This window comes from Silene latifolia, chromosome 2, assembly GCF_048544455.1.
Source record: "Silene latifolia isolate original U9 population chromosome 2, ASM4854445v1, whole genome shotgun sequence".
Lineage (NCBI taxonomy): Eukaryota > Viridiplantae > Streptophyta > Magnoliopsida > Caryophyllales > Caryophyllaceae > Silene > Silene latifolia.
The window spans coordinates 11,345,568-11,417,656 of NC_133527.1; the positions used below are offsets into that span (position 1 = coordinate 11,345,568).

Sequence of the window (72,089 nt, forward strand, 5' to 3'; positions counted from 1 at the left end):
TTGTATGAATTTGGCTACATTTTTGGCCGTAAGAGCGGTGTAGGAAGCCGCTTCTACCCACTTGGTGAAGTAGTCGATTGCTACTAGGATGAAACAGTGACCTCCTGTTCCGGCTGGGGTTATTTTCCCAATTATGTCAATTCCCCATGCGGAGAATGGCCAAGGAGATGTCATCGTATAGAGCAGCGAAGGAGGGACATGCTGTACATTCCCGAAGATTTGGCAATTGTGGCAATGCCTCACATATTTGATGCAATCGGATTCCATTGTGGTCCAATAGTACCCTAGACGTGCGATTTTCTTTGCCATCATAGGTCCACTCATATGAGGACCGCATTCTCCGTCGTGGACTTCTTCCATCACCTTTCGTGCCTGTGAATGATCAAGGCAACGTAGGATTACACCAAGAGGTGTTCTTTTGTATAATTCTCCTTGCATGAGAACGTATTGCGAAGACAATAGGCGTATAGCTCGTTGTCCCCTCTTGTCCATATCTGGCGGATAGGTACCATTAAGCTTGAAGTTCAGGATTGCTTGGAACCAGGGTTCCTGTGCGATTTCTTCTTCATCGGTAATTTGATGGACATAAGCCGGCTCCGACCGTCGTTCGATACACAAAGGCATTTCCATCATGTAATCTGGCATGTTTATCAAAGATGCAAGTTTCGCAAGAGCGTCTGCAAATTGATTTTCTTCTCGAGGTAGGTGTAAGTAGGTTACGTGATCAAAGAATTGAGCGACTTGGTCTATCCTAGCCTGATAGGGTGCTAGGCTTTCACTTCGGATTTTCCAGGATCCCGTAACTTGGTTGATGATTAGTGACGAATCTCCATGCACTCGGAGGTTTTTGATGCCTAAGCTTACTGCCGCTTGTAGTCCAATTAGACAAGCCTCATACTCTGCGGCGTTGTTTGTCACCTCGAAGTCGAGTTTGACAGCAATCGGTGTATGCTCGCCTTCGGGAGAAATGAGCAACACTCCTATTCCAAATCCTCTTAGATTTGATGCTCCATCAAAGTATAGGTCCCAGGAGTCTACATCTGTTTGAAGTATATCCTCGTCGGGAAATGACCAAGTGTCTATGGTTTGTGCGTCGTCGATGGGATTTTCTGCGAAGAATTCGGCGACGGCGCGACCCTTTATTACTTTCAGTGGCACATATTTGAGGTCAAATTCCGAGAGCATCATGGTCCATCTTGCCAGGCGTCCGTTGAGGACGGGTTTCTCGAAGAGGTATTTGACTGGATCCATTTTGGAGAATATCTTAACGGAGTAGCTAAGCATGTAGTGACGTAGCTTCTTTGTTGCCCACACAAGAGCGAGGCATGTCTTTTCGAGTTGTGAGTATTTACACTCGTATTCCAAGAACTTCTTACTTAGATAGTAAATAGCTCTTTCTTCACTTCCTACGGTTTGAGCTAGCATGGCACCCATGGCGGTTTCGGTTACCGTGAGATACAAACCAAGAGGTTGATCTTGTTGTGGTGGCATGAGCACTGGTGGTTTAGCCAAGATCTCCTTGATTCGGTCGAACGCCTTTTGACAATCATCATCCCACATGGTGTGGTCCGTTTTCTTGAGTTTCTTGAAGATAGGCTCGCAAATCATTGTAAGTTTCGATATGAATCGACTTATGTATTGAACTTTTCCCAGGAATCCTCTGACTTCTTTTTCTGTTTAGGGTTGTGGCATTTCAATCAGAGCTTTGATTTTGGACGGATCTATTTCTATACCTCGTTGGCTAACGACGTATCCTAGGAGTTTACCAGATGTTACCCCAAATGTGCATTTCTGAGGATTGAGTCTCATGTTGTACTTTCGTAGCCTTGCGAAGAACTTGCGAAGGTTCGCAATATGTCCCTCTCTCTCCTTGGATTTGACGATCATATCATCTACATATACCTCAACTTCTTTGTGCATCATGTCATGTAAGAGTGTAGTTGCGGTGCGTTGGTATGTAGCTCCGGCATTGATCAATCCGAACGGCATTACTGTATAGCAATAGGTTCCCCATTGGGTGACGAACGCGGTCTTATGCATATCTTCCGTGGCCATCTTGATTTGGTTATAACCCGCATACCCATCCATGAAGGATAGTAATGCGTGGTCTGCAGTATTGTCCACCAATATGTCGATGTGAGGTAGAGGGAAGTCATCTTTTGGACTCGCTTTGTTCAAATCCCTAAAGTCAACACAAACTCGGATTCTCCCATCCTTTTTGGGTATGGGTACTATGTTAGCTACCCAGTCAGAATACTCGGAAACTTTGATGAACCCGGCTTTGAATTGCTTGTCAACTTCTTCCTTAATCTTTAGAGCCCACTCTGTTCTCATTTGTCGGAGCTTCTGTTTCACAGGCTTGAAACCTGGCTTAATCGGAATTCTATGTTCGGCAATATCCCTGTCGATCCCTGGCATGTCTTTGTAGGACCAAGCGAAAACGTCTTTGAACTCATTTAGGAGGTTTATGAGGTCGGCCCGTTCGGTAGAGCTCAAGGTAGTCCCTATCCTAAGTTCTTTGGGTTCTAGTTCAGTTCCTACATTGATGGGTTCGGTGTCCTCACCATTCTTGGTCCCCCTTCCCTTTCCCCGTAATATTTCTTTGGCTACGTAGGGAGGTATTTCGGTCAAGTCTGGGTCTTGGTCATCCTCAGTATCATCATAAACAGAATTGCACTCAAGATAACGCAAAGAGTAAGCAGAACCTGATTTATTCATATTAAAATTTGAGTAAAGTTGAAACAAAGAGGCCAACTGATCCATGGTCGGTGGCGGTAAAGGAACAATGAATGGGGCATTTCCCGAACTACCGTGACTACTCGATGCTAGGCTAGGAGAAACGAAGGGAGTGGGGATGACAACAGGAGTAGACTCTCTAATGACTTCTCTAGACTCCGACTCGACTCCGACTCCGACTCGAACTCGTCGTCTTCCTGGTTCTCCTTTGAACATCTCTCTTCTCCAAAGAGTGAGCTTGAAGAGTCTTCCTTGATTGTTGGTCCATTTGATGGATTTCCTCCATCCCTTCCCTGCTTTTTTGTGTCGGTTTACGTGATCAACGCGGTGGGGTTGAAGCGATCGCCCAAGTATCATAGTAATGATCTCATCCTCGCGCGCCCTAATGAATCGGTCCTCTCCAAACAATAGGCTAACGGCTTGTTCGTCAAAGCAAGGTGCTTGACGGGTTTTGACGGTAGGAACCGTTTCGGGAGGAATGAAGTAGCAATCGTGAAAGATCTCGATTCCGGCTAACATCCTCTCAAGGTAATGCCAAGGTTCGGGAAACCCGTGAAAGAGTTCTGAACTTCCTTCTTGAACGAAGTATCCATTTAAGGTGGGGAGATATGGCTTCATTTGGACTCCTACATACTTGCGATTTTGGACTTGGGCGAGCATTTCGAGAACTTCTTCAGCCGTGGGTTTGTACCTTAGTCCAAGTGGTATTCTCGACGAGTTGCCTTTCTTGTATGGCGCGAAGGTGTTCTTCCGAATCGGGTTCAAAGGCATTCCAGGGAAGTATCCCTGATTTTTGAGTATGTGGTTGACCACCAAGTTAGAGTAGGGATTATAGTATAAGGGTGCCAGCTCACTTTCTATGACATTTACACTTTGGAAGCCCCCAAGTTCGTATATGGGATCTGTAGGGACCTGATTGCTTGATTGCTTCTCAATTATTGCCTTGATAGGCGACGAAGTGATCGTCACAATTTTGCCATTGAGTGGGATCTTGATCTTTTGGTGAAGGGTGGATGTTACTGCTTTGGAAGCATGAATCCAAGGCCTTCCCAGAAGTATGTTGAATGAAGCTTCGATGTCCACTATTTGGAAGTTGACTTTTCGCTCGATTGGTCCCGTGGCTATGGTTAGGCTAACAAGTCCAACCACTTTTCGTCGTGTACCGTCGTATGCACGTACTCCTTGATTGGTGGGAGTCCAATCCGACTCTTTCATGCCCAATTTGTATGCCGTTTTGAGGGGTATGACGTTGACCGCGGAGCCATCATCTACCAAAGTCATTGGCACATTTTCTTTAGACAAATGACGGTGATGTATAGAGCAAGGTTGTGACTAGCGCCGAAAGGTGGCAAGTCTTCATCTGAGAAAGTAATAGGATTACTTAGCTTCGGTGATTCTTGGAAGACCAAGTTGACTACATCTTCGGGAGTAGAGTTATGCGCTACATTCAGTTTGGCCAAAGCTTGCAGTAAAGCTTGGCGATGCGGGAATGAGCTTGCCACTAGTTGCCAGACTGAAAGATCAGCCTTGGTTTTCTGTAATTGCTTGAGCAAATGATCGGTGGGGTCGTCTTCGTTGTCATTTGGTGTGATGACGTTGGTTGGACCGTTTTGAGTGGTGCTTTGGTATGGACGACCCGAGCGAGTTAGGTGATCCACATCTTGGTCTTCGCCATTTTGGACTATTTCTTTGACTAAGGAGTTCTCGATGAGATACTCGTCCTCGTCGTCATCGGCCCAAACCCCATTGATTGCTGCTAGTTCCTTCATCCTTATGACGTCACTTTCTAGTTGTATGATTTTATTGACTAGCTTGTCGACCACGGCGACTATTTCTTGCATAGTGGCGTTTTGAGAGAAGGTCAATGGTATGCGTTCTTTAGGCGTTGCCTTGGGATTGCGTAAGTTGGTTACCATATTTTCTAGTTCCCATACTTGTCTATCTACACTCCTTGCCCATGCGATGAAGTCGGAAATGGTAGGGGAGATGGTAGAGTAGAGTCTTTCTTTCTCAATCGCATGAATTTCATTTTCGGTGGGAGAAATGAGATGTGAGCAATCTAAGGTAGATTCGTCACTTGTAATCACTAGAACTCCAAGAGGATTCTGAGTGTTGTTGGGTTTACCTCCTGGTGGAATTGAAAGTCGACCGTCTTCAATCATATCCTGAAGCACGTGTTTCAACTTGTAGCATTTTTCTGTATCGTGTCCCTTGCCCCTATGGTATTCACAGTAGGAATTTTCGTCCCAGAATTTGGACTTCCTTTCAGGTTCGGGAGTAGGCCCAATGGGTTGGAGTTTACCTTGCTTCATTAGTCTTTTTAGAGCATTGGAGTATGTATCCCCAAGGTTTGTGAACTTCCTTGGTGGGCTAGTTTTCTTGGATGGTTCGAGAAGGTTAACTTCGTCGGTCTTGCTAGTAGAGCCGTATGAACGACTTGTGGACCCTTGGTACCCTCGACCTACCGTTTTGGACAAGAGTCCTTTACGGATGTCGTCTTCAATTCGTGTCCCTAGCACAGTTAAGTCTTTGAAGGTTTTGATGTTTTGATATCTCAAATGGTTGGCATATATGGGCTTGAGATTATCCACGAACTTTTCCACAAGAGTGGCCTCATCCGGGCGTTCAACTAGTTGGGTACTAGTCTTCCTCCACCTACTTAGGAAGTCGGTGAATCCTTCTTTGTCATTTTGGGTAAGAACCTCTAGAGTGCGCATGTTGACTTGTATCTCGGCATTATCCGCGTATTGTTTTGAGAACTCGATGGCGGCGTCCTCCCAAGTAGCGACCTTTTTGTGATCTAAAGTGTAGAACCATTGCTTTGGGATGGTGTCAAGAGATGAAAGAAAGATCCTTAAGAACATCTCGGGTTTGATGCCTTTGATAGACATGTAATCCTTGAAGGCGCGGATGTGGTTCAAAGGATTCTCTTGTCCTTTAAACTTAAGGATATCCGTCATGCTAAAGTTAGTGGGCAATTTGGAATTGACGGCTTCATACTTACGATTGTTCTCCCTGTAAATGTCATTCCCCTTAAGGTACATCAATTGCTCCTCTAGGTATTGGAGTCTTTTCTCAGCTGCGGTTGTCCCTTGAAAAGGGGTCTCATCTTTAGACTCGTCATCAGAAAACTGTAGTACTTCTTTTTCAGGAGGAGGTAACTTTCCCTCTACATCAAAGATGCGGCCTTCGATAAGGTCAAGGCGGGCATATGTTTGGTCTTGAGTGATTTGCATTTGGGCTATCGCGGCTAGGATTCGATCACTATTTTCTTGAATTTGCTGGAGGTTTGTTTCATCACTTGACCCAGGCATCTTGGGAACTGGATAAGAGATCGACGACGAATCAAAACACGATCGACCATTCTATCACACTTGCTAAAAGAGGAAAAGTTTTGACTCGTGAAGTGGGTGTGTGCCACTTGTGTTGAGTGAGTTTTGAAAAAAGACAAGGTCTTTGAAAATGTGTGTCCTAGCCAACTGTAGTGTAGTTGTAGGAGTGGACTCGAAGTGAGATTTGAAATGGGCTTGCGGCCCGAATTTTGACACGACAAACGGACAGAGTTTTGACCGGATTTTGCGCTAATTAAAGGCCCCCTTTTTCGAAATTTTTGATTGAAATTGGGTTTTGATTTTTTTGAAAATTCGTCATGATTTATTTTGAAATGGTGATCACGTAAGGTTTACATATTTATACAAGCATTATAACGGGATGCTGAGTGCATTTAGAAGGGTTTTGGTTTAAAGGGTGGGTTGCCATACCGAACCATCAAACCCGAAGTCTGTGGAGAGGCTCGTGCCAAACAAGAGTAAGGCCGATTCCTAGTCCATTTCCTAAAGTAGTGAAGGCCCTTGATACAAACAAGAGTAAGCATCATGGTATGGATGACGTCAATCGCTATCCATCCTTAGGCCCAAATAAGAATTAGGACCGTTTAGACGGGACGATTGGTCGAATGGGTTGGGTTGGGCCTAAGAAGGCCGAATTAAACGGTCTAGGAAGACCGAGTTATGAAAACCGACAATTGTCTTGTACGAACTTATTCCCTAACCTTGTTCAAGTTTCACCCTAGCTACACGTAAGTGTACTCCCCAGCGGAGTCGCCAAACTGTGGACAGCGGGCCGCCCACGGGGGGCGCTTGGTTGAGAAACGAGGGACAAGCGTTTGCATTTTGTATGGAGTCGCCACCAATTTTTATGGGAAATTGGAACCGTTCGAATACCTCGTGTCATGTCAAGACACAAAGTAGTGACATGAACACTAAGCAATCGTTACCCTTAGCATTCTATGTCTAGAATGACTCTCGTGGATGCCAATGAACACGGGTGCTCACGGAGATCTGGAGTAAGGGGTGAGGGTACGTATTAGGAAGCTCTTTTGATCGAACACCTAATCCCGCCCGCCTCGATAGCGGCCTCTACTAATGATTAGGGAGTTTATTCGTACTTGATATATCGTCGGTTATATGCATGCAATGCAACATCCATTAGATTAATCCTAGCATGTGAAGAATTAGACTAAGTCGGTGAACAATTAGTTTAACAAACAATTGGGTCGAAGTTGGATTTAATGTTGATTACATGTGAAAGCATACAAACAATAAAAGAAATACAATGACTATAAATTACAATAATGAAAATTACATTAATTACAACGGAAGGGCGATTTACGTCGAAAATACCTTTAAAACGGATGATTTTGAGAAAAAGGAATAAAAGAAATAAAAGAAATAAATTACGAACAGGACAGAAGTGATATTACGGATATTAGTTAATTAATATGTAGACTAATTAAACTACGTCAAGGCAGAAAAGGAGTTCAGGGACAGAAATCACCCTGGAACAGGCGCAGCAGGAACTGCGCCCTTTGGAAGAGGCGCAGCAGCTGCTGCGTCTGTTCCAAGGGTGAGTTCTGGCTGTGAAGCCGGAACTGCAAACCGTTAATGTTGATTGGTGATTTTAATGGATTGATTAATAATATTACTCGGATGGAAGTGATTAGCAGATTATTTAACATATGAATGGGTCAATAAAACAGTGAAACATGGATGAGACGGAATGCAAATGAATTAATTACATGAATGAGCGATGTTAATGATTAATTAGTGACATCGGCGAATAGAACAAACTAAACCAATTATTAACTAAACATGATGAATTAATGACAAATTAATGACTAAACAGGATGCAAATGTATCAAAGGTGAATCCCAGAAACTCAATATGATGAAATTGAACCTCTAAAACTCGGATTGAATATTAATGACGAAAAACCCTCAAATATTGATTATTTGGGATTTAAGCCGGATGAATGACAATTAAACATGTTAATGATGATGAATTATACATATGAATTATGAATGATAAATAATTATACGAACGAATTAAAGAACAACAAAAGAAAACAAATAAGACAAAAGACGAATTTACAGAGGACGAGGAAGAAGAAAAGAAGCAGGAACTGCGGCAGCCTCACGAAGAGGCGCAGCAGGTGCTGCGCTCCTTCGAAGAGGCGCAGCAGTTGCTGCGTCTTTTCTCGACGTCTGTCTACTGGAAATCCGCAAAAAAGGTTTTGAAGACGGTTTTAGAAATCGATTTTAAAGATGCTTTCGACGTGAATCTTACAACGATGATTACAATATATAATAAATAACAATAAATAAAAGAGAATTATTACACCCTCAGACTTACATGTTGACGGAACGAGACGAACTAAGAAGATCGATTAGTGAATGCTCGACGCGAATGCAAGGAAAGAATGCCCTCAAAAGAGGAAAGCGATTTAACAAGTTGATTAATTAGATTGATTGAGTGTAGTGGTCAAATTGGTCGGTCATGCAACGGAGAGGCTGGTACCCGGAAAGATCCGAGCTTACGTGGTCGAAGGTTCAAGCACGTAGGCGCCAATTAGTAAGAACGAAGTCTAGAATGCAAAGGGAGAAGAGAAGGGCGGACACTCGCGTGAGAAATATGAGGAACGAAAGCTCCTATTTATACTAATCACGCGGAGGTTTAGGGTTTCGGAGACTCTTTGGAAGTGAATCTCGGAAAGATATAAAAAAGATACGTAAATCATGCAAAGAAGGGCCTGGGAAGAGGCGCAGCAGCCCATCGCGTCTCTTGGAAGAGGCGCAAAGACTGGGCTTTGCGTCTATTCCCAGGAGGTTTCCTCCTGTTTAAGAAAGATTTCCGCGTTTAAGTTATGGTAGGACGGAATTGATTCGATTATCTTTTGAATATTACGGGATATTATTTGCCAAAAGATAAAATTTGAGAAATATGGAATAGAATTATCCTAACATTCCGAACATTCGACTCGGGATTTAACAAATATCGAAAAATGGAGACGGTTTTGACCCGGACTCAATGCACTCTAATTATCACAAAACGACCGTATCAGGACGTAGATGACAACTAAGAGGTTGACATTAATATTTGAGCAATCACTTGACGATAATCTTACGAATTGTCACAAATCGTTCCGCGAATCAAACATGCGGCCCAATCATCACCGGGTGGTTTGCGAGAGGTGCAGAAACGAGGTGTCTACATCAAGCATTATGAGTTTATGACTATAAGATCTTCGAAAATCCTTTGATTATTGTTGTTGAAGTTAGTTTGGACTGGTTTTTCAGATCAACTGCGGGTATTTCATAAATTTTAACATGTTAGTTTGTTTCATAAGTATGGTAGGGCAGTTTTAATTTAAGAACCATGTACTATAACTGGTCACAACCTATGTATTTGGTTGCTTAACAAACATCAGTACATGTCGAGATAGAGAAAATTGATTGTTGAGGTTGTGTTGTCATGTTTTCGTCTCATAATCTTTTGATCGTATACTCCTCCTTTCTTGTAAGTTTGACCTATACATTCTTTTAGTGCATTCATTTCCCGATCGTTAAGCTGGTAAATGTTGACTTGTGCATAATGGTATGTGAAAGTAAATTTAAAATACACTTTTACAGGTGTTCTGTCACAACAAGCCCTGCCCTAAAACTTGGTGCATGGTTAAATGAGATCAACTAGTGTTAGAAATTACTAGTACATTAGTGATGTTAACATAGAATTTGGAGAACAACTTATAATTTTATGTTCTGCAAGTAAGCGGCATCATGATGTCCTTATATTTGTGTAGGAAACAGGTGATTTTGCTGCATTATAGTTACCGGCTATGGTTGTAGAGGAATGGTCGCCAGCAAGTTGCAACACAGACCTCAAGTCATGCTATAGGAAATCAAAAAAGGGACACAGACCTGAAGTCAAGCTAAGGATATAAAAAAAAGGAACGCAATAGACACTCATCGGAGTTCAGATGATGCTTGAGCTAATAGCATAGGTGTATATCTTGAGTTAGGTATATTATTGTGGCATTTGCAAACTAGACAGTGGCATAGAGCATATATCAATATGTATGGTGTTTGGGATGGTGATAAATAGTAAAGGTGGGGCACTACCAAAGAATTGGTACTGTGTAATTGTGAATTTTGAAGTAAAAGCTGCCTTTGTTTTAATTGTACAATTAATTATTAATTTATTTATTATATTATATTTTTTTTTTTTGAAAAATATAAAAAGAATAGAGAACTGTTGCCTACACTAACCGTTATCTTTTCTCGTGAAAAGAGAACGCTCATGAGGCCTAACTGTTCTCTTTTCTCAAGGAATAGAGAATGGTCCAGTAGTACAACTGTTCTCTATATTGTGAATAGAGAATGCCTCTTCTAACCGTTCTCTAAGCTTTAGAGAACGCTGACCTAAAGAACGCCTCTAAAGCATTCTCTAAAGCCCATTTCAACAGTTCTCTAAGCCTATTTTTCAAGTAGTACAAATGGATCCATCTATTTCCCTCCCTTCTATTTCCATTCTACCACACTTGTTCTCCTCCTTTCCGTCCGCTTCCTTTTCCACTAAATCCGTCCATCCAAACAAAACCCTAACCACTAAGCTCAACCTAGAATATACAAATATTTTATTTATTTGACATCAAAACTCTAAGGGTGCGTTTGGATAGGGAGATTTGGAGGGATTTGAAGGGATGAGAAATCCTTTGTTTGGTTAGCAAGATGGAGGTGGAGGGATTTGGAGGGGAGGGTAATTAGATCCCTCCATTTCCCTCCTCCAAGCCAAATTATTTCCCCTCCAACAAAGGCAAGATTTGGAAGGAAAATGACCACCGCCATTCTCCCTCCCCTCCCCTTCCCTCCCTTTCTCTTCCCTCCTCCCCCCTCTCCTCCCTTTCCCTTCTATTTTGATATCCAAACAAGGCCTAATTGAAAGCCAACACACTACGGAGTATGTAATTATGTAAGTGCTCTAAACTAGGGCGCAGGTATTTTCACACATTTACAGGCCAACTTGCATACAGTAGAACATAAACTTATGAACAAGTTGAAGTACTATAATCCACATTCCAAGCCGAACAAAAGGAAAAGGCCATTATTAAATTAAATAAAAACAATTACCAGGCGAAAACCAAGGCGAACCAGTAATTTGATTCGACACAGCATTCGTTGCAGGCTTGCAGCTCCTCATTTGCCTTCAATTCATACATGCAAAACCAAAATATCATCAACAAAATACTCAGAATTGAATTACTCAAAGAAAATTATTATAATCAAACAAAAACTTGTATATGAAGCATTACCAGCAATATATGACGGTAATTCCCACGGCAAAGTAACATTATACTCATTTTTTCAATTTTAACCACAGTAACACTCTAATTGTTTAAAAAAACTGTAAAAATCCGAAATGAAACCGAAAAAAAAAAAAGTTTTTGTTCGAGCATGATAATTGACATGCAGCAAAAGATTTAGTCAATCGAGTAAGTCTCCTGAGAAACCGTCTCATCTACGAATAATGTGATAAAAAAATTCAAACCTAAGGAAATGTTTGAAGATAGATCAAATTTGGAAACGTAGTTGCTCTTTCATGTACAACTTTTACTCTTTTATGTACATTTTTTCATTTTATTTCCAAACCATACCCTTCCATGCTTAAATTTCTTTGTTCTCTTTCTCATAAAACCTAATTAAATTTATGTCAAATTCTTCAATTATCTATCTTAATTCTTCATAACGAATAAGTAATTGCTTCATTCTATCAACAAAACACATTAACTTTAGGGTATTAATTTGATTTAATCATTTGTCTATAATTAGGATTTTAAAATTTTTAATTTTCAATTAGTTTGTTATTGGGAGGGGTAGCAGACTAGCAGTAACATCAGTAGGATGAGATGATGAGTACAACTAATAGCACTAAATTGCCCACACATTAATTTGTTGAAGAGTATAACAACTTTGTTGCTGCATTTGAGGAATTGTAAATCAAAGTACATATACTATTGAGAATCTGCGTTATGTCTTTTTCCTTCTTGATTTTATGATTATGCTTTGTAGCCTCATTGTTCCTGAAATTTATTGGAGTATGATTTTAGTATGTCGTCTGAGCAAGAAATAATTTCACAAATTATCACAGTTAAACATTTGAAGGGAAATCGATAAGGCTGTTGTGTTTTGGAGGAGCAAAAGCAAGTGGAGAGAAGAGGGATTGAAAAAATAAAAAGGGTAAAACTGGAAAATATGTACTTGATAGAGTAAAATACGTCCATGAATGAGCATGACCCATTTGGAAATTAAATTTTACAATAAAACGGAATCCTTGATAAAATAAGAACAATAAAACAGTTTAGAACAGTAAAAAAGGAATTCATGCGCTAAAATTACGAACAATTGGAAGAATAATTGAAACCTTGATAAAATAAGAACAATTAAACAGTTTATAACAGTAAAAAAGGAATTCATGCGCTAAAATTGCGAACAATTGGAAGAATAATTGAAATCTACAACGAAATCATTCGAATTACGAACAAAAAAAGCGAAATTGCGATGAAAATTTGATGATATTCGCATCAAAATCGCAATTGAAATAAGAATATTAGAAACTGGTATAGAGATAAACGTGTAAGATAGAATTGTGTTATTGCAAATTAGTGATTATTACATTGGTATTCTAATCTATATATACAAATGAATAAATCTATTATTTACGGAAATGAATAAGTAATATACTAGAGCAAGGAAATTGTTTCCAAAACAGAGGAGGAAACAATCGTTTGTTGCCTTGTTTGTGAGGTGTGGTTCCAACGGTTCTTTGGCTGAGGTTAGGAGCGTAATACCCCCCCGCAAGTTGGAGTGTGGAGGTTCGAGACACCCAACTTGGAGAGAAGGTCATTGAAGGGAGCACGGCCTAGAGCTTTAGTAAGGATGTCCGCGAGTTGAGCTTCCGTATGAATATAGCTTGGAGCAATGACACCCTTTTTAATTTCATCACGGATAAAATGGCAATCAATTTCGATATGCTTTGTGCGTTCGTGAAATACCGGATTTCGAGCAATGTGAAGGGCCGACTTGTTATCACATCGAAGTTGAATGGGTTGAGAATGATTTATTCCAAGAGATTGCAGCAAACCCTTTAACCATTTAAGTTCACATACGGTAAATGCCATGGCCCTGTATTCGGATTCCGCGGATGAGCGGGATACCGTTGCCTGTTTCTTTGTCTTCCATGAGATAGGTGATGAGCCCAGAAATACGATGTAGGCCGAGAGGGACCTACGTTGGTTAGGGTCGGTAGCGTAGTCGGCATCGCAATATGCGTTGAGGCGTAAGTCACTATCTGAGCGGAGAAGGATGCCTTGACCCGGGGAATTCTTTAAGTACCGAACAACAGTCAATGCGGCCTGCCAATGATCACTTGTGGGATTATTCATAAACTGTGCGAGAGTATGGACCGAGTATGTCAGCTCGGGGCGAGTAATTGTAAGATAAACGAGGCGACCCACGAGACGGCGGTATGGTTGAGGGTTGGACAGGGAGTCGGCTTTTGATGAGGCTAGCCGATGGTTTTGTTCCATGGGAGTAGATGTCGGTTTTGTGCCAATGAGACCGGACTCAGTCAATATGTCGAGGGCATACTTCCTTTGTGAGATGAAGATTCCAGATTTATGACGAGCAATTTCGAGACCAAGGAAGTACTTAAGCGGGCCGAGATCTTTCATATGGAAGCACGTGCTTAAATAACCTTTAAATTCCGTAATAAAACTTGGGTTATTTCCACAAATTACTAAATCATCCACGTAGACGAGGACGTGTACCTCGATATTGGAGCGAGAGATCGAGAATAATGAGTGGTCATACGGGCATTGATGGAACCCATATTTAATGAGGGCAGAAGCGAGCTTGGCATACCAACATCGAGGTGCTTGACGGAGCCCGTATAAAGACTTTCTAAGACGACAAACTTTCCCATCGGTGGAGGGAAGAAAACCCGGTGGAGGTTTCATGTAGACCTCTTCATGAAGATCTCCATGAAGGAAAGCGTTGTGGACGTCCATTTGATGGATGTCCCATTTTTTGACAGCTGCAATAGCGAGATGTGTGTGAACGGTAACTAATTTAATAGTAGGAGCAAAAGTTTCATTGTAATCGACACCTTCGACTTGGCGATTACCCATAACGACCAAACGAGCCTTATATCTTTCAATGGAGCCATCGGCGTTATATTTTATTTTGTAAACCCATTTCGAGCCGATGGCTTTCTTGTTGGGAGGCAGATGTTCAAGGGTCCAAGTATTATTCTTTTCGAGAGCCTCAAGTTCAAGTTTCATCGCGGTGCGCCATTCCGGTATCTGCACGGCATCTTTATAAAAACTAGGCTCGTGGTTTTTAGTCACGGCCGACAAGAAAATTTTGTGATTAGGGGAAAATTTGTTGTAATTAAGATAATGGGAGATAGGGAAAGCGGTACCTGAAGACGATGGTGTGGCGATGAGTGAGTTCAACGAAGGACGAGGTTTTGAGAGAACGAAGTCTTTAAAATTAGGATTAGGAAATTTGAGGCGATGACCTCTTCCTAAATGGTCCGGGTCGTCCGATTGATGAGACGGGTCAGAAGGGCTAGCTGTAGACGGCGTGGTCGTTGGTGTGGAGGATGGAGGAGGCGTGTCATTTGAGATCGTGGGGGTCGGGTCGCAAGGGTTGTTGTCGGGCTGACTTGTGGTTGAGGGAATGTCAGTCGTAGGAGTGTCGACTGGTGGGTTGGAAATGATAAGTGTGTCATCGGTTGAAGGGTCAAGAGTAAAAGACGATGAATTGTTATCGAGTTCATGAATATTCAAACTTTTATAGGGAAATTCGTTTTCGATGAAGATGACGTCTCGAGACTCAAAGTAGGACCCAGTGTCTAAGTCGAAAAGACGCCACCCCTTCTTTCCAAAAGGGTAACCAATAAAAACACATTTTCGGCTTCGAGAAGCAAATTTATCGCGTGAGCGATTTAGAGCGCGAGCATATGCAAGGCAACCAAAAATTCGAATGTTTTCGAACGGGGGTGGTTTGTTAAAGACCATTTCATATGGGGTTTTACCATTTAGAAGCGGTGTTGGAGTGCGATTTATTAAATGAACCGCACTTAGGACACACTCACCCCAAAAATATAAAGGCAAACTCGCTTGAAAGAGAAGGGCTCGTGCCACGTTTAAAATATGTCGATGCTTTCGCTCCACCCGCCCATTTTGTTGGGGGGTGTCGACGTTAGAGGTTTGAAATAAAATGCCCTGTTCGTGAAAGAAAGTTATAAGATGTTTAAATTCTGTACCATTGTCGGTCCGTAAAACTTTGATTTTCTTTTCAAATTGACGCTCTATCATTGCGAAAAAATTTAATAAAGTTTGTTTTGTATCGCTTTTGTGACGTAAAAGATAGACCCATGTAGATCTTGAAAAATCGTCCACGATAGTTAAAAAATGTTGAGACCCGCAGGAGGCATTTTTCGAGTATGGCCCCCATAAATCACAATGAATAAGGTCAAATAAAGAGGTAGCATGACTAGTACTTGAAAAAAATTGTTCGCGGGTTTGTTTCGCTTTTAAACAAATGTCACATGTTGCGCTATGAAAAACATCCTGAGTACGAAAATTTTTATTAAAGAAAGGTAAAAAACGGGAAATATTGGAAGAGGGGTGCCCCAACCTTCGGTGCCATAATTCCATAGGATTGGGAGACCCGGTTAAACAAGCATGTGCTTTCTCGTCTCGGACTTGTTGAAGATAGTAAAGTCCTTCATATTGCTCACTCGCCCCAATCACCGTCTTCGAGATACGGTCCTGAATTAAACACAAATTACGAGAAAATTGAATAGTCAAAGAAGTGTCAATAAGCAAGCTAGACACCGAAATAAGATTGCAATTCAAATTTGCAGCATACAGGACATTATGAAGAATTAACCGAAAGGATAATTTGACATCCCCGCTTTGTGTAGCGATCGTAAGATCGCCGTTTGGTAGACCAACAGAAATAGGAGAAATGGATTTTAAATTCGAAAAAAAAAAAAAGAAATGCAACCCGACATGTGGTGTGAAGCACCTGTGTCGATAATCCAAATAAAGGGAGAAAAATTACCATTCGGACGGTCAGCAGAGTGCTCTGTTTTGCGAGCCTGCAACATATTGCTTAATTCCTCCAACTGACTCGAAGAGAGTGAGTTTAAATCGATCTTATTGAACGTAGTAATAGGCGGCTGTGAGGAAGCAGACACACCTGTATTTGCATTTGCATGAACAGACGCCATATGGGCTTTCGGGTTCGAACCAGGTGCTTTCATTTTGGCTCGGTCTGCCTGAGTATTATGACGGGGGTCCAGGATGTAAACGGCGCTACTTAAATCAGTAGCATTGGGGTCAATGATGATACGGTGACGGGGACGATCCCCCCACCAATCCGGGAAATTACCCGTAACTTGATAACAGAACCTAAGGCTGTGACTCGACTTCTTACAAGCAATACAATAATATTTGGATGGTTCGGATGAATTACGACGGTCACTTCTAGCATCACTGCGTCCTCCTCCACCTGACTGCCGTGAATGATTATTAGAACGAGCAGCAAAAGCCATGGCAGTCGGTGTGGACTCAGTGACATTAGCGGATATATTACGAACTCCCTCATCTTGTAATAGACGGTTATAAATAAGATCTAAAGAGGGAAGAGGAGTAATACCGACAATTTGAGAACGAGTATTAGCAAAGCGGTCATCGAGACCCATTAAAAAATCACGTACTTTGCGTTTTTCGCGTCGAGCGTTGATAAGAATCACCAATCACAGTGCACGGACTGCACGAGCATGCGGGAGAGAGCATCCGATTCGAAATAGCATTCCAAATCGCCGTCATCCGTCCATAGTATGTAACCAACGGCTCTGTTGGACCTTGACGACAAGCCATTAAATCGGCCTGAAGTTGATAAATACGGGCTTCGTTTATTTGGCAGAAACGATTCTTTATGTCTGCCCAAACCAGTTTTGCTTCGGGACGAAGCGCAATTTGATTTCGTAAGGTAGAATCGATCGTATTATAGATCCACATGGTGACCAACGCATTGGTTGATTGCCATGTTTCAAACGAAGCATCAGTAGAAGACGGCTTTGTGATGGTGCCGTCTAAATAACCGAGTTTACCCTTAGCCATAAGAGCAAGTTGAAAAGATCGAGACCATTCATCGTAATTGTTCCCATTGAAAACGACGGGGGTTATGCTATGACCCGTGTTCTCAACATGAACAAACGAAACAGACGGTGGTTTTGTGGTATTAATAACTTCAGAATTAGTCATGATTGTAGAGAAAGGAGAAAAAAAAAATTGACAGAGGAAGACGATGAAGAGTATTAGATCTGTAAAGAAAACCTAGAGCTCTATGATACCATATTAGAAACTGGTATAGAGATAAACGTGTAAGATAGAATTGTGTTATTGCAAATTAGTGATTATTACATTGGTATTCTAATCTATATATACAAATGAATAAATCTATTATTTACGGAAATGAATAAGTAATATACTAGAGCAAGGAAATTTGTTAAGATTATAGAGGGGAGACGATAATAAGAGATAATGTATTATTGATTGATGATTCTGATTCAATACAAATGCATATATATAATAAACCCTATTAGGTTAAACCCTAACCCTAGACAATAGACGGCCTTAATGGGCCTAATACCCTCCCGCAATCGTAAAGGCAGTACATTGTACGAACTTTACGATTGGAGAATTACAAAAAAAAAAAAAAAAAAAACATAATCAATAAAAAAAGGTCTTCATCTCGATCTTTCTTCAAGAAATTTCTCATTTTCACAAGGTGGTAAGGGGTGCGTATAGGACTCGCCAGACAATTTTCATTGCGTATAGGACTCGCCAGACACTTTTCTTTGCGTAACTCGCCAGTTTTTTTCAGTGCGTAACTCGCCAGTTTTTTCAGGCGTAACTCGCCAGTTTTTTCAGTGCGTATTGGTCTCGCCAGACAATTTTCTTGCGTAACTCGCCAGTTTTTTCTTTTCTTTTGTACCACCTTGATAAAAAATCGAAAATTTTTCTTTTAGAGCAATCTTCAATAAAGGAGAAAACACATCATTAAAAGACTTTTATTTATTTTTTTAACAACCATAAGATAATTGTAATTCCTTATGCAATTCATACGGTCATGGGGTCAAACACTCAAACCACATCATTAAAATATTTCTCTGTTTTTTGGATCTGTTGTAACAATTGGTGGGATCAAAGATGATAGGCAATAGCAAAACAAGAAAAAGCTATCACTGGATCACTGCCGTAGAACATTTTTTTTTTTTTTTTTTTAAATTGGGTTTTTGATTGAGTATCCTACCGGTAGGTGTGTAGTTTTCCGGCCACCCACCGGTAAGAATGCGGAAACGGTTTCTAGAGTCCTCAAGAAAGAGGCTCTGATACCATGTTAAGATTATAGAGGGGGGACGATAATAAGAGATAATGTATTATTGATTGATGATTCTGATTCAATACAAATGCATATATATAATAAACCCTATTAGGTTAAACCCTAACCCTAGACAATAGACAGCCTTAATGGGCCTAATATCCTAATAAAATTGTTTCCAAAACAGAGGAGGAAACAATCGTTTGTTGCCTTGTTTGTGAGGTGTGGTTCCAACGGCTCTTTGGCTGAGGTTAGGAGCGTAATATAAGAAGATTAAGCTCTCAATCATCAATCATGAAAAATAAAAAAGCGAAATTCAACAAAAATGCGGTATTAATCAAGCTGGAGAAAAAGAAAATCAAATCAAACTCCTTAGAAAGTGGTTACAAAAAGACCGTCTTACCCCCAAATATTTAAGTAAGACGACCTTACACGAGAATCTAATCAAGGTTAACCGTTTCATGTTTGAAAATTGGATCCGTTTTATAATTAATTTTTGTGTAGACAGTCTTATACGAGTATTTGTAGTTTCGAAGCGGAAAATGAAGAAGAAATTTGATAGAGAAACGGTGGGGGTTTGTTAAGAGGGTTACGTAGCGTTAATGTGTCCCCTAATGATGTGATTAAATAAAGTGTTGTTGTTTGTTTGGGTAAATTTTATTTCTTTATTTAAGAGAAGAGAGGTAACAGTAAAGAATGGTGTGGAGTTGTGGACAATCGAGAATTTTTAATGAGCTGGTTCAACCTAGTTGCATTACGTTAATCGAGAACTAAAGGGCTTCTATGGTTGACTAGTGTGACTAGTGATTATTTTGGATTGCCAGCCGACTTCTTTTTTTATTCACAGCGTGACCAATTTGAGCCCAAATCCCATTATTGGCCTGGACTATGGTACTACTATAAATGGGTGGGTACTCTCACGGCAAAATGGATCTCTATTTCCTCTCACCAAATAATACTTTTTCCGTTTTAATGAATTGTATACGTTTACTTTATACACATACATCAATGCACAATTTATGTTGCACATATCTTTAACTACACAGTACTAAAAATTAAAAAAAAATTGATATTAATAACGTACTTGATAATGCGATTTCAAAAAGCAAACGTATACAACTCATTGGAACACATGAAGTTAAGGGGCTTAATTAGTTTGTTATTAATTGTGTAATATAAATATAAAAATGGGTTTTTGTGCAGCTTTAAGTGATTGTTAAAAATCAGGGCTGAATTTACTTTTTGTTAAAGTTAAGGGGCTTAATTGCCACTGTTCAAATTTAAGGGGCCTAATTTCACCATTGAACATAATTAAGGAGCGTTGCCACTTTCACGCTTATTTATTTATTACCGCAAATTCTTTATTTACCACGTGTGCATTTGCGGTCTAGTGATTTGTTGGATACTTGAATTGTTGAGAGAAGTTCAATTTATTTTTATTTTGAGGCCCAAGGTTCGATTTCTCCCCGAAATAAAATATTTAAGTTTTTCTTTTGTTTTCTTCTTAACCCTCAATAAAAGTCAGTATTTTTTTCCTTTTTAAAAAAAACACTTATACTTCAAATAAACAAAATTACAAGGACTAACAATCAATATACATAGTCTCAAAAATCTAATTTATTTATATTCGACCAGAAAACCTTTACATCTGTAACACTCAATATTAAGGATCACATCCAATTATAGGCACAAACTTATCTTCCTCTGTTAATCAAACTTGCTAAAATCACTTATTGGAAATTCATTAATGTTTAATTGATCATTGTGATAAAAGCAACTGGACAAGTTGCCCATGCTGTTACATGTCACTTTCAAATGGAAACAAACTTACTCACTTATATAAGCTTGTTTATAATTACATCACTATAACATTGAGATACATCATATCAATAAGTCAATAACAAACTCGATATTAAAAACCCACTTTTATAATGGCAAAAGTTATAACAATATTATGAAGTTGCCATTGATCCTTTATTATCACGATAACAATTATACATGTATGATAAAGAATTTATACGAAGTACAAGCTTAGGACTCTGCACATTTATAGTGAAGTTTGGGTATAAAATGAAGTTCAGTTCAGCTCAGACCATTAAATTCAGTTCAAATCAACTCCATTAAGTTTAGTTTAGTTCAGACAATTTCAATCCAACAGAACATGACCTAAGTATATGAATATTTTATTTTGCTTTTTATGTGAGGATTTAATAAACAATGAGAAATTATTAACTAAAACTTGGGCTTTAGAATTGCACCGTACTTGTTGACCTTGTATAAATAGATGAGATTATTATTATTATTATTATGAATGATCTTTTATTATGTAAACTTTCACTTGGGTTAGTTATCTAGATATGCCAAAAATCTTATTTAATGAAATCTTATCGTGTAATATATTTTTTTTTTTTGACAGCAACAAATAGCATAGCTTACACAAGAGCTCCCTGAGCAAGATTATGAGCTATCTTATTCACTCCCCTAGGACAGAAACTAAGAGAGCAACAATAAAAATGAGACACAATAGACTTAATATCTTGGATAATGCAGTTGATAGATGCAATCGGCTTCTCCGCTCCCGCAGCCTGCAAAACCAAGTTAAGACAATCTGTAACAAGTCTAACATGAAGGTACCCTTAGTTCAAGGCCCATTTGAGCGCCATGAAAGCTGCATGTCCTTCGGCATGCAGGGCAGAAGAGGCAAACAAGCGAGCGTGAGCAGTATTCCTTAAGGTCCCATTATCATCCAATAAGCACCACCTCATGCCAGCACTTCTATCAACCCTCCAAGCAGCATCACACTTGACAGTACAAACATTTCCGCATCCAGGTCCACCAACGATCCAATATGGGAAGGAGTTTCTAATCCTCTTAGCTAAGTCAAAACCAGGGGAGGAGTCCAGAAAATGCGCTCGAAGAAGGCTAGCATCCTTATTGCACACAACCTCCTTCATACACTGAATGTCGCCAAGAATAGAATGTAAAGCACTCATAGGCCAAGAGCGATGATTCTTGAAGATCCTCTCGTTCCTGCAACACCAAATTCTCCAGAGGGTAGCGATTAGGGAGAAAAGGAGGGAGTTAGGATCTGGGCCAATTAGGAAATAAGTAATCCAGTTAATGACACAAACCCTAACATCTATGTCCACCCCACCCGTGATTCTAAGTCCTAAAGGACAGCCAAACCATAGAGCCTTTGCAAAGCTACAATCTCTGAACAGATGAGAAATAGATTCCACACAAGGACTTGAGCCATCACAAAGAGTACAGAAGGAGCGCCAATTCATTTTTCGTTTGAGGGATTCAGAGCCCACTAGTAGGGCATTAGCCATAAATTTCCATAAAAACACCTTAAGTTTGTTAGAGATAGGCAACTTCTAGAGCTTAGATCTGCAAAAAGCCACAATTGTTGCAGACATTCTAGAAAGATCAGCAGTCGAGGTACGTCCATCAGTTAAGGCCATAGCAGCAGCATAGTATCCCGACTTGACAGTGAAAGCCCCATGTTTAGAGAATTTCCAATAGAAGGAGTCATTCGAGGGGTGACACGGGATATAAGTTGCGAGGATTCACTAGTACAAAAAGTCCTATTGACATCGCCTTAGTTACATCATTTCTTAATAAAAACGATGTAATTGTTCATAATAGAGTTATTAACATCGGTTTTAAAATCAAAATGATGTTATTTATATTTGTTCCGGGTGTAATTCCAGAACAGTTATTAGTTACCACCCGTGGCTCGTAGAATAATGTCTTGAGTTGAACCCTTCTTGCTTCTATCGTCCCTCTCGGCCTCTCCTGCAACAATAAACGAACTGAGGGCTTGGCTGTGTGCCAAGCGTACTCACTCCGACGCTCAAGTCAGTAAACTTAAAGGATTAAGCTGTGTTACTTGGCTAGATACGTATTGTAGAGAGATAAGGGAGATATTACCAGATGAATAGTGTATTTAGGTTTTAGTTGTGGGATCCTTTCCTCAATGAAGGTTGAGGAGTATTTATAGACTTTCACCTTTTGTCACGTAGTGGCCAAGTGGCCAAGTGGCTAGCAGGTGGAAAGACTGATCTACCCCTCGGCCGAGGGACCTATGGCAGGCCGGCGGACGATGTTGACTCACCGCCGAGGGGTCTTGGATATGAGTACGCGGATGGGTGTCCCGGCTGGCAGGATGTCATGCCGAGACCCAGGTGACAGGCCGATGGGATGCATCGGCTGGGCTGTCTAAGTCGTTGACTTACTGTGGATATCTTTGACCTTGCTCAGTGTGTTGACTTGGTCAGCGGTGCAGAATATGCCCCATCAATATTATATTAACATCGGTTATATGAAAACCGATGTTAATATATTGGCATTACATCAGTTTTCTTAAAACCGAGGTAATAACCATCTATATCTATATATAAAAGAGAGTTTTTTCGAGCGATTCTAGAGCGTCCACATCATCAAAAATTAATTTAGGAAAGTATCAAAAATTAGGTGGAAAATCTTTTAATTACTATAATATATATTTCCTATAATTTTCCTATTTTATAATAGAATTGTTCCACATCGAAACATTAGCATACGATGGCTGATCCTATGATTATAAATAGGAGGCATTCTTAGAATTTATGTATCAACCCAAAATCTTTTGAATCTCTTAAATATTTTCTTAGAGAACTTTTTAGAGTTTGTATCATTATTTCCACCATAATGATATTAAAAATAGGAGTAAGTCTCCTGAGAGACGGTCTCTCCTCGCCCAAGTTTTAGTGAAAAAATAGAGTGGAGAGCTTTTAATTATTTCCTATATTAAATAATAAAAATTAATACACCAAACAAATAAAACGTAAATACAATCGTAACTTTGTAAGAAGATGATTAAAATTGTATGAGGTATTGTCACATGAGTCATGGATAAATAAAACATAAATATAATTATAAATAAAACGTAAATTAAATTGTAAATAAAACGCATCTTGGTAGTTAAGTTTGGAGTATATGGTTCATGCTCTTTGAATAAGAAGAGTCATGGAGCTATAAGTTTAAGGTCGTCATAAAATAAGTAGTGATGGACGAGTTACTTCTTGGTTTGTAAATAAGTGATCATCACATATGCGAAAGAGATAGCGTTCATCACATATGCGAAAGAGATAGCGTACTTTTTAGTATGTTATTTGTCTCACAAAGAAAAATAATGTAAGTATAGTAATAACTATATACTACGTATAAATACTAAAATTATCCCACATTGAAATATTACTATAAAGTGGGTCAAAGTGGGGTGATCGTATGAGTCTATGACTATAAATAGGAGTTATCATTGTAACTTATGAATCAACCCAAAATCTTTTGAACCTCTCACTATTGTATAATTAGATTAGATTCATGGTAAAAATTTTGTGAAATCTATAAGTTTTTATAATAAAGTATACAATCTCTCGAGTATTGTATAATTAAATAAGAGTTAATTATGTGAAATCTATACTCTAATAATATTGTTTTCATAATTTTTTTAACGATATTTTTTTGATAAATAAAATGTATTACTTTTTATATAAAAATTAGAAACATCACTTGAATATTATAATTATAATAATTAAAAGATTGTATACTTTATTTTTTACATTCAAAAATATTATTTATGATACTTTCCTAAATTAATTTTTAGGAAAATCCTCCTTGATAGATGTGGGACAATTCGACTATTTCTATATAGGAGTCGTTTGGTTCACCATGGGAAGATAGAATTCCCGGAAGATTAAATTCATGTGAAGTCGAAAATCATGTGAATTGTAGAAATCTTGTTTGGTTGGATGTGGGAACTTGAATTCATGTGGGAACTCCCACTTACCTAGGGGGGCTAGGTAAGCGACTTCCTACATTATGTATGAATTGAAGTTCCATAGGAAGTTCTACTTCCCATGAATTGGGCAACCAAACAAACCTTCATTTAGCTACTTCCCATGATTTTCCAATCCTATGAATTTGGAAGGCAACCAAGCAACCCCATAGTATATTCACCACACTTACATTATTTTTCAATGTGAGGTAAATAACATACTTAGAAAAACATCATATATATAAAAGTATAGAAAAATCGTACGAACATAGTATAATATTTTCTCATTATTAATTGGGTTGGATGTCGACTTAGGTGCGAAAAAAGATTGTGTCCTTCCTACAATGTTATTTGTCCCACATCGGAAAATCTGAATAAGGTGGGGTGAACCTATGATTATAAATAAGAGTCATCTTTGGAACTATCTGTTGAGTCTCTTAATTATTGTCTTATTAGAGTTTCTATTATTATCTCCTTAATAATAAAATTTATTTATCAATTAATTATTTTTCTCGCATAATGAATAAACGGTAGGTGTCTATGTATTTATCATTTGTTTTCTTTGAAAGAGATATTTTAATCATATGTAAACAAATAATTAGATATAAACATTAAAATTTTAAAATATTTTTTTTTTCATCATAACTAAGTTAATTACCCCGTTGCAACGCACGGGCATTCAACCTAGTTAACAATTATTTTAAGGATCTTTAAAATACATCGGTTGAAACCGATGTTACTAAAACGAGTCCTTCACGCGACAAACACGTAATAGTATGACCGACCTTTCAGTTACCCCCATAATTCCCACGCAATTCAAAACCCTTCACCCACGAAAACCCTTTGCTTCCCAGTTCCCACAACACAAACCAACGCTCTGTGGTCGTCGCCTCCTCTTTATCCGGCCACCACAATCCCTAACTACCCGTCGTCACGCACACCTGCCGACCCCTCAATCAATTTCCTGCTTTGACCCCGTATGATCTATTAATCAGGTATGCCTGCATCCAATTTTTCTTATTGTTTCTCCAATTATTTTGCAATTACATATGCTGTAGTCAATTATATGTGTCAACTATTTGGTCACTTGTGTAATATGTGAAAGCAATATGATGTTATTTTTGCGATTTTTAGAATTCAGTATAGCGATTTAGGGCTCTGGCACTGCTGTTAATTGTTACGGAGTAATACCGTCTTATGCTACTGCTGATGAAAACAACAATTTCCGATTGTTAGAATTCATTCCCTTGCTGTTACTGACTACATACTTCTTGTTGTTGCCGTGTGAAACTAGTTCTGTGTATTTTGGGATTGATGCTCGTTTTTAATTTTCATCCCCGCCATTTTGTTAACGGTTCTGGTGTTTTTACAAGTCGGATAAGATATGCAGCTTTATGTTTGATTACTAGTACAAGTCGCCAGTACAAGTCTTCAATTTTCCTTGTGCAAAGAAAGTCTAAAGTAACTTCAATGCCAAAAAAAAGACTTTAATTCTTCAACTGTTGATTGATAAAGACTTTAATTACTAGCTATTTGTAATAATATTACAATCTGCAGTATTTTAGTTATATACGAACTACGTCAACTAATTTCTATTCACTTGGAATATTATTCAAGTGTGAATAAGGAAGTTGCAGGACAGACATAACAATCAATTGTTGATTGATAAAGACTTTAATTACTAGCTAAGTAATAGGGACGGTCGATCATCGAACATTGAACCTGGACCGTCCCCGCAAATTAAACCGACTCAATTTGAACCGCTCGTTTTGAACTATTTCTCGCCATTGGGTCCACGTTATCATTTTCAAGTAAAGCAGCTATTTCAAATAATGGCTTTACGTGTTATCGGAAATTGCGGTTTTTTGAAAAAAGAAAATTATTCTCTGGCTTGACCTTCCTGGTAGATTTCAGGGCATTTCTGACCCTGTACAGATGCTCAGGCAGAGGGGTTGCTCTGGTTTTGTGCGGTTGGTGCTCGGTTCTCCTCCTAGTGGCGTTACGATAGTATTTGGACTGCAAGGAACAAGTGTAGGATTGAGGGCTATGTCATTATCCCTAGTATGCAGGTCCAATGTATTCAGAGGGAGAGCAAGCTACGTTTAATGGCTCTAGATAAAGGAACCTTGAAGCTGACTGATGTAAATTGGTGCAGGACACGGGGGCTGATGTAGGCGTATGTAGTTTAGTGTAGCTCTCTTCTTTATTTTTGCTATATCGCATGGTAATTTTGTCTAGCATTTGATATCTAGATAAAAAAAAATATATAAAAGGAATGATTGTAATGGTGAAACTTGTATCCCCTTTGGGATTGAGCAATAATACTACTTACATTTCCACCAAAAAAAAAAAAAAAAAAAAAAGTATGTCGACACCAAATTTAATGTAATTCCAAGTCATGTCCCAATACTCCCGTTGATTTAAGTGAAGAAGCAATTACCCAACCTTTCTCTTCTTTCTCAGCTTCTATCTCTCCAGCTTGTAATGCTAATTTGTGCTCTTGATTTTCCCTTATTTGGTTCTCGGGGAATACAGATTGACTGACTATCTTCTGGTTCCCTAGTTCGACATTAATGTATGCTTCTGTTATGCATTTTTCTGCTCGTGGTTGGCGTTTAATCTTATATTTTATACTATCTAATTTAGATTCTATGTTTTAGTTAGTTCTAGCTTCTGGTAAATAATACTCAGTAGGACCGTAGTCCCTATGTAGTGTGCTAGCTTTATATCTAAACTTATCTTCGTAGAGTTTATTTCGGTTGTAATTGTAAGTTGCTTACAAGTTCAGGAGCTCTATTATTTAGACATAAGGAAAAAGTGCTCTTGGATCTCAAACTGTTGAATTTTTTGCTTCTTTTGTCCTTCCTCTGCGACACTCAGCCCTATTCCTAATTGTCGTCATTTCCTCTCCTCGTGTTGTCACAATCTTGTACTCCCTTTGTTGATGCGCATATTTTTTCTGTTTGTATCTGTATTGAAGCCTTTGTGAATAAACTTCTCCTTGGAACCTTTCCTTTTCTGTATGTTATTTGTGGCCGCACGGCGCACCTTATTATGTTCCTTATTTTTTGTGCAAAACAAACTTGGAAGTTATTCACTTAAAAAGTAGATCTCAATTTTCTGAAAGCTCTGATATTACCATTTCATCATATAGGTTTAAAGAAAGAAGAGGAAGAAAGAAGAGCCGTTCAAGGCAGTATTCATCGTCACAAGATTCCAGGTAGGTGGCAGAAACGGCTATCTTGAATTTTATTTTTGTGGAATAAAATTGACAAGTTCAGTCAGAAGGTATTAATAAGCGCCTTTAACTAAGAAAATTTTCATCAATATGTTATCCCCCGTCCCCAAAATAAGGTAAATCAACAAAATCCCTCTAATGACATGGAAAATTTTGATTAAGCCGTAATAAACGGAAAGTATGTCTTCAGAAACTTAACATATTGAATGCAGATTCTTAATCCTGCGTATTTATGAAACCAATTCCAGAAATTGCAGATCCATCCTCAAAATACAGCCTGGTTCCCATTTTTTCGATAAAATGTCATGTTTCATGAATGTTTAGACTACTCTAATTCATCTTTACAGAGCTTCTAACTACTAATCAGACTTTTGCTGCTCAAAATTCTCTTAAATTTCTTTCCATAGGTGTTATCCGTCAGTTTAACTACTTTAAGTGTGTAATTATGTTAATAGTCCAAAGTAATAGTAAGTTTGGTGAATTATGTCAATATTGAATTTTTCTGTATTGTTTCCATCGTGGTTTATTGCTTCCGTTATACGGGTTTATTTGACGGACTGTCATATCCTTTCTTTCAACTCAAGATCAAAACTTACAAGTTGTAGATAAGTTTGGTGAATTATATCCTTTTTTTTTCCCCACAGTTAAAGGACTGAGGATTGTAAAAGATTGACTAGGATTATGCAGTTTATGCATTACACTTGTACATCTAGATTAATTCAGTTTTATTGAGATGGGTCCTGCCCAATTTTCTCCCAGCCATCTCAAGCAAATGTGGTGCATAGATTGAAGTGGGTTGATCATAGTTAGCCTCTAAAACTTGTAATTGTATTTGACTTAAACTTAATAGAACTGAAGTGAAGTGCAAAAGAACATAGTGTTCGACTTGGACATTTAACAACCTTTACAGATGTTGCCCAGAAGATTTTTGGGATATGGCAACACTCTTTGTTTTTGTTCAAAACTTGTCTAGTGCTCTGTTTTCTTATGTTTTTTTTTTAGTTATCACTTTTATTTTGAATAATTTTTAATAAAGGTTAAAATCATCCTTATTTACAGGCTTTCTCTCCACCAAAATTCTCTATTTCGACCTTACAAAGCTACTTAATTGCCACTTGAAGGTATGTATATCTTTATTCAATTTCAGTTTCTCGTTAAATGATGGTTAATTTTTATTACACGAAACAGTTTAGTGCATTTAATGTGATTATTATTATACATCATTGACGTAGATACCCATTAATATATGTGTTTACTAACTAGATTATGGACCGAAGTTGGATGTATGATATTACTGTACGTTACGCATCATCAGAGGACGACATAGTAAAGATAGCTTGATCTATTGTCTCGAACTGTTTGAATTTTATGTATAGATATTGTTCGTATAGAATGTCCATGTGTAGATATTGTTCGTATTTTCTAAGTGTGGCCTAATAATCCTTGTTTTTGTATGTAGTGTATTTCAGATTCGCAAATGACAATTGAACAAATGAACGAGGTTCGAGAGCTTTGGTCGCTTTATTGTGGAAGGAACGTCTAGAGTATGTATGATTTAGATTTCTAGAAATTGTAATTGAAAATACACATTTTGCGTCGTAGAAGCTTGTAGTGTACATTTTAAATTATTTTGAATGGACGGAACTGTATACGCTATGATATTTTTTTGGTATAATAAATATGTAGTTGTGTTTAAAATTGTTGGAAGGAATGAGATGCAGGGTTGTTATTTTTATATTGATTCATTTTGAAGGCCCCAATCGTCATTCTGAATCATACTACATCAGTCATACATCAGTTTCAGACAAAACGATGTAAAATGCCATTTACATTACATCAGTTTCAAACAAAAACCGATGTAATTGAGACACTATTAACATCGCTTTTCGCCTATAACCGATGTTAATAATATATTATTTACATCGGTTTTAGACCAAAACCGATGTAATTAAACACTAGTAACATCGCTTTTTACCCATAAACGATGTTAATTTTATACTATTAACATCGGTTTTAGACCAAAACCGATGTAATTAAACACTAGTAACATCGCTTTTTACTCATAAACGATGTTAATTTTATACTATTTACATCGGTTCTGAAACCGATGTTTAGCTAAAAATACTAAATACGTCGCCCCCAGAAACATCGCCACAAAAGCGATGTAAATAGGGTAAAATAACCGATGTCAATGAGACTTTTTCTACTAGTGATTTTCTTTGTAACTTCCTCACCCGGATCGAAACCAAGAGAAGAGAGATCCCATCTCTTATGACTATCATGAAGGTCACCAACCAGTAACGCGGAATCAATAGGAGCATCAATAAAATCACCACAAAGATCATGAAGATTATAACCCTCTATCCATTTGCTCTTCCAAGCGTTAAGACGAGAAGAAGATCCTATAGCCCAAGCAATATTATTATAAATAAGATCGGATCCCCATACAAGACTTTTGAGGGCCCAAGACGACGCTTGGGGAGCCTTCCAACAGTTCTGGAGTAAAATATCATCTTGAATGCCAAGCTTGAGACCAATAACTTTACTAATAAGGCTTCCTGGAACACGTAAGATTCTCCAAGCAGATTTGGCGAGAAGAGCTTGATTAAAACAACCAATATTTCGAAGTCCGAGACCTCCTTCACCCACAGGCCTACTAAGGAAGTCTTTACTACACCAATGAACAGACTTATTATTTCTAGTTCCACTCCACCAAAAATGCACCATCAAGGACTGGAGTTTTGATGTTACACTTACCGGTATACGAAATACCGATAGAGAGAAAAGAGATAGTGAAGATAGAACAGAACGAATAAGAGTCAATTTGCCAACCGAAGAGAGAAGAATGTTATTCCAGGAGGATAGCCTTCGCTTAGTCTTGTCAACAAGGAATTTAAATAAGTCCCTTTTTGAAGACCCAATACTCGTAGGAAGGCCAAGATAGTTGCCAAGGTCATGCTTAGGAGAAAACTTAAACTCAGTCAAGCACTTCTTGACCGTCATAAGTGAGCAATTTGGACTGAAAAGAATAGAGGACTTATCTTTATTAAGGCATTGCCCAGAGGCAGCACAGTATTCATCGATAATGTTCATAAGAAAATCCAAATTCCCAACGTCACCACGGATAAAGAAGAGTGAATCGTCCGCAAACAATAAATGGGAGATTTTCGGCCCGTTCTTGCAAATTTTGATACCCTTAATAAGATTGCTATCCTGGGCATAAAGAATCATTTGAGATAGGACTTCCGTGCAAAGCGCGAAAATATACGGGGATAGAGGATCACCTTGCCTAATCCCACATCCGGGTTCAACTCTTTCCATAGGAGCACCATTTATCAGAATTTCGTACGAAACAGATTCAATAGTACTCATAATAAGCTGAACCATAGAGCCCGGCAAATTTAAGTAAGAGAGCATCCCTCTTATGAAATTTCAGTTTAATCTATCATAGGCTTTACTCATATCAGCTTTCAAAGCCATCATACCCATCTTACCATAACTCTTATGATTTATGGCGTGAAGAATTTCTTGGGCAACGACAATATTATCTGCAATACTTCTATTAGGGACAAAAGCGATTTGAAAGGGACTAACAAGATTATCCATAACCCCTTTTAATCTGTTAGCAATACACTTTGTGACAACTTTCATAATAACATTGCAGAGGCTAATCGGCCGAAAATCCCCCTCTCTCTCCGGGCAATCATTTTTCGGAATAAGAACAACAAAGGTTTTATTGAAATCCTTAAGCACGGTACCAGAATTAAGGATATTGAGAGCTCCTTTAATAACATCATTCTTAATAATGGCCCAGTACTTTTGGTAAAAAGCTGCCAGGAAACCGTCAAGACCCGGAGATTTTAGAGGTCCCAATTGAAACACAGCCTCACGGACGTCATTTTTCGAAAATACACGACCCAATTTAGCTCTCTCCTCCATACTCACTTTGTGCTTAAGATTATCAAATAAGTAACCAAACTTATTTAAGTAATCTTCAAAACACACAGGTTCAGAATCAGAATTAAAGATAGTGGAGAAATGTTTATGAAACAAACCACCAATCACCTTCATATCAAAAGTCCATTCATTAGACTCCTTATTAATGCATAAGATAAGATTAGCACCAGATCGTCCTTTAACCCGATTGAAAAAGTACTTCGTGCACGTGTCACCCTCACAATTCCATTTCAATTTGGTACGTTGACGCCAATAAGTGTCAGCAGCAAGGGAGAATTCCATAAGCTTTTTGTGGCATGATTCGTAATTAACAGAATCACCACCGTTCTCTATATCCAAAAGATAGGACTCAAGATCCTGATCAATTCACTCCACTTTAGTCCCCATTCGTCCTTTTTGTTACAGGCCCAAACTCTGAAAGCATTATTAATACGACGAAGTTTTGCCAAAAGAACATGAGAAGCATCACCCATAGCTTTTCTTTCCCAGCTTTCTTTAACCAGACCACTGCATTCGGCATGATCAAAACACCAAGTCTCTAACCTATACACTTTCTTCTTGGTATTCAGAACCATATTTGTATCAAGGATTTTAGGCGCGTGATCTGATATTTGAATAGGTAAGTGTTTGATAAAAGTATTTGGGAAAAGCAAAAGCCAATCATTGGAAGCAAACCCCTTATCAAGTCTTTCATATATTCGATGTGGACCATCCGTATTATTGCCCCAAGTGAATCTAGGTCCCTTAAAGGGAATATCCATCAGACAATGAAGATTCTTCTAGTAAGAGAATAAGTTTGCTCCTCTAATCAATTTATCACTGCCACCTAACTTATCAGAAGAGAACTCAACTTGGTTGAAATCACCTATAAGCATGAAGGGTTTATCAAGGGAATTAAGATGATGAGTAAAATTTTCCCAAACAGGACCCCTCTTAGAATGATCGGGTTCACCATAAACACAGCACAAATACCACATACTACCCTTACATTGATTCACCAAGAGGATAATAAGATTACAACTGATAAAGACACATTCTAATTTACAGCTACTTTTCAAATTCCACCCGAGCCCCCTTTAAGCCATCAAAGATCACACCCAAAGATCAAGGAAACCCATAGGTCGCAAAAGAACATCAACTGTAAGAACATCACACTTAGTTTCAGAAAGGAAGACGAAATCTAAATTGTTATGAAAAGACCTACATATAGCTCTAATTTTAGGAATAATAGGGGCAAACGGGTCCTTAAGACCCCTGCAATTCCAAGCCAAACCTTTCATAGGGATCAATAAGGTTGAGACCACCGCATCCGGGCCACCCAACAACAATGCCACACCCCCGACTTCACCCTACCAAGCACATCTCATACGAAAACCCTAACACCCGCAAACACCCATAAACAGACTCTAACAGAAACATCATCTTCGAACCATCCAACCAACCGCAGCACCCAAAACAAGACCATTTGGGCACACAAGAGCCACTACACCAAGACAAATCATTCTGAAAGAAAAGGAGAAAGGACCCGATAACCACCATGACAACCAGCAAAGAAACCAAAACCCATCGGCAACCACACACACCAAACCGGCCAAACAACGAAGTTTCGAAGACTCGAAACTCCAAAGACACAGAAACAACAAGGACACACTTGCAAGTATCAAGAGAAAGAGCGGGAGATGAAGACCCACCAACATGACAACAAGGTGTACCAAGACACCACAGGGACACCCGAATCACCAGAGGACACCTCCCAGGACCACCGCCAATACAAAAAAACCATACAAACGTCCGACACTGATCATCACAAGGGAAAAAGAAGGGGGAACGAAAGGTGGGGGAAATGGGGGAGATCACCTTATCAGACCCAAAAGACATCTGCTTAGGAGAGCAGCAGAACCAACAACAGAGAAAGCCTCATCAACAGGAAAGACAAACTAGGAGTGGGGGAAGTGGGGGGATCACCCCTGGAATGAGAACGAAAAGCGGCGGTGACAGGACAAGGTACCAGAGGAAACGGGCAAAACACTCTTAATTAAAACCAGGACCGTGGCAAAACCACCTTTGAAGATGATTACCAAACGGAATATCTCATATTTTAAAACACCATATCTTCTCAATCAAATACAGAGTAACCTTCCCCTTATAAAAAAAACGCAAATTATACACTCTTATTTTCCACCACCACAACTAACATGTCCCCTGTAAAGATACACCTACAAGAACAAACAGTCCAGTCCTTACTTAAAAAAGTCATCATCGAAAGCAAATCCTAACTCCACTATGAAGCAAGCAAAGGGGCCGACAAACCCGCAACAGACCGACCAAATGCAAAACAGCCGCCATAAGCGGAGCAACAAACATGACCGTCGGAGGAACCCAAAGACGATGAAAGAGCTTCTTAAAAAGAAAGAGAATCAGGCGGTCACTAGACGGAACCAAAGACATACGATAAAACCATCGGAGCGATCCAACCAAAGGTCCACAAGGAACGGGACAAAAAAACCAACTCGTAAGAGACGGATCAAAACTTCAAAACGGAAAGAATGATGGCCAGAGAACCGATAAAAAGCAGAAGAAAGCGAAAAGCAGGCCGTCATCGGAGAAAGGCCAAGGCGGACCCGTCCCCGGCGACAAAGCAGCTGCGAAAAAAGGAGATGCGGGGTAACAAAAAGGAACAAAGGGGTTATTGGGGTATGAGATGTGACGAATCGCCGAAGATAGGTTAAGGGACCAACCTATCTCCGACGATTAGGTAGGGGAAGGAGGGAAAGTGTGGATGGTGGAGGCGGCGGAGCAGCGAGAAAAGGGTTAGGGTTGTTTATTTGGGGGTTTTATTTATATTTTCGCTTTCTCTCTCTTAGATCGTGGAAGGTATCATGTAATATATTAGATACACCAAAATCTTATTAAATGAAATTTTACCGTGTAATATAATCTTTAATAGATTGTGACAATCTAGGCATGCAATGAATTCATTATTTACCGTGATATATAATACTCCGTCTATTATTTACCCTAGACTACATATTTGTATCACCAAAGACAATAGAGATGGAGAAAGATTCATCATCATCTTCAGCGCAAAAACAAAGAATGAAGGAACAAGATGTGGTGTGAGTTCAATGTAGGCGGTATGACTATTAGACGAACAATAAACAGATAAACTTACAGAACTTGAAGAGAAAGATGTTCTGGCGTGATAGAATCACTGCTCTAAAGTTGAATTTGCCCCGCTCGATACACACGGCCTCTTGGCAACCAACCCCAGGGTTACACGACGTCCGAGTCTAAGGTGTACGACAAAGACTCGGAATGAGGACTACTTGCAGAACGTTGCCAAATATCAGCTTAGAATATAATAAAATATTTAGAGAGAATGGATATTTTGTTGTGTGTCTTTTGTGTGGTAGAATTGGGGTTTATATAGAAGTGAAATGGGTATTGTAAATCACAAAGTTAGTATCGTAAAATGGTAATTTTAGGATACTACACAATCAATGTTGAAAATCTCATAAATCATGTATGGGAGAATGCACAATCAATTTGGAAAACTATCCCATGACTAAATTGGGAATTACCATTTGCTTCTTTTGAAGCACTAACTCCAACAATCCCCCACATGATTCAAAAGAAGAGAAAAACAATAGTTGATATAAGGCAACGGAACGTAAGTCTTAAGATGACAATGTTTCTGAGGAATTGAATTGTCACCTAGTGCATACAATTACCTGCTACAATCGTATCGAGTTGCTCTCGGCATTGGACTGTCCACGGTGGTTTGTAATGGATAACTGCACACAAACCTACATTCGAATCTGTGTTCGTCCTCGCGAAATGTCATAAAAGATGCCCTTCACATGCCTGGGATCTCGTGAACGCTCTAGAGATCTTAAAGCCTAAAGACTTCATAGGGGTAGGGCATTTTCCCCACATTCACATAGGTAAGTACATCAGGTTTGACTGTCACAAACCATCCTTAAACAACGACTATGGACTTATTAAGAGCTTAGCTCAACCTTCCTCACATGACAGAAATAGTCTCATATATATAAGGAATACTACATCACTTTTATTAATACAGGAATGGTAGTAGTATTACAACATGAGATCCTCGTGACTTCGTTTGACCCATTGAACTTGGTAAACCCAAGTGGGGGAGCCTCGTCACGATTCACTCCCAATAGGCTTTAAACCCATTCCTTTTGGTGCCACCTACACCAACATCTACCATGGCCATTGGTAGGAGGATCTCAATATCCTCTTCACAATTTACGTACGTACTATTATGATATCACATTATTATGTAAGGGATCTCAATATCCACTTACAATTCACAACCTTTGTGAACCCATTATCCGATCAGATTATCCATCACTCTTGATAATCTGCCGAAAAACCTGATGCTTCAGATAATGATGCATGAAAATTAATGGAGTCAAAATATTCCCACAAAAGAATACAACTACTTAGCCATTCAGTTTTTTATCCTGCAAAGTCTTCACAAAATATTCATACTCCATTACATATTTAACAATGCAATTATGCATCTATAACTTGCATGATATAGCATTATGAAAGACACCGTTTTCCAAAGTCAAATAAATATCATAATTATTCGACAATCAATTAAATTGCAAACTCATTCCTAATGATACCATCGTTTTCATGGATTAGCTTACAAAAAACCATGGTGTTCATCAACTGTAACAACGATAAAAGCTATATCATATCTCTCATAAAGCATACAAACATCATATATATGAGTGTAACGACCTTTCCACCAATTTCATTTTGTCATGTATAAACTCAACTATATCATGTCTTAATTAATAGCTCATATATTAGTGTTCCAATTATCACCAACTTCCTTTAAAGAAACATCGCAAAATCAAAACCAAAAAATATAGATATATGTCTTTTACCTTTTCTTGGTTTGTTATAGCATTTAAACCAAATAAAAAGTAATTACTTCAACACATGTATTACCAAACAACCATTCATAAATCCTTAATCGGAGAAACAAGTTTATACAATCTCAAAATCAGAGCATACAAATCGAACTATCAATCAATCTCATGTAATTGTAATTATCACCACTTTCAACACTGAAACTCAATTACCTTACGACAAAAAATAAGGCCGTGGAATCTTACCTTCACCGAGTCATACTGTCACCGGACACCCCCACAATCCACGACTTACTTCGAAGTCAAAGCCTTAACTATGCAAACATCCTCTAATCCGACCAAACATGCTCATGAGAAATGACAAAGTTAATAAAGATTTTAAAACATCCGGCCAACAACAAAACTTCAAAGCAGTGAAAAAGTTTAACAACATTTTAGACTTAGCTAGCAATCACGAATTCATGACGGAATAACTCAATGATAAAAGATTAACATGTCATAAATTTTCCAACATTGTCATATAAGAAATTATTATCATAAACCAAGATGCCAAATTATACTTTGTCATAACCAATTATATAGATCCAATTTGTTTTGCACTTAATCATACAAAATTTTCTTTTAACACACTCCATATAATTCCAAGTATATCATGTAAGGGTTAAAGTTTCACAATTTAGAGAGGATAGACGAAACTTTTACAAAGTTTACTCAAATAATACTACTTCCCCCACATGTTGTATGTCACATTATACATAAATGACAACACAACATTCAAAACGTCATGTATACATGGATCTAATCAGTCATATGAGGCCATAAAAAAACTATTAAATGTTCCTCAAATAATAAGCATACGACTTAACCCAAACAATTACAACTTACTAATGATCGTGATAAAAAACAAACTCATTACTAATTAGTATAAAACAATTTCCTCACAAAAATCCCAATTATTATACACACCAACCATTACTTGTTCATTAACGTAGATAAACATTTAGGCACGTTAAATGAACTTTTAGCTACACAGTATAATTCTTAATGTGACTAAACTTTTATGTAATAGATATACCAAAAAAAAAAAAGTAAGCATCATAACATAGCTAGACCATGTCTAATATGCAACAAGTGTACTACAAAAATTCACCATATGAGTAAGAATAAGAATTCTCACTTCCACGTTTCCAAATCACACTTGTATTACTTGATAAAGTTTGTAAATGGTAGTGACTCATAAACATAGATAACAAAAGTAGACAGAGAATGGATGATATCCAAGTCTAATGAAAAAAAAAGAAAAAAAAAAATTGAAATCATTATTAACGATACACGAGCATATTATACCTCACAAAAATTACTTACTCCGGCTTCGTAATTTCACAAGGGAGATGTTATATTTACATTCCAGATTTTCAGTTGTTCAATCTCAACAATAATTCATTTAAATGGACTCGGATAACAAATGAATTAGCCAGATCATGAAAACGGACATGTGTTCTATGTATCCAAATATTGTTCATACTATGTCAAAAATTTAGCAAGCCACGTCTAAAGTTATATATGTCACCAAAGGTCAAGGAGTCTATAAAAGTCACTATAGGTCAAGGAGAAATAGGATAAGGATACCATATTACCGTACAAATGACATATATGCAAAAATAATAAACATAAATAATAATTCGAATTTTGGTGATGGATAGCCATATCGCCTAAAAAGAAATTTTACGAGCAAGAAAAATTTTAAATTCAACTTTAGATTGTAGGCGGTATGATTATTAGACGAACAATAAACAGATAAACTTACAGAACTTGAAGAGAAAGATGTTCTGGTGTGATAGAATCACTGCCCTAAAGTTGAATTTGCCCCGCTCGATAAACACGGCCTCTTGGCAACCAACCCCCAGGGTTACACGACGTCCGAGTCTAAGGTGTACGACAAAGACTCAGAATGAGGACTACTTGCAGAACGTTGCCAAATATCAGCTTAGAATATAATAAAATATTTAGAGAGAATATAAGAGAGAATGGATATTTTGTTGTGTGTCTTTTGTGTGGTAGAATTGGGGTTTATATAGTAGTGAAATGGGTATGGAAATCACAAAGTTAGTATCGTAAAATGGTAATTTTAGGATACTACACAATCAATGTTGAAAATCTCATAAATCATGTATGGGAGAATGCACAATCAATTTGGAAAACTATCCCATGACTAAATTGGGAATTACCATTTGCTTCTTTTGAAGCACTAACTCCAACATTCAAAACTCAAGGTTCCAATTATTAAAAGTATGCTAAGCAAGAGCAAAAGCTTTAACAACAACTGTAAAAACAGCAGTGCAGTAGCAGTAAATATGTGTGTTACCCACCCAAAGAATTCAAAAGTTCACGGTAATTTTGGGTATGACCCATCAAGTTATGCCCAACATGATGGTATTGGTGCATGTCATGACCAACAAGATTATGCCCATGTTTTTACTTCTAGATTTGCTGCTCCTCCAGGTTCTACATCCAAGGATCATAGCTCATCTAAGTAGTTATCGTGTACGATCGTTATATTGTGCAACGGATAAAAAGTGATCACTTTATATTAAAAGTTATTCCCTTTAATTTCCTATGTTGTTCTTTCCCTTTCCTTTCAGTTTTATTGGTGTTCTCTCTTTTTTTTATTGGACAAGTTTGTGTGGTAAAAAATCAAGTATATGCGGAATCATGTGTATTGTGTGATTGAAATTGATTCTTTTAATTTTTTGGACAAAAAAAGAAAAGAATCACATAGGGAATTGAAGGGAGTACAATTTTAGAGCAACTCCAATGGTTAGTTTTGTGGACTTGCTTGTATTTAATTATTTATTACTCCATATAGTATGATTTATGCACAAATAATAACAAAACTATATTATAATATTACAAGTTACTCCCTCTAATTTTTTATGTCGTTCCTCTTTTCCTATCCCTGTGTATTATGTACAAAAACCATGTATTATGTAACACTTTAGAAAAACCGTATTATCAATCATAAATTGATTTAATAGTTATAACGCCGGCAAGTTATTTTATGAGCAGACTCGGAAAATTTACGAAGAGTTTCCTACTTAAAAATTTATAAATCATGTCCTCAATCTCTCTATGTACAAGTATGTGATGCGATCCAAGCTGATGACTCGAATTTGGTTAACGGGCTGGACGAGCTGGTTGTGAACACTCACGGTGACAGTCTGATTGTGGTTCGTAATTTTTAGCCTTTAAGCTACAATTATCCTTCTTTGGTTAATTTGCTAAGTGTGGAACTTAGGAGCTGATGGGGAAGGCACGCAATCCAAGGAGGACGGTCCACATTACATTTTTATTAGCATTTTTCAGATTATGTTTTATAATAAAATGTTAGTCTAATTTATGGTTGTCTAAGTTCATTGAACTAGGAGTTTTAATGATTGTAATTAAGTGAAGAGTAAATGATCAACTCTTCACTTTGCTAGCCTTTTACACGGCTGCTTTGGGGGCTATATAATGCCTTCAAACTTATGAATGCTTAGAAACAAAACTGGTTTGGTTGAAACGCGATTTCGATTAAACTTTCGAGTTGTAGATCAATAGGTCTTGGTCTCACTCACCTTGATCAAGTAATAGGTCTTGCTTGTTCAAACACTATCCCTTTTATTCACAAAAACCAGAACGGGTCATACCTAGTACGTTCGGTTCGCCAAAAACAATCCGTCATTTTAATAGTTCTTGTTGTCTTAATCAAACAATTCCAGTGTCTCATACGTACCTAGTACGAACAGTCCTCGATCTTGTCCAAAACGTCCTTAATTCCGCTTGCTCTATTCGTATCATTTGTGGTATCGAGCTTGGCTCTTGATCCTTGTTTAACTATGTCGGTGGATTTCAACAGTCCAGAATTCATTCATCAATTACGGGAAGCCTTGAAACATGCTCGTGAAACTGATGAGCGTTGGCAACCTAGAAGAGGAGAACGAATTGTTGATGCATTCAAAGCGAGTGATCTTCGTGAATTCGTTGGAGGGGCTGATCCCGAGGCCTATTTGGAGTGGGAACGGAAAATCGATCGTTTGTTCGATTTCAAAGACTTGGATGATGATAAGAGGTGTAGGTTTGCAATTCTGAAATTGAGCAAAGGAGCATCACTGTGGTATGAGGCGATGAAGGCTAAGAGGGTCCGAGAAGGCAAGGAGAAAATTGATTCTTGGGTGTCCCTAAAACGCAAACTACGGAAAAGGTATGTACCATCGACCCATAGGTTGTCTACTTATCGCAAAATCGCTGATTTTAGACAAGGGAAGTTGAGTGTTAGCGAGTATTTAGATGAATTTCAGAATCTTGCTATTATGGGTGAATTGGAGGAAATAGAAGAACAGAAAATGTCGAGATTTTTGCGTGGATTGAATTATAATATTGCTAGTTCCGTTGAGTTATATCCCTATTCTGATTTTGATACTCTTGTTGGTCTTTGTCTAAAAGTAGAGTCACAAGGGAAGCCTAAATATGGGGGAGGGTCGAGTTCAGAATCGAGTGAGCCAAAATCATGGTCTAAACCCGAGTATAAATTTGTTGGTACTCCTAATAACCAGGTCGTGTCTCATACTTCGACTGGCAGCCCTAAAAACACCGCTGGTCAGTCCACTAAAACCCCGGGAAAAGAGACTAGTTTGGCTAAGGTTCGATGCTTTAAGTGTCAAGGATTCGGTCATTATCAAAGTGCGTGTCCTAATCAACGAATTGTGACCTTAAGAGAAGCCTTAGAGTGTCGGGATGAGTTGTTGGCAGAGGAGGAACAAATGAATGAGTTTCTGATTTCTAATGAGAATGAGGAAGGGGAAGAAGAAGTAGAGGGTTATGAGGCACCTAATGTCAATACTAATTTGGTTTTGCGAACTTTGAAAGTTGATTCTAAACCAATTGAGTCGGGACAGCGAAACCAACTGTTTCATACAAATTGTAAAGTGAATGATAGATGGGTGAGTCTAATTATCGATGGAGGGAGTTGTACTAACGTTGCCTCTACTGAAATGGTGTCTAAATTGGGTCTTAAGACCACAAAACATCCCCATCCTTATGCTCTGCATTGGCTAGATAACGGTAGTAGTGTCAAAGTTACGAAACAGGCCCGTGTGAACTTAACTATGGGTTCGTATGTTGATGAGATTTTGTGTGATGTTATACCCATGGATGCTTGTCATATCTTGTTGGGTCGGCTTTGGCAATTTGATCGGGATGTATTGCATCGGGGAAGGTGTAATGAGTATGAATTGAGGTATAAGGGGAAACGAATTGTGCTCAAGCCTCTATCACCTCAAAACAGCCATGTTGCTGCTACTAACACGGTTCCCAAGGCTGGTATGTCGTTACTGATTGGAGAACGGGATGTGAAGCGTGCTATTGATGGTGGTGAACGGGTTTTATTACTGGTTGCTAAAGAAAATTCGAGTTCTAATGTTGTTTTGCAGGAAAATGGCCGAGTTGAAAAACTCCTTACGGAGTTTAGTGATGTATTACCCGATGATTTGCAGATTGGTTTGCCTCCTATTCGGGGTATTGATCATCAAGTTGACCTTATTCCGGGCTCATCTCTCCCGAATAAGGTTGCCTATCATTGTAATCCCGAAGAAACAAAGGAACTCCGAAAGCAAAAGGATGAAATGGTACATAAAGACGCCGCATCAAAGTGGAAAGCAATGTCGAAGCTCCATGAGCAAGTCCGGGCCAAAATTGAAACCGTGCATGCTGCCTATCAACACAAGTCCAACAAAAAAAGGAAGCGGAGGGTGTTCGGGATTGGAGACTTGGTTTGGGTGCAGTTTAGGAAAGAAAGATTCCCGAGCAAACGCAAGAATAAGCTCATGCCTAGGATCGAGGGTCCTTACAAAATCATGGATAGGGTCAACAACAATGCTTACAAGGTTGAACTTCCCGGTGATTATGGTGTTCACGCCACTTTTAATGTTGGTGATCTCTCTCCTTACTTGGATGACGATGGCCTAGCTGAATTGAGGTCAATTCCTTTTCAAGGGGGAGGGGATGATGCGATCCAAGCTGATGACTCGAATTTGGTTAACGGGCTGGACGAGCTGGTTGTGAACACTCACGGTGACAGTCTGATTGTGGTTCGTAATTTTTAGCCTTTAAGCTACAATTATCCTTCTTTGGTTAATTTGCTAAGTGTGGAACTTAGGAGCTGATGGGGAAGGCACGCAATCTAAGGAGGACGGTCCACATTACATTTTTATTAGCATTTTTCAGATTATGTTTTATAATAAAATGTTAGTCTAATTTATGGTTGTCTAAGTTCATTGAACTAGGAGTTTTAATGATTGTAATTAAGTGAAGAGTAAATGATCAACTCTTCACTTTGCTAGCCTTTTACACGGCTGCTTTGGGGGCTATATAATGCCTTCAAACTTATGAATAATCATCCAGAAATTTTCAGAAAAACACTTGTGTTAAAATCGTTTCTTGCTTAGAAACAAAACTGGTTTGGTTGAAACGCGATTTCGATTAAACTTTCGAGTTGTAGATCAATAGGTCTTGGTCTCACTCACCTTGATCAAGTAATAGGTCTTGCTTGTTCAAACACTATCCCTTTTATTCACAAAAACCAGAACGGGTCGTACCTAGTACGTTTGGTTCGCCAAAAACAGTCCGTCATTTTAATAGTTCTTGTTGTCTTAATCAAACAATTCCAGGTCTGCGCGTACCTAGTACGAACAGTCCTCAGTACTGTCCAAAACGTCCTTAATTCCGCTGCTCTATTCGTATCAGTATGTGTCTATGTCCTTAATTATGCCAATTAACACTAGAGTTTTAGCTCGAATACATAGAACGAGTTTGAATCCTTGATGCATAACGAAGATCCAAACTCGTCACAAGACAAATCTTTCGATCCACATTCCAAATACAAAAATTGCAAAAATAAATGAAGCTTAAATGATTGAATTGATTTAAGAAGGTACTTAAGTACACACAAATTAATTAAAGGATACTACATCGAAATAATAATTCACAAAATAAAAACAAGGATTCTAAAATCTTCCAAATGTGCTACGATTCGATTCCTATATACTCCCTTTATTTCTTCACATTCTTTTCATATTTCATAATTCCCATCACATTACGAAAAATGAGAAGAACACGGTGAAATAAAAGTCGATATTATATAAATACGTTCAAACCCGCTATTGAAACACAGGAAATTATTAACAACAATACCCTTAGCAGTAGGGCAGATAGCTAGTCCACAGTATTCGTCTCCTGCACCACCCCACCAATTAAGGGTCTTACCTCCAATAGCCAAGTACAGAAGCACACTCATGAATGCCACTCCACCGTCCAAGGCGGCCGAGAGTACATAATTATACTTCTGCCACCACTTCTTCCTATAGCGCAACACGAAGAAATTGAAGATAATCCCAACAAATATCCATGAGTTGTAGTTAAGAGCGGAAGCAGGTGGAATCCAACCGGCTGCACCAAACATCACAGGCAAGTTTATCAGCGCAATCCAACCGGCTGCACCAAACATCACAGGCAAGTTTATCAGCGCAATCCAACGCTGTCTCGGGAATGCTTTGTGTAAGAGCCATACTATGAAAGGACCCACAATTCCCACGAGGAAAAACCAGTTTAAGCTTCCGTGGTTGCCTTCTGATCCAAACACCCTTTTTCGGTCCCAGTAAGCCCCATATCACTGATGCATCGAATGTAAAGAATATGTATAATTGTATTGAATGAAAAATATTGAATTACAATACGATGCTATTTATACAAGAGACGGAAACCCTACTCCTTGGAGCCTAAGGAAACTATTAACAAGAATATGGAAAATACAATATACACTAACTATATTTACGGAGATACATAATATACTATGAAGACGGAATAATATCTTTATTATTTACTTCCTTAACACGCTCCCGCAAGATGGACGGTCCAGGGACAAGGCCAATCTTGGAAAGCAACAGATGAAAACGAGTACGAGGTAAAGACTTGGTTAGAGCATCAGCTAACTGATCATCGCCCGAAATGTGTTGAACACGCAGAGAACCATTTTGAACCCGTTCTCGAACAAAGTGAAACGAGAGAGCAAGGTGCTTCATACGCGAATGGAAGACGGGATTAGCAGAGTAGTTAGTCGCACTAAGATTGTCAGAGAAAATGATGGGAGAGGAGACAGAAGGGACACGAAGTTCCTGCAAGAGGGATTGTAGCCAAGCAAGCTCGGTAGTAGTTGCTGCAATGGCACGAAACTCAGATTCCGTAGAAGAGAGGGAGAGACCGTGCTGTTTCTTAGAGGACCAGGACACGGCATTTCGACCAAGATAAACAACATAACCGGTGGTAGAGACGTAATCACCTCTATCACCAGCCCAATCGGCATCACAGTAGGCATGCAATTCAGACGAACTAGAACGATAGAGCATAACACCATTAGATATGGAACCTTTAAGATAGCGAAGAAGCCTTTTTAGAGCAGTCCAGTGAGGATGACGAGGGGATTGCATAAATTGAGCCAACTTATTGACAGAGAAGGAGATGTCCGGGCGAGTGAGAGATAGGTATTGCAGTCCACCAATGATAGCACGATAAGTAGTAGCATTAGGGACAGGCGAACCATTGTCTTTGAGAAGTAATAAATCAGTAGGAAGAGGCGTAGGAGCAGGCTTAGCATCGAGCATATGATGACGTTCAAGTAAATCATGAATGTACTTTTGTTGAGAAAGAAATAGACCAGATGACGTGGGACGGACTTCAACACCAAGAAAGTAAGACAAGGGACCAAGATCCTTAATAGAGAACCGTGAGGACATATTTGAGATAAATTGAGTGACAGTGGTGAGACACGGACCAGTGACGATGATATCGTCGACGTAAACCAATAAATAAAGAGGGGAGGGGGAGTGCATAATGAAAAGGGATGGGTCACTAAGGACCCAGTAAAGCCGTAGGACAACAGGTACGTTTTGAGCTCGGTGAACCAGGCCCGAGGGGCCTGTTTTAAACCATAGAGAGCCTTGGACAGTTGACAGACATAAGAGGGGTGAGCGGTATCAACGAAACCATGAGGTTGCTCCATAAAGACGGACTCATTTAAATGACCTTGCAAGAAGGCATTGTTGACATCTAATTGACGAAGATGCCAACCACTAGTGACGGCAAGAGACAGTAAGAGACGAATGGTGGTGGGTTTGACAACGGGACTGAAAGTGTCAGAAAAATCAATACCTGGACGTTGATGAAATCCCTTGGCAACGAGTCTTGCTTTAAATTTGTCGATGGTATTGTCGGGGTTATATTTAATACGGTATACCCATTTGCATCCAATGACATTTTGGGTAGGGGAACGAGGCACAAGAGTCCATGTTTTATTATTGGTGAGCGCATCAAATTCAGCGGTCATAGCAGCGCGCCATCGTGTGTCAAGGAGGGCTTGTTTGGTGGTAGTTGGGATAGACATGTCGGTTAGGGTAAGGGATAGGGCATATCTGGGGTTGGGTTTTACAATGTTGTTGGACAGTCGGGTGCCATGGTTATGGCGTGGAGGAGGAGGGGGAGGAGGGGGAGGTGGTGGCGGGGCAGGGGAGGCAGTGTGGGGTGAAAGCAGGGGAGTGGCAGGGGTCGTGGGAGGAGAAGTAACAGGGGAGTTTGGAGTGGCAGGGGAACGTGGAGAGGTGGGAGGAGTGAGTGGGGGTTCGGTGATGACAGGGGGATCAGGCAGAGAGGAGGGGGGTACGGGCAGGGACAAGGTGCACCATTGAGAGACGTCAGAGGTCGTGTCAGGTGCGTTATAAGAGGGGAAGGTTGTTTCAAAGAATCTAACATGGCGGGAGGTGTATATTTTGAGGGAGATGGGGTCGAGGCAGTGGTAGGCACTCTGGGTAGCGGAGTAGCCAATAAAAATACACGGAGTGGAGCGAGGATCAAGTTTATGCGTAGTGTAAGGACGGAGCCAAGGATAGCATAAACAACCGAAGGAACGGAGTTTGGTGTAGTTGGGCATTTGTTGGAAAAGACGCAGGTAGGGAGAGTCATTTTTTAGGGTAGGAGTGGGAAGTCTATTTATGAGGTAGGCTGCCGTGGTGAAAGCAAAGGACCAGAAGAGAGTAGGAAGTTTGGCGTGGTGAAGTAAGGAAAGACCAGTTTCGACGATGTGACGGTGTCGTCGCTCAGCGAAACCGTTGTGTTCTGGGGTATGAGGAGGAGAAGTTAAGTGTGAGATACCATTGTTTAAGATGTCTGGGGTGAGTTTTAAGTATTCCCCACCATTGTCGGAATATAATCTTAAGATGGACCGATTGAAGAATTTTTCAACGAGAGCACGAAAGCGATGAAACGTAGGAGCGGTGTCAGATTTTCGTTTAAGGGGGTAGAGCCAGATATAGCGAGTGTAATGATCAATAAAAACAACATAATATTTGAAGCCATCGATGGAGTGCAAAGGGGATGTCCATACATCCGAGTAAATTAGATCAAGAGGAGCAGAGGAAGTAAGAGTATTAATCGAAAACGGTAATTTATGACTTTTATTAATTTCACACGAATTGCAAGGACGAGAAAAGGAAGAACAAGCTAATGAATTTTGATGACAAATTGTATTAAAGATAGTAGTTGAAGGATGCCCAAGACGATGATGCCACGACATTGCGGAAGAGGCAAGACCGAGATGAGCTTGTGGAGTGAGCGGCGTCCATTCGTAGATGCCAGAGCTAAGTGGTCCGTGGAGGAGTGGTGGAGTCTGGTTGGGTACCTTTAGAGAAAAAGAGTTAGCAGAGAATTCAAATAAGATATCGTTGTCTTTGCAAAGTTGGGAAATAGAGATAATTTTGCGAGAAATAGACGGAACATATAATACATTATTAAAAAACAGAGAGAAAGAAGAGGAAATTGGAATAGAAAAGGAACCTATATGAGAGATGGGTAGGGAAGAACCATCACCAATGATTAATTCATCAGTGCCGTCATAAGGACGATGAAGCGATAGGAGGGAAAGGTCATCAGTGATGTGATGAGTTGCGCCACTGTCAAGAAGGTAAGTAGCCGGGGACTGAGAGGAAGAAGCAGTGGCAGTGTGTGCTTGTGGACGAGGTTGGCGAGGACGGGGTGGGGGTTGAGGGAACTGAGTGTTGGGGAAGAGCTTTTTGAAGTCGGCACAATTAGATAAGTAGTGCCCAGGGTGTCGACACCATTGACAGGTGCCTTTGAAGGGGTTAGTAGTGGTGGGTGTGGTGGGTGTAGTGGGTGTGGGTAGGAGGCCAGGTGCTCGAGATGGAGGAGGTGAGTTACGGTGATAGTTGGGGCGGTATGAGGTGGCGTGAACAGAGGCAGGGAGGGTGGGAGTAGGCAGGTGAGGAAGGTTGAGTTCATGGTTCAAGAGTTTTTCATGGAGGGCTTCTAGGGTAATCGGGTCATCACGAGCTCGGACTCCGTCAATAACAGGTTGGTAGGTTTTGTAGTCAAGGCCTTTGAGGACCCCACAACAATATCTTCATTGTCCAATGTTTTGCCGAGGAGAGCAAGGTCCGTGACACAAGTCGTAATGTCTTGCATATATTCGGCAATGGAACGATCTCCTTTGGAGAGACTTTCAAACCGATTTTTCAGTTGGAGGAGGTGACCCCGTGAGGGATTGGCATAGGTTTTCGCAAGGAGATTCCAAACCTCACGAGAGGTAGTAGCTTTGAGGACAAGGGGAGAGATGGAGGGGTGTAAAGTACCAAGCAAAGCACCCTTGAGGAGGCTATCTTGACGCTTCCAAGAGGCGTGCTTGGGGTTGGGTGAAGTTTTGAAGTCAGTGGTGGTGAGAGTAGGTTCGGGTATAGGGAAGGAGCCATCGACAAATTTAAGCAAGTCAAAGCCGAAGAGAAGATCAGTAACTTGTGTTTTCCAGGTTTGATAATTTTTGGTGGTGAGTTGAGTGCAAGAGGTGAAGTTAATGAGGATGAAGGGGGATGAAGGATCATCGGGATTGGGAAGAGAGGTGCCGGAGGTAGCCATGCGGAAGAAAAAGGTGAAGGGTAACGGCCTAGGATGTTAAGCTCGATACCATGTAAAGAATATGTATAATTGTATTGAATGAAAAATATTGAATTACAATACGATGCTATTTATACAAGAGACGGAAACCCTACTCCTTGGAGCCTAAGGAAACTATTAACAAGAATATGGAAAATACAATATACACTAACTATATTTACGGAGATACATAATATACTATGAAGACGGAATAATATCTTTATTATTTACTTCCTTAACATCGAAGAATACTCGGTCATTCGGACATGTCAAGTCGCTGCCTGCCGGTAGGAGGTTCTTATGACAGATGTTTTTGACGGAATTTAGTAGCCACCATGCTGTAATTAAGTTGGTTTTTCCTGCTAGTATAGTTCCAATGAACTATTGTTCATCTCAACAGACAAACTTTAGATACAACAAATACTTGGTACTCACTAAAATGTAATGCTGAATTTGATCTAGTCACGCTTTTACTGGCAAAAACTGTCAATGGGTCGGGTTCGGGTCGGGTCAGTTCGGGTCTCTTATTGATTTCGGGTTAATTCGGATCGGGGCGGGTCATTTCGGATTTCGAGTCTGTTTCAGGTCAAGCGGGCAGAGTTATTTCGGACCGGGTCAGATTCAGGTTTATGAATAATAAAGAAATAACCATTTCAAGTCTTTTTGGTTGAGTTAGAGTTATATTTTGTTGGCCCATTTTCAGGCTAGGTGGTTTCGGATCGGGTCAGTTACGGGTCAAGAAGCTCGGGTCAGGACGGGTCAATTCGAGTTTTCGGGTTACATTCGGGTGATGTAAAACGGGTCACTACGGGTCTCAGGTCCGTCGTTTCGGGTCGGGTTGATTTTGTCAGGTATACTTTTACCCCCTTACATATAAGAAAGGGGTATTATAAGCTTATGACGGAGACCTATCACCATTTTACGATAAAATCTATGTTTAATTTTTATCATAAAATGGTCACAGTTCCTTCGTTACTATTTGCGACCTGTCACAAGGGAGACTGTAAATAATGAGGAAATTACCTGAACCAAGAACATGGAACGAGGAGGGATCTTCATGTAGTGGCCGAGTTTAAAATCGTTGAGGAAGGAAACAGCCTGTGACATACTGATATAACCATATGTTTTGAAAACTACATTAGCGATTGGTCTCCCTGGTAAAATCAAACCCATCAGATACTCTGTGATGATATTTATTCCTGGTGTCTGCATTTCATATAACAAAAACATAAAATCAGTTCTCAGTCATTTATGTAAAACAGCTGACACGGGTTTTGAACCACAGGTCATGAGTACCACTTCTCATGATTCTACCTACTAAACTAGGCGTTGCGTTAATACATAGCAAAAATTCAAAGTGAATAATATTTGGCGGCTGAAATCAGTCGCCCAAATTCCATTTGGCGACTAATGCGTGCGACTGGGTTTGGGCGTCCATTTTGATTTGGCGACTGTGGCGACTGCTTGCAGTCGCCCGATCAAAGTTAAGATAGAACGCATATGTGTTTGTTTACCTGATTAGTTGTTGCAGTAATAATGCTGACGGGAAGGGTGAAGATGAAAGCGAGGCCAGAGGCGAAAATGAGACCCCACCACGGCATTTGGACTTCATCAACCATAAAGATGCAGAGCAGCAAAGAAACAGCAAAAGATCCGACTAATAATACCCCGAATCACCAAAACGGAACATCCTTGTATTTCTTCATCATTTTCGTGTGGATATCCACCTTCCCTCTCGACGATGCTTTGTATTGCTGGTATATGTCCCTGTGCATTATTTCAACCTAGTTAGCATACTTTATTTATGTTTTCTACTTTCTCTGTTTCATTTTATTTGTCGTTTTAGAAGATTTCACGGGAATTAAGGAATTACTGGAAACTTGTAAAACAACAAATAAAATGAAACGGAAGGGAGGTATGAAACAAAAACGAATCTGTAATAATAAAATGAAGGGATATTCTACGTGGTAACCCCGTGTTTTTTTTTTTTTTCCTACATGGTAAACGCATTTTTTACAAAAAAAAATGTCTTTGACTAGCCGTAACTCACAACCATGAGTTCCGAAAGCGATGACTTTTTTTTCAAAACAAATATATCCGCCGTAATATTTGCCACGAGTTCAGAAACTAAATTTTTTTTTCCAGATCAAAGATCTTGTAAAGCCGGTCAATTTGAAAAAAAAATCGTCGCTTTCAGAATTTTTGAACGTGAGTTATGGCCAGTGAAGGGCGTTTTTGTTAAAAACAAGGTTACCATTTAGAAAATAAAAAAACACGGAGTTACCAAGTAGAATATCGCTAAAATGAATGAGCGGTCATACCTGCCATTAAACAAGAGTACATGGGTTAAAGTAGCGACGACAGCAGCAAAGCCAAGGCCGTAACTAAAAGCAAAGAACATGCTAAGATTAACGCGACCTTGCTTAGCATAAGCATCGACATCCAGTTGAAACTTGTTATTCACAACGGAAGTAATATCATATGACTGGCCACTAGGAGTGAAAAGGTCCGAAGACAAGAAGGGAAAAGTCCTGGCATTAAAACTGTTCAACCCCCAGTACGCGATGGGTACAGCAACATACATCGTCAAAACATATCCAACCGCGACATTGACAATAGCTAAGAAAGGCGTAACTAATGGGCTTTGGAGGAACGCGGCTATAACGTTCCAATTGAATGTAAATGATCCTATGCCTAACCCTTGTAACCTGGATCCTATTATATGGTTTGTTACTGTTTTCGGGGCAAATAAGCATATTAGCGAAATGTTTCCGAGTGTTTGGAATAGGAAGCCAGGGAATATGTAATATGCAAAACTGCATATTAGTGCTATTGTGAAGAACTTGCTCCTTGATATGCTCTTGTCTTTTGTTTTGTCTTGCTTTTCATGTAATGCCCTGTTTTCATGCACAATTTCAGTCAGATTATTCCAAGTGTTTGCGATCACTGGTTTTTCTAACGCGTGCCCTAAGGGGTCAAGGATATACAATAAGAAGCTAATTATAGAATCAATCAATATATATACTTAAAAGAGGAACTTTTGGAACGATATTATTGGTTTAAGTTTTGTGAATTATTTAAGTTATAAAATATTGAAATAAGATAAATAAATATATTAGTACTTAATTGTAGAATAGAAAAGATAAAAAATTGTAGAAATTGATGGTTACACAACTCTATCAAATAATCATAATATTAATTAATATCAAGAAAATATAATAAGAGAGAAAAGTTTCATATAAATTCAAACGATTATACAAAGAAGTCAAACTACTCTTACGTACTCATCATATAGGTCTCCTATTATTTTTATTTCCTAACCTTCAAATCCATGATGTTGGATGATTGTTTTTTTTTTTTTTTTTTTTTTTTTTGTGATATTAGTTATGTAAATCAATTGTTTACTCTATATTGTGTTTTCTTATTGCATTCTATAGTTTATACGATGTACTTTGTATATTGTTTTTTTTTCTTGATAGCCAAGGTATGTAGTTGAATTGGCCAATTTGTCAAACATACTAAATAATAATGCAGTTTTGTTTGCAGTTTCAGGTACAAAAGTAGACTTAATTAATATAAGATGGTGAATGAATTCATAGGTATTATCTCTCTGGTTTAATTTTTGTTTCATATGTAAGTTATAATTTATGTATTAGTTTAATGTTACGTTAACAAATTTTCCGTCTTCTTTAATAGTTAATATATGAAATTATACTTACAAGTTGATACGTACGCATAACAACTTTATTTTCAAAAGGGTCGGCTAGCCAAGGGCAGAGAGGAGTGTTCGTTGGCGACTACGGAGGCATCATATATTTTTGTCTGGCAGCGAAAACAATGGTGATGCCATGAATGAACAGGAAGAGTATACGATAATGCGAAGAGTAATAACGATATATTAGATTTATAGTCATATTCTCGCCATTAGGGTATGAGTACTACATAGATACATAAATAATGACTATTGGTTGATAATAGTTGATTGCATAAATTACCTCAGTGTCGATGGGTGGATTGGAATGTCATGCGAATATAAATAATGTTCCAAGTATTGAAGCTTTATGTATTCTAAAGGTCTGTATTCCAATACACAGACCTGTATCGTAGTTGGAGATTGGAGAAGCAAAGACCGAGGGCGTTACCGGTATAATACATGGTGTAACATTAACCTCCAGTAATATATCTTTCTTAGCTTATACGAACAAAGAAGCGTGAAATTTCAACCTCGATAACTTCGTAAAAACGTGTAGAAATTACAAATCTTGTGGTATAATAGTTAAACATGTTAAGGATCAAATAATCAACATTCAAGATGATAATAACTTTAATGAAAGTGACATTTTCTGTTACACAGAAGAAGATGAAGGCTAAGGAATAGTGTTTGCTCCAAGTCTCCAACTATACTGTACTAAAATTAGAAGATTATAATAAATAGTTGATCAAAAGATAATATAACGAATAATTATTATGCATCTCAATCAAACATCTATAATAAGAAAAACTAATTTTTTTATTATCAAGATTATATTCTAAGAAATTATAAAAAGTCATGTGTACGACCGTTTCACTATGTAAACCAATCAATAAAGTACCACTTATATCTTGATTAATATGCACCATATAAATTATGGTTGTTAATTACTAAGATTGGTTTTCACAAGCATAGTTAATTAACTATTTCAGATGATTAAAGCTGTATTCTCAAGATTTAATTATTTAATTATTTTAGATTATAAAAGTTGTATTCTTAAATAAACTTACATCCATGTTTAGATAAAATAATAAAGTAAGATATAATGATCGTTTTCCAAACAATTTGTTATTAGCAAAACTTTGGAATTGTATTGTTTCCACGTGATCCTTATACAAAATGCATCACTTTATTATCTTTCTAGAAATAGATAATCAACTAAGAATTGATAAAATTGTAAGCATGGTTTCCCTAAAAAAAAAAATAAAAAAAAATTGTAAGCATGGTAATTGAAAGTGATTAGGATGATAATATTTAAGAAGTAAGTCAAACGTGGTTTGAATATGTGATTTTAGAGCAATTTAATCTCACCTACAAAGATTATTACCTATAATAGAATGTAATGGAGTTAATTTTCCAAGTCTAAAAGGAATTACTTATTAACGAATATTGTTTACAGTTTTATAGACCAGTGGTATCATTTTAACGAAATTTTACCGCCACTATTATAATTTTAACTTTCTTAAATGCTAAAATCTATGTTGAGGATAATCTAGATATAATATGGGTATACTTTTAAGATCGAGTCAATCTTTGCTATTTGATATGATTGTGTTGTAGTATTCTATTTCGTAATCCGTATCTAATTATGTACTAACTACAACACTAACTTTGTTTAAATATATTAATTTTTTTTTAAAGTACTATATGTAGCAAGTTCATCGCCATATTGGATACCGTAGTCCATAAATTACATTTTTTAGCTTTTCGTTTTTATTATTGAGTTTATACTTGAATATTTGATAAGAACCTCTTGCAAATCTTACCATATTTAGGTTATTAATGTGTGCCCTTATGGTACACGTTAGAAAAACCCTTATTATAATGTTTAACTTACTTGGATAAAAGGTTCATTATGGTTTAATAGTAATTTTTTCCCAAAAGATATTTAAGTGTACATATAATACTTGGAAGCCCCTATTAAGATATGACCCGGGCAACGCCCGGGCATGAAATCTAGTAATTCTTAAAAGTTGCCATCAGAAATTGATGTACAAGTAGCCTTGTAAATGTTTTAGTGATTATGGTGAGGTCTAACGAGAGACTGTTTTTCAATAAGTTTATTGAGAGACTATTTTACAATTTTTTTTTAAAAAAGATGGTACTATAGATAATAAAATAGGTACAAATCCTGATGAAAGATAAAATTGATACATTTTATAATATACAATAACATAGAACTTGCCAAAAGGAGAATAACCCATAAATAACATGTAATTTTATGTATATTTGAACTTTATTTTGACAATCCGATATCTTATGATGAATACCAACATATTTAAATGTACAAGTTATCAAAATAAATTATTTGGTTCTCAAAATAAAATATTTTTGTACAACTATATTCACTAATTTACTTGGACTTTGTGTTATTAGGTTGGTCTTATGTATAAAACTAGCTTTTGAACCCGTGCACTGCACGGATGGCATGGAAATTTTATTGAAAGTAAATACTTGTGTAATTTTTGGATTTAGTAAATAACTAAATTTTAGAAATACTTTGTCTACCATACATTTTTTATAAGTTTATGTTGCTTAATTTTATTCAAAGTATTCTGCATTTCTTCCTCAACGTTTAAACTTATGAGAAGTGAAATTAAAAAGTGGATATAAAATTATAGTAGATTTTACAACCTGCGCTATAAGCAATTAATTTTACTCGGTTTTGTACACTTTTAATCAAATTACTCCTCTTGTTTGTTCTCCTGTCAATACTCTACCTTCTCTCTCACTTCCTCTCCCACCCACCATCGCCTGGTTGTCAGGAAACTGCATTTATCATCATTGACCGACCACCTCGAGACCCATCAGCAGACCCTCCACCGCAGTGGTGACCACACCCAACTCCTTGGACCACGATGTCTCTCTCCACCTCTATCTCAGCAGCCCCCCACACCTAACCACCCCCCTGCAAAGGACCATATCCTACGTCCTCAAACTATCATGCCCCCTCTTGCTCATACCATCCCCTACCTACGTCTCAATCCTCCAGCATAACCACCATCCCGACTCCATCTCATGCGTGACCCTCAATCCTTCTCGTAACCTTGTGTGACTCCCCACCCCATCACTATCCACTCACCGCGACCCCTCCTCTATCACAAACTCTCACCATCACCACCACCCATTCATTCACTTTCTATTGTCCAAATACTTAATTTTTTTTTTATTTTGTTTATTGAGTCATTTTAACACTTGCCTCTCAATATTGTAAATCATTTTGTCATTCAATACAGTTAATTTGAGATATTTAAAATAGGGACACCTTATTTACTCATTACCTTTCAATGTAATGTAAATCATCTTTTTCACAACACGTATTCCGTCTATTTTACCTTCTCCAACCTTCTTATCCATACATCAAATTCTCGAATATCTTTAACTTTGATACTCTTCCCAAATCGAAGCGTATATTTCTCGTTAAGAGTAACACCTTGGAAAAAGAATTAAAAAAAATATTTAGTTTTTTATCCACTAATAAATTTTCTAAAAAATATAAATAGATGTTCAAAAAATTTACCTTGCATTCACCCCATAGATGAGAGGAATTAATGATAGTTAGTATTATATTTATAAAATGTAATCTAAATGGGCCTAAAATGACTTGAAATAATTAATTTAGCAATGTAGCTGAAATTACTTATATAAAAATAGAATATCAATTACTAACCCTAATTTAGAAAAAAGTTTTTGCCAAATTAACGAATAAAATCTTTCTTATTCCCTCGCCGTGAAATAATCCGACTCAAATTGGCCTGAAACGAAGGGGTCGAAATGACTCATAAAACAAACCAAAATCAAACCCAACACCAAATGAGTCAACCTTACTTAACCCAAAAATACATTACACTCTAACCTGACCTGATTGACCAATTTACATGTCTACCCTTAGGTTTTTATGAAGCTTTTTCAATTTACTATGTACTTATGTAGTACAACAACATTTGTATTTTATTTATTACCTACATGTTATTTGTTTTCAATTTTATTTATAATACTATGAAGCACTCCGAAAAATTCATACTATTCTGATTTATTTTGTAGTACAAAAATATTCGTATTTTATTTATTACCCATATATTAATTGTTTTCAGTTTAGTTTATTTATTATACTATACTCCAAAATAATACCCCATCCCATTTTTATTGTCCTCTTTTTCCCTAAAGTTTATCCCACAATTATTGTACCCTTTCTAAATTCACAAATTCTCATTTAAGAAGGCATTATTCGTTATAACCTTGACACGGGTTATCATACAACTTGTGTATATAAGACAAATATATTGTTTTTTTATACACAAGTGATATGTACTTGATCCGTCTTAACTTTAAGACGGATAATGTCGTTCAAGGGAGACTTACTATAAATTTAGTAAGAAAAAGTTGTAAACCTTCTATATTGCTCATATATATAATTTAGCTACACAATCATCTTCAACCCAAAGATATTGTCTCCATTCCCTTTGGTTCATGGGGTAGGAGTGGTATTTCATTATTTTTTCTTAAATCATGCCAAAATCGAAAAAGGACAATAAAAGTAGAATGTAGGAAGTAGTACACATGATATTTACATTTAATTGCCCTATAGTATTTGTTTTCAACTTCATTGCTAAGGTAATATTGGGTACTCTGTACAACATTGTCTAAGTCATATACTTTTCAAATGCTTCAAATGATATTTACATTATTGATTATCCTTGCAAAATTGATTTAATTTAATAGGGTAAGGTGAAAAAACAAAAGTTACATAACTTAAAAGTGACCTAAAATATATATGACCAAACGAACTTGAGCTATGTTAGTGCAAAACATGTTGGTGCAAAAATGTATTATTAAACAAACTACGAGCAAGTAAGGAGTAGATGATCGATTCTTATCTTTCTTTCTATCTGATGTACTCATACACTTAACTCAATGTAGATCTCTGCAAAAAAGTTAAAACAAATAACTATAAGTACTCCGAAGTAAATAAAAGAGTGGAAAGTATTTTGTAATTTATATATTCATTAATAACAATTAAAATATAAGAAATATAAAATGTTACCTTTATAATCGATAGAAATGATACCCTAATTTTTTTAATTGTATGCGACGGTTTTAAACGATTTATCATTAGAGAAGGAATTAATGTAAATAATTATTAACTTCGTAATTTTTGTATGCATCAAACATGCCAATAACATCAAAGTAGAGTGAATAACAATTCCGCAATATTTAATAGAAAAGTAACGTTCTAAAGAAAACTCGACAAACAATGTTGAAGGGTTACACTGAATTCATGAGAAATTTATAAAAATTACTATGTATTTATATTAATTTCTCCTCTAAACATATGAGAATAATGTTAATATTGATATTCATATTGATATGGACGTTGATATCAAATGCAAAAGTGAAAATTAGTGACAATAAAAGATGGCAAAAGATAATACATAATATTACCAAATAATCGAGGTTAGGTTTTAGGAGTATGTGCATGGTTAAGTTTATCAAATACCTTCCATATTTGGTGTATTAAAATTTGACAAATTTGACTAAAATGAATAGATTAATTAATTTTGTCAAGATTTCAGCATATATTATAGGCAAGGTTTACAAATTTATATTTTCTAAATTGATTTTGTGTTCTAACCGTGGAAAAGATTTGTAGGTGATTGTATGTTTCAAATTAGGTCTGATTGGTATATGATAATTATTATTTGGTAATTGGTAATTTCTAATACTCATATTTTAAATAAAATATTACTAAATAATTGAACTTATGACACATGGCATATGGATAGGCTGGTGACACGTGTCATATTATTAGGCTGATGGTTTCAGTTTTAATATAATATATGATATATGATGGTCTTACATAATAATTTATATTTAAATTTTGATAAAAAGAGAACGCAAGTACTTTTTCGGCACAATAACGGTTAATATTTTTGTTAAATGAAAATAAAAACAATTAGTCTTGCTGAAGATGGTTCGGAGCAAGTGACGGATAAAGTCACTCACAAAACGGATAGGGAGACAAGGTGGGGACACCCCCATGTATTTCCCTCTCTCCTCTATTTGGATCATTTGTGACGGAAAATGGTATCCGTCACTCCAAAATGACGGATACGTGCTGTCACAAATGAGATTTTGTGAAATAAAAATATACCTAAAAAGTGAAACTTGAACAAGACTGCTGGGCCACCACATTTCAGCTGGATCAACAACATACTTTCTCAGTATTCCAGCCCAACCATAACCAAGTACCTGCACAATTAGCCCATTACAATTTTACAACCTCGTCAATAATTAACAGAGTTGCACATGAACTAGCTCATGTTCGTCCGTGATATTTTAGTAGACGTATTTGGTATGAGATTTTTCCTCAAATCATTGTTTACATTTCGAATTGTGATTTATATTCAATACTCTCCAAGAAAGGAAACACATTATGGTTCTCTATAACCTAGAGTTCTTAATCCTAAACTAATTAGAAAAAAAATATCATGAAATTAGGCAAATAATTGAAAATATAAGATTTATTAATTCTAAACTAATTAGGAGAAAAATCATGAAATTAGGCGATTCTTAATCCGAAACTAATTAGAAAAAAAATCATTAAATTAGGCAAATAATTGGAAATATAAGATTTGTAATTCAAAACTAATTAGGAGAAAAAATCATGAAATTAGGCAAATAATTGGAAATATAAGATTTATTAATTCTAAACTAATTAGGAGAAAAATCATGAAAATTTATTGATTCTAAACTATTTTTTTGGTCAAATTTAATCCTCATAAGTTTCAAATTGCAAGGAGTGTCGTATTGACACTTAGTGTAATGTTCGTTAAAAGTCACATTACTCGAGAATAATTCTATGAAGCCGTTTTACAACAAATTCGTGTAGAACACATCTATAAACAAGAAAATCCCGACTACAATTACAATAAAAACATGTTTTCTAATACGACAATATATATAAAAAAAATTATAAAACGATTTTAAACAAGAATTTGTGAACGAACGTACCTGAGTCATAATAATGAGGATGAAACTCGCAAAAAAAGGAGATCTTTCTAAAATAAAAAAACCTTAATAATATCAACAATACCAACAGCATAAGCAGGACCGCCACCAAACGAAGCACCAGCATTAGCAAACATAGATATCAACACATTTTCCTTAGTATTTGATAAGTTCTGTTATCGGGCCTGGGCCGTACCCGCATGGAGGTGAGAGAATCCGGCTTATAAGTGCAAGGAGGTTCCATCCCAAAACCAATTGGCGATGGGTGGAGTAACTCCTTGGTTTATATGATAGACAACTCTCTCCTCTTTTTCCAATGTGGGATACTCACATGTGCCTTTATCATGGGTGAGCTGTATCTTGACATATTAGGATATTAGGTCCATTAGGGCCAACTATCATTAGGATTAAGTTATGACGACTACCGTCTAGAGTTTAAATTAATGTGGTTTATTATATAAATCGTGTCCATGTATTCAATGAGACATACAGATCAATAATACAATTTCCCTTATGCATTCCTCTCCCCTTTATAATCTTAACATGGTATCAGAGCCTCTCTCCTGAGAGGACTCTAAAATCGCTTCCGCCGTCTTGCCGTTGGGCAAAAATTCACGACACTCACTGGTGGGATTTACGATAGTCTTTACTGATAAAAAAAAAAGAAAAATCAATTCCTTCTTAATTTTTTAAGAAGTATGCTGTTTGGTTGAATGATCTGAGACGTAGTTTTCCATTTGCATTGACTTTTTCATAAATAAGCCTTTAATGAGACGCCACATACGGCCAAAAATTCTTCTCTTTTTGAAATTTGATTTATCATCTTCACTTCGTTCAAAGTTGTACAAAAATTGACTGGCGAGTTACGTAATTATAATCACCATGATGGTGGTTCAAATTTGTTTGGAGTTCGAAAAACTTAGCGTTCTCCAAATACTGAAATTAACGGATAATTTTCCGTTTTACTGAAATTTGTTTAGGTCCGATTAGTGTTCCTAAAAAATTATTTGATATTCGACAAGTCCGAAAAACTTTACGTTCTTGTTCGAAAAATTTCTAACGAGTCTTAATACTCGTTTATTTTACCAACCTTTCGAAGACGGAGATGGATAATGAAGACGAAGAACTAGATGAAGATTCTTTCTTATTTTAATTTTATTTTGATTTAATGTGATTCTCCAATCGAAAAGTTCATACTATATAGTGCCTTTACGATTGTGGGAGAGTATTAGGATATTAGGTCCATTAGGACCAACTATCATTAGGGTTAAGTTATGACGACTACCGTCTAGAGTTTAAATTAATGTGGTTTATTATATAAATCGTGTCCATGTATTCAATGAGACATACAGATTAATAATACAATTTCCCTTATGCATTCCTCTCCCCTTTATAATCTTAACAATTATCAACTTCAATTTGAGCCGTTCGGGAGGTCGTACCGGACCCTGTTTCTTTTTCTGCCGGTTTTTTATCACGCGTCCGAGGTCAGTTCAGAAGTTAACCTATTCGATTTCATCCTCGGATTACGAGTATTAATACATTTTTCACGATTATCCGAGATTCGACGAATGTTGGTTTATGGCATACCGGCACCCCCAAATGTCTTCCGTTGCTACTCAAATTTTACGTGTTATACACTTCAATTTGAGCTGTTCGGGAGGTCGTACCGGACCCTGTTTCTTTTTCTCCCGGTTTTTTTATCACGCGACCGAGGTCATTTCAGGAGTTAACCTATTCGATTTCAGCCTCGGATAACGAGTATTAATACATTTTTCACGATTATCCGAGGTTCGACGAATGCTGGTTTATGGCATACCGGCACCCCCAAATGTCTTCCGTTGCTACTCAAATTTTGCGTGGCCGCTTTATTTAACCCAAAGAACTTTTAGCGCGATTTCCGGAGAATTTTGTTCCGGTTTCCTGGAATCCCGAAAAATCGTGTATTATACACTTCAATTTGAGCTGTTCGGGAGGTCGTACCGGACCCTGTTTCTTTTTCTGCCGGTTTTTTATCACCCGTCCAAGGTCATTTCAGGAGTTAACCTATTCGATTTCAGCCTCGGATAACGAGTATTAATACATTTTTTAAGATTATCCGAGTTTCGACGAATGCTGGTTTATGGCATACCGGCACCCCCAAATGTCTTCCGTTCCCAAATGTCTTCCGTTGCTACTCAAATTTTGTGTGGCCGCTTTATCTAACCCGAGGAACTTTCTGCGCGATTTTCGGAGAATTTTGTTCCGGTACCCTGAAATCCCGAAAAACCGTGTATTAACACTTCAATTTGGGCCGTTCGGGAGGTCGTACCGAACCCTGTTTCTTTTTCTCCCGATTTTTTATCACGCGTCCGAGGTCATTTCAGGAGTTAACTTATTCGATTTCAGCCACGGATAACGAGTATTAATACATTTTTCACGATTATCCAAGGTTCGACGAATGCTGGTTTATGCCATACCGGCACTCCCAAATGACTTCCGTTGCTACTCAAATTTTGCGTGGCCGCTTTATCCCACTTGCAAAAGACATAGTGAAATGCATTATAATTAGTATTGTCAATGATTTTCATAAAAAGAGGTCTAATTATTTAAATGCATTTATTTAGCGGAATTAAAATGTAATTGAAGTGTATAATACACGGTTTTTCGGGATTCCAGGGTACCGGAAAAAAATTCTCCGGAAATTGCGCAGAAAGTTCCTCGGATTAGATAAAGCGGTCACGCAAAATTTGAGTAGCATCGGATTGTCGTGAAAAATAGATTAATAGTTATTATTTGAGGTTGAGATCGAATAAGGTAACTTTAGAAGCGACCCCGGTCTATGGTAGAAAAATCGAGAGAAAATAAATCATGACCTGGTACGACCCCCGAAATGGCTCAAATTGAAGTGTAAAATGCACGGTTTTCGGGGTTTTAATGCTCCAGAACAAAATCGACCGTAAATCACACGTGTGGTTCCTTGTGTCAGATAAAGCGACTACATAAATTTTGAGGCAGAACACAGGTAGTTTGACGGTTCATGATTGCGATAAACTAACCTCGGGCGAAAATCGGATTGTCGTGAAAAATAGATTAATAGTTGTTATTTGAAGCTGAAATCGTTTAGGGTAACTTTGGAAGCGACCTGAGGTCTGTGGTAGAAAAACCGAGAGAAAATAAATCATGACCTAGTAGACCTCCCAAATGGCTTAAGTTGAAGAGTATAATACACGGCTTTCGAGGTTTCAGGGTTTCGGAACAAGATCGTCCGTAAATTACACGAGCTGTTCCTCGGGTCGGATAAAGCGGCCACATAAATTTTGAGAAACAAAAGTGGTCGTTTGACACATGATTGTGATAAATCAGCCTCGGGCGAAAATCGGATGGTCTTAAAAAATGGATTAATACTTGTATTTGGGAGCTAAGATCGAATATGGTAACTTTTGAAGCGGCCCGCGGGTGTGTGGTACAAAAACCGGGACGAAATAAAACGTGCCCCAGACAACCTCCCGAACGGCTCAAATTGAAGTGTATATAATACACGGTTTTCAGTTTTCAGGGTCCAGGAACAAAATCGTACGTAAATCACACGTGTCGTTCCTCGAGTCGGATAAAGCGGCCACTTAAATTTTGAGAAACAACAGAGGTCGTTTGACGGTTCATATTTGCGATAAACCAGCCTCGGGCGAAAATCGGATGGTCGTCAACAATGGATTAATACTTGTTATTTGGAGTTGAGATCGAATAGGGTAACTTTTTAAGCGTCCCCGAGTGTGTGGTAGAAAAACCGAAAGAAGATAAATCATGACCCGATACGACCTCCGAAACGGCTCGAATTGAAGCGCATAATACACGGTTTTCGGGGTTTCTGGGTCCCGGAAAAAAAATGGTCCGTAAATCATATGTGTGGTTCCTGAAGTCTGATTAACAGGCTACATAAATTTTGAGGAAAACAGAGGTCGTTTGACGGTTCATGTTTGCGATAAAACAGCCTCGGACGAAAATCGGATGGTCGTGAACAATGATTTAATACTGTTATTTGGGGCTGAGATCAAATAGGGTAACTTTTGAGGTGACCCCGGGTGTTTGGTAGAAAAACCGGGAGAAAATAAAATATGACTCTTACGACCTCTCAAATGGGTCAAATTGAAGCGTATAATACACGGTTTTTGGGGTTTCAGGGTCCCGGAACAAAATCATCCATAAATCACACGTGCGGTTCCTCGGGTCTGCTAAAGAGGCCACATAAATTTTGAGGAAGAACAGAGGTCGTTTGACGGTTCATAATTGCGATAAACCAGCCTCGCGCGAAAATCGGATGGTCGTGAAAATGGATTAATACTTTTTATTTGGGGCTAAGATTGAATAGGATAAATTTTGAAGCGACCCCGGGTGTGTGGTAGAAAAATCGTGACAAAATAAACCGTGACCCGATACGACCTCCCGAACGGCTTAAATTGAAGTGATACACAATTTCGGGGTCCCGGAACAAAATCGTCCGTAAATCATATGTGTAGTTCTTCGGGTCAGATAAAGCGGCCAATAAATTTTGAAGAACAACAGAGGTTATTTGACTGCTCATGATTGCGATAAACCAGCTTCTGGCGAAAATCGGATGCTCGTGAACAATGGATTAATGCTTGTTATCTAGGGCTAAGATCGAATAGGGTAACTTTTAAAGTGACCCCGGGCGTGTGGTAGATAAACTGGGAGAAAATAAAACGTGATCCGGTACGACTAGGGCCGAGAATCGGTCCAATACCGGACCAAATTGGACCGGATCGAAAACCGAAAATAAAAGTTTAGTGGACCGAAGACCGGACCTAAAACTTTTGGTCTTGGACTAGACCAAACCCGATATATTTGGTCCGATTTCGGTCCATTGGATCGAAATGGAACTAAAATTAGTTTTTCACTATTTCGTATACGATAATTACATTTTAATTCCGCTAAATAAATGCATTTAAATAATTAGACCTCTTTTTATGAAAACCATTGACAATACTAATTATAATGCATTTCACTATGTCTTTTGCAAGTGGGAGGGCAAGTGGGGGTATCCATTTCCCACCCACGCTCACTATCCACTCTCATTTTGTGAGAGGAACACTATCCATCTACAGTTCTAGACGGATAGTGTCCATCTAAAGTGAGAATTTGCGGTCCTCCCTAACCAATAAGGAGTATCATCTTTATTATAAAAGCTATAAATGTAAAGGCAAATAGAAGAAAAATACTAGAATGAAAGCTTTTATTGGCTACGGTGGACATTTATGCTCCAAAAAAATTTCGGTAAATAAAAAACCTGAATATTTAAGTTTGTGCTGCTTTTAATAGGAAATGAATTACTCCATACAAAGGTTTTGGCACACCTGTAACACATGCAAATTCTCATTTAAGACGGGATGTCCGTCTTAAGCTTAAGACGGGTCAAATATGCTCATGTAAGATGAATAAGACAAATGAAGAATGCATAGGGAAAACAAAATATTTGCCATATATGTCATGTAGGATGATATTTGACCCTTTTTAATATTAAAACGGATAATTCCGTCAAAAAGACTAGCTAGGTAGCACATACATGATACATTCATAGTTTCATACCAATGAAAACAAAAAAAAAAGTTAAATTTATCTACTCAACCTTGTTTGGCTTATTATCTTACAGAATTATTTAATCATCATAATGGTCATTATGCTTAATTCTATTTACCAAATTGTTTTTAAAGTGGATAAATAATATCTCTGTCACAATAAATTTCAACACTTTCTTTAATCACTACAAAATGAAAAGGAGACAATGACATATGACGTAGTTATTATCGGCACAAATAAATAGTAGATGCTTTTTATACTAATTCTAAAAAAAGCCATAACTCTAAGTTACCGGACTCGGACTCAAACTTAACCCGGCCAAACACGGCTCAATTAACGGGTTCTCAAAATGAGTAGCTTGGGTGACTTCGATATCAGCATGGAACAAGATATGTTCCTCTTTAAATGTCTCCTCGCCAACAACTGACACCCAAGTTTCTACTACTTTTGTTACTCTCATCATCCATGAAATCTACCACCGTGAATGCACGTGACTTACACAAGTCTAGAGGTTTTACCCTCGGTACAATGACTGCATTCAAGTAAATAGTATTATCACTTCCAATTGATATCATCTTCCGGAAACCCCCATTGAGCATTTCTTTATGCATGTGCCCGAACACAACCAAAGGTACATGATAATTACTATTCTCTTTTAAGAGGGATATGGTTTGGGCTAGATCTGCATAATGAAATAAGCTTCGAATCATCAAATCCATGTTAACATCAAAGATTAGAGTGCCACAAAAGCTTAATATACGCTCAATGTACTCTACCAGTGGTAAGTCAATCAGGATGACGGAAATTGTTTCCCTCCAAATCCATAGTTTTCATAAAACAAATATTCATGTTGTACGGAGTAATTAATGCCATTTCAGAAATTTAAATAAATTAATGATAGGATAAGTAACATGTGCCTAAATAATTATTAACATGTGCTCATAGGCCATAGGACACAATTTAGAAAAAACCCAGGTGCAAATGAAGAAACTTTTAAACCAGGAAGAGGAAGAGAGAAACAGACTTGGATCCCCAAAGTCTCCACCACCTGCCCAGTCTTTCCCGCATATGTCATCTGGATCAGAACCAAGACCTGCACACGCGGGGATACATAAGTTCATCCAAAATACCACAATCTTCGATTCTACGACAAAGGTCTATAAATTCACTTTTCACCTACCTGTTGGCCTATTATGTGCGAGAAATATAATTGAGTGGCCGTCAGGAGTTTCAATAGTAGCCTTATGAATTTTGTCCGCACTTTCTTCCATTGTTTTGACTCCAAATCTAAAATCACAACATTAACCAAAAGCTCTATAAAAGCCAAACGAGTCTTTCAATTCCAAAGGAAAACAAAGTCCCAACTACTATAGATATAGATGAATGCACTCAAATCTGTGCTATTTACGTGTATTTAAAACTTGGACCCAATTACTTGCTATGCTTAAGAGCCAACAGTTTGGAGTTGAGCATTGCCCAAGTTCTCGAAACTTCCAACAGTAAAGGGTCCGAAAGTCTATACGACAGAAGGAGTATGTATTGTTGGAATATGTGTCCTCGGACAATAGTGCGATCACAACTGTCGATCATGATGATCACATGTTTAAGTCTCATTTTAATAATACATGTGGGAAGTAATATTTTACTGTCAACTGGTCCACACATATCGGTAATTAATGATTGGCTGACTAGAGTTTGACATTACTGTCGTGCGACGGTGGTGATCAGTTGATCCCCTTAGGTCATACCTAAAGGGTAACACTCTTAATTGATTATTTAATTGATCGTATAACGATACGGGTTAATTAAATTACTTAAAATTGACGGACGATTTTGGAAGTAATATTTACGTATCTCGTTATAATTTGATTAAACAAGATACGGTCTAAGTAATCGAATTGTTTTATTACTTAGATGAAATTATTGTTTACGGAAACAATTGAAACATAATGAATTGATTATTATAAACACAGAATGTTGTAATTTATGACTCGGGAACTCATTTCGGTACAAGTAATTATGAATTACTAGTTTAACTTTATAAGTGACATATTTTATTAATATGTTGATTTTTAATTGTTAAAAATACATTTTATGTTCATAATGTCATGGAACATGTTACATGTGAAAAATTGACAAAATAATGTGTAAAATGGATTTCCCATTTTACACTATATGTACCGAAATTTAGGGTGTATTAGGCAAAAATATTGTGTTGATTTTTAAGTGGAAAGCATAATCATTAACCTAATACATAGCCATGCAAACCTAGTTGTTTTTGTGAAGAGCAACTTGATCATGCATTGGCTAATACCACCCCCCTACCCGGTTTTCCTTGTGCAAGGCCAAGGGTCTTTTGCTTATTATTTTCCTAATATACACTACATGCATTCTAGTGTATCATTATTCATTCTAACATCATCTAAAAGATAGAGTTTTAGAGAGATAAATTACTCCTTTTTTCTTCCCTCTTGACCGAAATTTCAAGAGGACAAAACAATAATTTTGGGTCAATTTTTAGTTAAATTAATATTATTCTAGTATCAATAATATTAATTTTTAAGAGGTTATCTTGGGTATTATTCCTTGGGAGGGATTCTAAACTTGAATCCTTTTGTTCATCCAATTTTAGGAGAGCTAAAGAACAAGTGAGTAGGAGAACTCATTTGTGCCCAATAATCCGAAATTTCTATTATAAGAATAACGATTTCTTCTTTATCTTTATTCATGTTTGCATGCATAAGATCCAATTTAATTTTATGACTAAATTAATTAAAACATATATGAATATGTTGAGTACAATGAGATATAGATTTCTAACATGTATAACATAACTATTACTGAGTATTGAAAAATTTCAGGATATGACTCCACTAATGTTCCTTTGTTAATTTACCTTTAACCGTATTGGCGGATTCAAACCTATACGGATTTGGATGATGATTCATGTTAGCCGACCCTAACCTACCCTAACCTATGTTGGAACTAAGGCTTTGTTGTTATTGTATGACTCCACTAATCAATGGATACAAATTGGTATTGCCAAAGTCAGTTAATATGACTCCATTAATCAATGGATAAAAGTTGGTATAATAAGAATTGCTTGAGAAAGATTATAATTATTGAGAGAACATGTATTCTTGTAGCTTTACAGGACCACCAATCAAGTGCAATACTATAAAAGAAGAAGTTTCAGAACAATTAGAGGGGAAAAAAGGTTGTAATACTGGCAGCTACAGCCAGAACAAAATCTTAGATATCATAAAAATAAGTGTGACAGTATAAATCTTGCGTTCAGTTCATACCTTTTTATAAGCTTTTTCCTGAATAAGTTATCACTTCCACAAGAAAAAGGTCTCCCACCTACAACACTAACTTTCAATGCGGGGAAGTCCAAGCGTCCATATCCAACATGCTCCTCCCCTAAGCCAAATGTTAACAAGGGTACAAATTAGTCATTTAATTTTACCAAGCAAGTTGTACCAGACATCTATTTGACAGAAAATAGGTAATTGGCTGACAATATTAATAATTAATAAAAAAATATATATATATATATGAAAAGGTGATATAATGTGGAGAGATGTAATTGGTTGGAAAGTGAAAAATGATTGGGTTGATGACCTAGGTCGTGACCTTCTGCTTGGGAAGGTGAAAGTAGGTCAAGATAAATAAAGTGGGATTAAGAGTAAAATCGGGTCACGACCTCTGCTTGGGGATGATTGAAATGAACTGGAAATGTATCAAATTTTGCCATTTCTAATACAGTCTGAGTGTAGGCAAAAAATGACCATAACCTCTTCTATTTCAATATATGCCGGAATCCATAACATGACCTAAACTATATCTAAGGTTTGTCGTTTGCATCTGAGTATTGAATTTTTTGTTTTATTCAGCTAGGAATTAATGGAGAAGAATTCTCCTAAAGACAACTGAGCGTCAGAGCCAATAAAAACTTATGATGGAAAGTTTTTAGTAAATGGGGCAATGTTTCATCCACTTCAAAACATAAAAGCAGAATAACTGACATGTAAAAGTGCAAAACCAGCAATCGAATGTTTGATTACAAAATAAGAAAAATCCATCACCTGCTTCCTCCATCCTCCATGAATCTCCCATCAGTTTTGGTACTAGAATATAAGATAAGCTCTCAAATAACAGCAATTTTATTTTACAAACAACGACCCACTATGATCACATCATTGCTGCAGAAATATAGATCAAGCATTTACGTCTTTCAAATGTCATGGGAGGTGGTATTCAATTTTCAAGCAGGAATAACACAACATTTTAAGGTAGAAATTTTAAACAGTAAAGGAACTTACGCATCCAGCTGTAGCTGAACTCCATCGTTTTTCCTAGCACATACAGAATAGCAAAAAATAAGTAGAACTATGCAGTAGATTTGACAATCATTGGTAAATAAACAACAATAGGGAGAGTTCAAATGGACAAAACAAGTGAAGACTAATACGGATTTCTATCGAGAATTGAGTCATTCACAAATGACTGCATTCAATTCATCAATACATGATGAATTTCTTCGACAGCTAATATAATTCAATAAAAAAAATTATCAATTATCATACTCAATTGGGAAGTTGAACTTACTTTGAGGAGAACTTTTGGATACCCCAGGAATCATGATTTCCATGTATTGCTGCTTTAGGCATGTCTATCTTTGCGACACTCTTAACAAGCTCGTAATTCTCATTCCCAAAGTCACCTAATAATCCGAAAGACGAGATTGAATTTAGATGGATGAACAAAGGGGAGACCATATCTACTGCAAAACTAAAGCTGGCAGGATAATTGTTGAGCGTATCTTACGAGTCGTGACTCGTGACTCAAGATGAATAAAGGGAATAATATCTCAATGTCCTCAAAACATCAAAGAATGGTTCTTAAAGATACAAAAACAGGAAGTTAAAAAGACTTGCCTGTAAAAAGCACCAGTTCCGACTGTAGAAAACATAATTACTTGTTAGAATGCAACTAGAATTACCAGGTTAAGTTCATTCGAGGTATAAAGCTTCGCAAGAGTAGAATTACCAGGTAAGTTCATTCAACTATTTGGTTGAGTCAGGTCAATATCGGATAACGGGTCAAGTCAGTTCCGGTCACGTTTGGATTGGAATAAATAAGGCTGCTATTAGTTATTAGTTTAGCCTCGGGTCAGGTCAGTTCCGATTCTCCCAATTTACAGGTTCTATCGGGATTGGTTTCATTCGGTTCGGGTCAGGTTCCTCAAGTCGGGTCAGCTTCTGCCAGCTCTAAGTTTAACATAACCATATTCTAAAGGAAATTCTTCAAGTGAGTTTAAAAAAGTCTGTTTCAGCTTTTTCTATGTTTAACTCTTGGTTCGATAAATTGGAATTCATAAATATCATTTATGAACTCTTGGGGATATTATTAAAGCAACCTTTTACCAATTATTACTTGAATGATTTATGTTCCTTATTAGCCTAAATCGTTTCAAGTCTTTTCGGGTCAATGAATAATAGAGAAATTATCATTTCAAGTCTTTTCGGTTCAATTAGAGTTATATTTTGTCGGGTCATTTTCGGGTTTGGTGGTTTCGGATCGGGTCATTTTCGGGTCAGGCCAGTTCGGGTCAAGAAAGCTCGGGTCATGTTCGGGACGGGTCGGGTCAATTCGGGTTTTCGGGTCACATTCGGGTGATGTAGCTCGGGTCACTTCGGGTCTCGGGTCAGCTTTTTCGGGTCGGGTCAATCGGGTCGTGTTGCTTTTGGCAGGTCTAATTATACACTTCAATTTGAGCCGTTCAGGAGGTCGTACCAGACTCTGTTTCTTTTTCTCCCGGTTTTTTTATCATGCATCCGAGGTCATTTCAGGAGTTAACCTATTCGATTTCAGCCTCGGATAACGAGTATTAATACATTTTTCACGATTATCTGAGGTTCGACGAATGCTGGTTTATGGCATACCGGAACCCCCAAATGTCTTCCGTTGCTACTCAAATTTTGCGTGGCCGCTTTATCAGACCCGAGGAACTTTCTGCGCAATTTCCGGAGAATTTTGTTCCGGTACCCTGGAATCCCGAAAAACCGTATATTTATACACTTCAATTTGAGCCGTTCGGGAGGTCGTATCGGATCTTGTTTCATTTTCTTTCGGTTTTTTTTATCACGCGTCCGAGGTCATTTCAGGAGTTAACCTATTCGATTTCATCCTCGGATAACGAGTATTAATACATTTTTCACGATTATCCGAGGTTCGACGAATGTTGGTTTATGGCATACCGGCACCGCCAAATGTCTTCCGTTGCTACTCAAATTTTTTGTGGCCGCTTTATCTGACCCGAGAAACTTTCTGCGCGATTTTCGGAGAATTTTGTTCCGGTACCCTCGAATCCCGAAAAGTCGTGTATAATACACTTCAATTTGAGCCTTTCGGGAGGTCGTACAGGACCCTGTTTCTTTTTCTCACGGTTTTTTTTATCACGCTTCCGAGGTCATTTCAGGAGTTAACCTATTCGATTTCAGCCTCGGATAACGAGAATTAATACATTTTTCACGATTATCCGAGGTTCGACGAATAGTGATTTATGGCATATCGGTAACCCCAAATGTCTTACGTTGCGACTCAAATTTTGCGTGGCCGCTTTATCTGACCCGAGGAATTTTCTGCGCGATTTCCGGAGAATTTTGTTCCGTTACCCTGGAATCCCGAAAAGTCGTGTATAATATACTTCAATTTGAGCCGTTCGGGAGGTCGTACCGGACCCTGTTTCTTTTTTCTCCCGGTTTTCTTATCACGCGTCCGAGGTCATTTCAGGAGTTAACCTATTCGATTTTAGCCTCAAATAACGAGTATTAATACATTTTTCACGATTATCCGAGGTTCGACGAATGCTGGTTTATAGCATAACGGCACCCCCAAATGACTTCCGTTGCTACTCAAATTTTGCGTGGCCGCTTTATCTGACCCGAGAAACTTTCTGCGCGATTTCCGGATTATTTTGTTCCGGTACCCTGGAATCTCGAAAAACCGTGTATTATATACTTCAATTTGAGCCGTTCGGGAGGTCGTACCGGACTCTGTTTCTTTTTCTCCCGGTTTTTTAACACGCATCCGAGGTCATTTCAGGTGTTAACCTATTCGATTTCAGCATCGGATAACGAGTATTAATACATTTTTCACGATTATCCGAGCTTCGACGAATGCTGGTTTATGGCATACCAGCACCCCCAAATGTGTTCCGTTGCTACTCAAGTTTTGCGTGGCCACTTTATCAGACCCGAGGAACTTTC

The 72,089-nt window shown here is 37.9% G+C and overlaps 2 protein-coding genes and 1 pseudogene across 2 annotated transcripts; all 3 read right to left on the reverse strand.

Moving 5' to 3' along the window:
• Positions 1-16,851: 16,851 nt before the first annotated feature.
• Positions 16,852-17,409, reverse strand: LOC141633858 (uncharacterized). The gene has a single exon (XM_074446235.1). It carries the CDS (start codon positions 17,407-17,409, stop codon positions 16,852-16,854), a length of 558 nt encoding a protein of 185 aa, XP_074302336.1.
• A 26,175-nt stretch (positions 17,410-43,584) lies between these two features.
• LOC141633880 (oligopeptide transporter 4-like) lies at positions 43,585-59,608 on the reverse strand (annotated as a pseudogene).
• Positions 59,609-64,907: 5,299 nt separating this feature from the next.
• On the reverse strand, positions 64,908-69,596 carry LOC141633889 (uncharacterized). The gene is made up of 6 exons (XM_074446246.1): positions 69,449-69,596; positions 69,141-69,173; positions 68,121-68,238; positions 65,996-66,102; positions 65,840-65,908; positions 64,908-65,497 (listed from the first exon to the last, which is right to left on the reverse strand). The coding sequence occupies exons 1-6, from the start codon at positions 69,594-69,596 to the stop codon at positions 65,217-65,219; spliced, it is 756 nt and encodes a 251-aa protein (XP_074302347.1). The 3' UTR covers positions 64,908-65,216.
• Positions 69,597-72,089: the final 2,493 nt, after the last annotated feature.

Coding starts and splice junctions, on each gene's coding strand:
- LOC141633889 (XM_074446246.1), bottom strand. CDS start 69,596: ATGGTCTCCCCTTTGTTCATCCATCTAAATTCAATCTCGTCTTTCGGA. Junction 66,103..68,120: donor AGGAAAAAGCTTATAAAAAG/GTATGAACTGAA, acceptor TTGTGATTTTAG/ATTTGGAGTCAAAACAATGG. Junction 65,498..65,839: donor TGGAGACTTTGGGGATCCAA/GTCTGTTTCTCT, acceptor TTCATTATGCAG/ATCTAGCCCAAACCATATCC.
- LOC141633858 (XM_074446235.1), bottom strand. CDS start 17,409: ATGACTAATTCTGAAGTTATTAATACCACAAAACCACCGTCTGTTTCG.